Source organism: Perissodus microlepis, chromosome 2, assembly GCF_051167445.1.
Source record: "Perissodus microlepis isolate ML-2025 ecotype Zambia chromosome 2, ASM5116744v1, whole genome shotgun sequence".
NCBI classification, from domain to species: Eukaryota; Metazoa; Chordata; class Actinopteri; order Cichliformes; family Cichlidae; genus Perissodus; species Perissodus microlepis.
In genome coordinates, this window is record NC_140462.1 from 27,709,765 (window position 1) to 27,781,853 (window position 72,089).

Below are 72,089 nucleotides of genomic sequence, written 5' to 3' on the forward strand. Positions count from 1 at the left end.
CAAACACACTTTTATCTGATTTTTAAAGACTGAACAATCAAAAAAGGACCACTTAAGCAGTCTCCCATTTTTAGGTAACAAATGAGCATATTTGGATGTCTTCTACAACACTAGAGTAGGTTTGAAACGACCCCATAACATCTCTCAAACTAAGCGGAGTACATTTAAAGTTATTACATAGAGTTTTGTGATCTGCGTTAATGTAAGTAACAGTAACAGCATAAATAAGCACAAGTCACAGCTGGTAGGAATTTATGCAAACATTAACAGACTTAATTAATGAATAACAAGATACATACAACTGCTAAAGCACGAAAAATATCCGCAGACTATGGATCACGAAAGGATATCTGCCTTTGTTTGTGTTATTTCCTTATGAACACTAAATGATTCCTCTCTATTTTTTTTCTTATTATTTTAATTTAATATGCAGTTTTACAAAGACGCAAAGTTAAATGTCAAGTTTCCTCCTATCTCACGGTGGAAAAGAATTCTTCCAAACATCAAAAATGCTTGGCTCCAAATGTAGGACGCACTGATCAATCCTGCACACAAATACACAAAATTGACTAAACCCAAAACCACTGTGACAAATCAACCTAACAGTGATGACCATATGATTGCCTCATGAAGTAAAAAATATAGGTAAAAATTAAATATCTGAAAGTCCCCTGCACCTCTGATTATTTAACTATGCACTTGTAACTTTTAAGATGTACCAGGTCTAAAATACAAACACAGAGCACTTGGGTGCTCAGCGAGCTTCCAGTATTAACATTGGCAGTACACGATTATGCCACGTATGTGTGTGAATTTTTATTGTAAACTTGCATTTATATGAACTGTTTTATTAACAATATGCCGCATACAAATATCTCTACTTGTCCCACTCAAAATGATCTAATGAGTACTAATAAGTTTTTACACCTCCACAATGAGGCGATTCCTGTTTATCATGATAAATAATCAGCAGTTTGTGGTTCACAAAATGGATCTTCTTTCACAGCCAAAGCCTTATTTATTTTTGTTTTGTTTTCTAAAACATGAAAACCCAGTTAAAATGTCAGGGCTGTGTTTATGATAGAAAATATGTCAAGTTTATAGCAAGGATTTATTAAACAGAGTTCACAAAGCAAACAGAGAAAGCAAGATACCCTATGAACCACAAAATAGACAGCCAACCCTAGTTTCACAAGAGCTTTACCATAGGCCACTGAGGGATTTTACCACGGTGCTAGTAGAACGGTGAAGAAAAAAAATTCCAAGAGTCATCTAAAGGAAAAAAAGTGCTGTGTGCATTAGGCGATATAGAACTAATTCAGCCCACCCTTTCCACCCTAGAGCTATATAACAGCTCAGAGGTAAGTAAACCAACACAAAACCTTCTCTAAACAACTTGCTCTTCACACTGACAAAACTTCAAGCTGAATATGAAGCACTTTATTAGGATTGCCTTTTGGATTGTTACCATTGCTGTTTTTTGCTTGAACACTCAAGGGAAACCTCTATCCAAACGCTCAATAGCAGTGAACGACTGGAAGCCGAACCTTTTTAAGAGCGTCAGCTGTGTAAGTGTCAAGATGATTTTTTTAAGGGGTTTGTAAAGTATCTGCTATGTGCTAATAAATACAATGTTTTCTTCTATATTTACAGAATGACGGTTCCGAATTCTATGCTCCTGTAAATATAGAGGTAAGACTATATTTGAAAACTTGCATTTACATTTCTTGAAAATTGTAGTGCTGCCAGAGACTTCTGTCCGTCACAAATAAAAATAAGCTGTATAGCCACTGTACCAAACAGAAGATGATGATGATGATGATAGGCTGATCAGGGAGTAAGAAGTCAGAACAGAAGGTGTCATGTTGGGTAGTCCCCATATGCTAGTTAAGCTTTTATAAACCACATGTAAAGGTTCTCTAGTACAGGAAATGAGCTTGCCAGGTGTCGATATTTCACACAGCTGAGGCTGCCTCTATTTGCAGCCACAAGCCTGTCTCAGAGCAGTAAAAGAAAAATCTTTCTCTGTCACACACAGAAAGAATGCTCCCTTGAGGCACTGAAGTGCGTTATCACAGAACTTGACAAGGCAAAAGAGGAATGTTCAGACCCACACAGCCGCATTCCCCAGGGTCTCGATACACTGGATCATATAGCTGTCCAACTGAACTCAAAGAACTTGGTAAGTATTGCCCTATATTATACCAACATATTAATAGCCTGTGAAAAAAGCTGACAAGATGAAAATTTAAACAAGTAGACTTAACTGACTTTTCTTCTTCCTAGACACAGCACAACTCCAGCAAATGTATATGTGAGCTGTGGCCTGAAAAGAATTTTACTAGTTTTGTGGATGACATCTTGACTTTGCTTCACACAATAAACGCGGAAATTCCAAATTAGCTGTTAAGCAGCAAATAATGGACAGCAACACCTCATCTAGTATAAGATTACGTGACCAACCAATACTGTATAAAGAACTGTCACTATGTGATTAGCCACATTTATACATGTCGAATGGAGCGATCTCAGGTCTATAGCTGTTTAAATGATGTAGACATTCTGAACACTGCTAGAATATATTTATATCTAACTTCTACAATACAATACTGCAAAGTTCTCAGTCAGTAATATTAAGACTGTTTTATCTAGACTGTAAAATGTCTTTATTTTCTATTTATATATTTATTATTTATGTTATTTATGCTGTATGGATGAATTATGTATCTTGGTGCTCTAAATAAAATGTAATAAATGTATTAACAACAATCTATTGGCATTATTTGAACATATTACATGTTATATTAGTGAGGGTAGATGTTTGAAATGGAAACTTCCGAAAGAAGAGCTCTGATGTATTTTCTTCATCAAATTTGAATGCATATTTGCAAGAATTTTAAGACATGATACAAAGTTTGTTATAGAGTCACATTTCTCCCCTTAATGTGGGAATGGAATAAGTGTTTCTGGCCTGTGTGGGAGTCTTCATTTCCTCATTGGTAAGGGCAACTAAACTAAGTCAGGCTGTCCACAAGAAGTTTAGGGATGGAAAATCTAGTCATATTGAGGTCATTGAGTAATTTTTGGAACAAATACTGTACATTCCCACTTTGCTTAACTATTTGTACTTAAAGCCCTTACTACTTGCCTAAATGGGTACAAAAATAAATAAGGAGTACGATGAAAGAAACAGGAGACATCAGCTTAAAAACTCTTTAAACTATATTTAAATATGATTAGTTAAGGATTAGGATTCAACTTTATTGTCATTACACATGTATTCTAATAGCACTTAAGGTACTGGGAACTGTGTCCTATTTTGGAACTATGGACATAAAGATTCTAGTCATCTCGATAACTTTTAATAATGAAGATCTGAATTTGATTAATTAAAGCAAAACAAATATTTTTGGCCTGACATACTCAAACCATTTTCATGTCTTATGGATGTGGGAATATTGGCATCCTGGACCACTTAAACACTGTAGTCATAGGATGATGTGAGTACCCACAGTACTGTTATGTTGTTTTACAGTTGCCGTTCCCTCTAAAGTGGGCAACCAAACCAGTGAAATGTCTTTAATAGATTGGCAGCCGTTTCAGCTTACGATAAGGATCAAGGGTTCAGGCTTGAGCCACTCTACGTTATGCATGCACTTGGCCACATGATGACTCATCTGACCTATTCTCCATATTTAGATGTAGAGCTCTGTATAGGGGTTTTTGCTCTACTGAACTTTGAAGGCTTACTTATCTAATAAAGGATTTAGTCACTTCAATCCTATCCAGTGCTGTTTGATGTATTTTCTGATAGGCTCCTCCGGCTGACATAATCTGATCGTGTGCTGCATTTATATTACCGATTGGTCGATTATTGGGACTGAAAGTAAGCATTTCTGCAATTATTGGTATTGTTATCCTTTTGAACCACTTTCCAGCAACAGATTTGTTAATTTCAAATACTGAACTTGCATTGCCTCACTGTTCACCAAATCAACAATCTGATACATTCTTTTAAAAAAGGAATGCACTACCAAGCTCAGTAACACGAAAAGCCCTGAAAGACCACAGAAGACAACTCAAGTGAATTCTTTCCTTCACTGATCCAAGCATTTTACACCAACTGTCAAATATGGTGGTGGCAACATTATGGCATAGGCATGTATGGCTGCCAATGCAACTCCATCACTACCATTTACTGATGATGTCACTACTGCTAGAAGCAGCACGGTGAATTCTAAAGTGTACAGGTCAATGCTCTTTGCTCTCACTCACTCAAATACTAGAAAACTGATTAGACAGTGCTTTGCAGTGCAGATGGATAAAAACATGACAAATAACAAGCTGCAAAACAACCCAAGAGTTTCTCATGGAAAACAAATGTGGTATTCTTCTATAGCCAAGTCAATCACCTGACTCACCCCAAAAGAGTCTGTTTTTTAGATCCTGAGGATGAGCTTGAAGGGTCTTACAAATAAGCAGCAACTGAAGACAGCTGAGTTAAGGCCTGACAGAGCATGTGAATGGATAAAACACAGCACTTAGTGATTTCTATGCATTCTAGACTCCAGGCAGTCCTTGAATGAAAACTATTTTCTTTTCAAGTATTAAAAATGATACTTATTTAACAGGTCAAATAGGAAATTAGTTGTATCTTGTCAAATACATTTTCAATCTTTGTTTCAAATCCATTTCTCAGCACATCATTTCTATCTCTTAGAAAACCCAAACAATTTCCATGAGAAGTTTTCAGTTCCGGTTGATTGCTGTGAGTCAATGAGAGAATTAGTAATTTGCTAACTGAATACAAATGATCTCATTTGAACCCATAAAATTGGTTCAGTTTATTGCATTCTCAAACCAGTGGTGTCAGAATAGAAAAAAAATATAAGAGCTTTTGCTGCAGCCTTGCATGTCTCTGAGAGCACCATCTCTGATGTGACTGTTCTTATTGGAAATCTGACTAGAACAAGATATCGAGATGAGATGCCCTCGACTTGTATTTGTCTCATCCTTGTGACAGCACTCAGCCCTGTGGCAGAACAATCATTGCCCCTGCACAACCACAGTCGCGCAAGGTTCTAGGGAAACATATTAGACTGTATTATTCCCGATGTGGCTTCTGCTGAGTATGCCTGTAATGCACTGAGTGGACATGTATATCAGAGGCAGTCACAACCAATGACCATCAGTGCATGATGCATTCATCCAGGACAGGAATGGAGAGCAATTCCTCAACAACAAATCCAGACATAGTCCAGTCTATGGGTAACGTTTGATAGTTGAATAAACACAATACGATATCAAGCACACAAAAGGCATACACGCATAGACATTTGATGACAACTAATTATAATTACAATTGTAGCATCCATGTGCACATCAAGATATGTGTAAATAATTAGGAATGAAGTATCAGTTTTTAATTATGTATTTCCAGCCACATCGTGTTCATATAAATGACTCCAACACAGTCTTAACTTTGATAAATATTCGCTCTATCATCCTAGAAAATTCCATGTCAGTCATGGTCTAATTGGCATTCTCAGTTTACTTAGAGCGGGGGGGGGGGGGGCAACTCCAGGCCTTGAGGGCCGATGTCCTGCAGGTTTTAGATATCACCCTGGGTGAACACACCTGAATCAAATGATTAGTTCATTTCCAGGCCTTTGGAGCACTTCAAGACATGTTAAGGAGGTCATTCAGCCATTCAAATCACCTGTGTGGGATCAAGGACACATCTAAAACCTGCAGGACACCGGCCCTCGAGACCTGGAATTGCCCATCTCTGCCTTAAAAGAAAGTTGCTTTTGTTTCTTACACTTGTCAATTACTTATGTCTTACCATACCCTGAAGTACAGGTGTAAATTTCGTCTACTGAAAAACAAACCACTTGAGCAATTTTTTTAACTGCAGCTTGTGCTTCAGTGCCCCAGCAATGAACCTCTTTCAAAAGGACTTCCTTTTCTTATCATCGCATTGATATAAAATTCCAATAAACTGGGACTGCTTGTTTTTTTTCTACCTATAATGGGTAAGTGGATGTTCCAACCAGATCCGCAGTGTGGATGGCACTTAATATAAAAACTAGCTAAATTGAAAGATCAGCGAAAATCTGAGGGAAAACGCTTGCTTTTCTTTTACATGGTATTGTTCCATGTTCCAAAGTGTTTCACCCATTTCACGGAAGAAGCTATTTGTGCACTATTGCGTCACTTTCTCATAATCATGGCTGTATTGCTGATATTTGCTGAACCTAATATTATATCAAGTTAATCAAGATTTTTAGCAGAAAACAGAATTTTAAAACATGCAATATGGTGCCTGCTTACTTCTTCACCCAGCTACTATTTTTAAAAATGCAGAATGTATTACTTTTCCTTGTGCAAAGCACCTCGGTTATGGGTGTTGCAGCTTCTAAGAGTTTAGGTCTTAAATGTTTTCACTGTGTGTAACCACATCAAGAGAGTTGCATATCCTGTTTATCTCTAAACCTACTACTATTACCTTAGTGACTGACTGAAGACAAAAAAAAAGAAAAAGAAAAGAAAGAAAAACAGAAGGCTTACATTGTGTAAATCTGCTTCTGTTTGGGAGGTCTTCAGGTTTCTCTGGCATACTCTGTAGAGCGTAATAACATTAGGCCCTGATACACTTATGTGAAGTTTACTACCTTTAAAAAAATAACTAAATAAAAATGACTACCAGCGTGTGGACCACCATGTATTTGGAAAAAAAAACCCCAACAGTGTACAGAATACTGCCTGACGTGGACGCGCATAAAGCAGAGCTGTCATGAAATCTGAATTAAAATAAAATTAGTAAGGAGGATTTCTTCTTATTTACATAGGACATGACAATTACTTCATTTGATAATCTACAATTTGCCTATTTACTAAATAAAATATATGTCGATACATGTGCAAAATATCCTTGGCAGAGCAAGAAGGAGAATCATTTACATGCAGGTAAATGCATGACTTTAAAGTGCATTGACACAATACTCGATAAGCATTTTCCCTCATTATGTTTTCAAGAAGTTTGGAGAGCAGTCTCACTGCTTCCTTAACTAAATCAAAAGCAAAAGTGTCAACCAAACTCACTGGAAGCTGCAAATGCGAAGTGAAGAATATCCTCACCAGAACAATAAAATTGCAATTTACTGCAACTCTGTCAAATTACAATTAAAAGCAATGCAAGTTACAATCAGGGTTTGGTGCACTAAATTAAAAATGTTAGATCTCACACTGCTGTGCATATGATACAAAACTAGTAGCATAAAAAAGAAGACATACGTAGGAAACCTGGTGCTGTACATACAACTGCATAGCTTGATCCTGGTGCAAAAATTCCCTGCATGCAGGCAATTCCTTCTGTTGGCTAACCAATGGCTAACACACCACTTCATTCACAAGGCTGCTGAACAGTTAGGAGTAAATGATCTGCTGCATCGCATGCACAGGAAACCAAAGCATTTCCTGTATGTGTGTATATATACCATATAGAGAGGTAAATCAACAGTTTATCAACATAGAGGGTCAGCTTACCAGAATCTGGTAACAAACAACCTCAGTCTGCACAAGACAGTTTTTATACAGTGCTTTAAATGCAATCTCATTTTAAACATGTTCAAATAAACCAGCCACTTGCAGGAGCTTGTTATTTAAAATTGTAACACAAAATCAGTCATGCCTCTCCTGATGAAGCAAACTAGGAAGATGGCACTTTATTTTAAGAAATATGAATGGTGCAGGATGTTGGACCAGTCATTTGCTCTTTTAAAATCTAGGGAATGCACTACTTTATAAGAATGAGAAAACGTTATAAGAAATGCACAAACCACCTATTCGTACATGGTGAATGTGTAATTTTTAATGCACAACTCTCTGAAGCAGGTAGTCATTTACTGCTGTTATAATAACATATAGGGTTTGAGGTTTTGCCCATAAATGTTCATTTTAACAAATGCTATGTGCACACAAAGTTGCTGCAGGCTTGTCAGCTGCACATTTTGGTAGAATCTCCCATTCTACCAAAACGGTGCTCTTCTGGATTGAGATCTAGTATGTGTAGACGATTTTTAAGTATGATGAACTCATTGTCCTGTTCAAGAAATCTGTTTGAGATGATCTGTGCTTTTTTTTTTTTGCCTGTCCCGTTTGGTTCTTTTGCCATCAGAATTATTGTCTAAAGGCGAAGAAAGTGCTTTGTGATATGGTGCATTATTCCTGCTGCCAGTAGACACCGTGTACTTTAAATATCTGCAAAGTGAGGATCAGCCTAATATGTGGAGGCAAATTGTTCCATAGATTAGGTTATATTTTACTAGCTCGCCCCTGTTCTTAAGTCTGGTCTTTGGAACATGGAAAAGTAGCTGATCACCAGACAAATCTCAACAAATTTAGAAACATTAAAGCCGTTCAGCCTTTAATGTCATCAAAATACAAAAGACTTAATGAGTTGCCATCATTTCCTTTCAGGGGCAAATAGATTTGGGAATCATCAGCGTAGAATTGGATGAGATGCCATATCTTCTTGGGATTGATCCTACAAGAACTAAATATAAAACGAAATGAATCGGACCCAGAATAGAACCTTGTGGTACTCCACATGGGAGCAGTGCAGACGGAGAAGTTGAGCCACCAAAACTGACCCAAAAAACCCTTCTCTCTGACAAGTATGATCTACTTGAAAAGCTGTATTTAATGAGTTTATATATCTAATTATCAACAGTTGTCTAAGTGGCCAATATTTGCCCATTATATTGCTATGTGTTGCTACATATCCACAACCTTATAGATTTAATATTCAGTTATGACAACAAATCACTTACTAGGTTTATCTTGAACTTTGCTCTAAAGTCTTAGTGAAAGCTTGGTGTGTTTTAAATAAAGAGCTATCCAACATGCACCTCAGCAATGATTTAGAATTTCAACAATTATGAAAAAAAAGAAGCTGAAAATTACTTTTACTTTGAGTGCTCGAGTAAGAAAGCACTATATAAGAACCAGCCCATTTACTATTATGTTATTATCTTATGAATCAAATGTAGATCTTCCCTTTAAAGCGGCTTGATTGCTTAGCACAAATACATGAGAGCCAAGCAATCTGAGGTTTTGGTCATATATCAGAACTAGCAAAACCACGCATGTCTGGTGCCATGTGCACCCATGTAGGAGTAACAATTTGACTCGACAGAAAAATTCACCATAAAAAACACAAGTGGCAAAATAAATAGATATGAGCTTTGGCTGACATACTTTTATTTTTTCTGTCCTAAGCTCTATGGCCATTTCCATCACAAAAGATACAGTATATGAACCAGTGCAAATGTTAATAAAGAAAGAATGTACTTAATATACAGTACATGTATTAACTGAAAGAAGCAAAACTAAAGACCAGTTGTGGTGCAATATTCTATGTTGGGTGTTTTCAAATTATTTTCTACAAATCTTTAAACGTATTTTGAAAAAACAAATTCTGAAACCAACATGCAACAAGTGGTGCAAATGCAAAGTAGATTGAACGTTTTGAACACAACTGATTATTGATCAACATTCTTCTTTAATGTTGTAACATTATTCACACGCTGAAGTTATCACTAACCAAAACCTTGTCTTGCCAGGAACCAAAGCCCTTCTGCAACAGGTACGCCCGCAGCACATTCTTGGCTTCCTGGTATGGCTTTGCCATCATCTTCAGTGACCCAAAAAATATATAGTATGAATAACAGCTTGGGGTTCTTTTTAAAACAACAATTCAGCAAGTCAGGAAACGGTCATTTAAAAAAGCAGAAAATACAATAAGCTTGTGTGGTGGTTATTTTAACATGTGTTTAACAGCATTTGCTTTCTATTGGATCAGTGTACAGCAGTTTATATTGCTAAAATAAAGTTTCAGATTACGCAGAAGAAGGTGCTGAGTTTACCTTGGCTTCTCTGTAGGTACTTGTGGCCAGCAGGTCCGTCCTCTGAGCCTCTTTGGCCACCAACCTGAAGCGGTGCATCATCGCTGCTTTGCACAGACGGCTTGCTAGGGCAGATCCACTCTTAAAGGGAGAGCTACACACCAAACAAATAAATGAGTATGAAACTCTAGTTATGATGTTCTAAGACAGCCTGAGTTGAGTTGTGTCAAAAAAAAGGAAACTGCCTATAGTTCTCAATTTATCTGGTAACATGTTAATTACATTTCCAAGCGGTCTAGTAAAAACCTTAAAATAATCTGATCTTTCAATTAGTCATTTCTCGTATATTATTTAGGGTATACACCACCAGTCAAAGGTTTGGACACACGTTCTCATTTAATGTTTTTTCTTTATTTTCATGACTATTTACATTGTAGATTCTCACTGAAGGCATTAAAACTACAACTGAACACTTGGAATTATGTAAAACAAAAAAGCGTAAAATAACTCAAAACATCCATCCATTTTCTTCCGCTTATCCGGGGCCGGGTTGCAGGGGCAGCAGGCCAAGCAGAGAAGCCCAAACCTCCCTCTCCCCAGCCACCTCCTCCAGCTTATCTGGGGGAACACCAAAGTGTTCCCAGGCCAGCCGAGAGATATAATCTCTCCGGTGGGTCCTGGGTCTGCCCTGGGGCCTCCTGCCGGTGGGACATGCCCAGAAAACCTCGCCCAGGGGGCATCCTTGTCAGATGCCCGAACCACCTCAACTGGTGGCCACCTCGTTCTTTCGATATGGTGGAGCATGTGGCTTTACTCAGACCCTCCCGAATGGCCGAACTTCTCACCCTCTCTCTCTCTCTTTTTTTTTTTTTTTTTTCTCTTCTGAATTGTACTGATTTTATTGAACAATTAAACAACACAACATTGCAGCTTCAATAAACTAGGACATTAAATCATAGACATTAATTAAAAGATGCGTATGTGTGTGGTGTATTTTATCTATGCACGTGAATGTTTCTACGTTAATTATACACAATTATAATACACTTCTCCCCTCATGCTTATTTAGTAATTGTGTTTGCATTCATACTGTTTCCAAGCACAATATATGGTGTTTTCTGGGATTTTTGCTTCTCCTGCAGTAAAGCCACAGTTCGCAGAGGGGTATCGCTGCTGCTCATCTTCTTCAGCAACGCCTCTACCGCCAGCTTTTTCATCCTCCTCTCGGTCTTCATTTTTCCAGACCCCTTTCCGTTGAATCGATGGGAGAGCTGCCTAAAAGCTTCTTTTGGAGTTTGTTTCCGCCCAGACTCCTCCACGTACTCAATCTTGACGTCAAGCTTGCAGCCATCCTCCTTGAAGTCTTGCATGAAACCTCTGTATTCTTCTCTGCGGCTGTACTTGTCATCAAAGCCCATCTTGTCCTCAATGCACTAGTCACCATTGGGCAGGGCACCCTTTGGTGCTTTGACACGTGCTACTTTCTGCACTTGAGTGTCCAACAGACCCTTATTTTTGCACAGCAACAGTGCAGCAACGCGGCCAGAGTTGACGATGGGCTCCTCGTCCAAAATGGTGGCAGAGGCTGTGGTGAAATCTGGTTGTTTTTGCTCCTGATCCAGGTTAACTGTGCTCCATCCAACATTCTCAGCCGTATCAAGAGTCTTAACCTCCAGCATCATCTTTTTCCTCCTCCTGTTCAAAGTCCATAATGTCTTCCTGGTCCTCTCTGTTGCCTGACAGTCCGTATGTTGGGATATCACCCAGGGTTCTGCAAAACTCTGAGGCAGCATTTAAAACAATGCTGTTCCTCTTGTCAGGATGGTCTTCGTTGTCATCTTTAACAAGGTTCTTAACCTGCTCTGCCACTTTCTCCCCAGAGTCTTTCAGGAGCTGCATTTTCTTCAGCTTCCTCTGCTTCTGCAGTTCCTGCTCTGCCTCATCCTCCTCAATTACAGCTGGCTCAGGAGGGGTAAATTCCTCATGGTGGGTGATGAGTCGCTTATGTCCATTTCTGTCCTCCTGATGTCGCCAGACAGCAGGGGGATTTCATGCGTCACCACCTTCTCCACTTCTTGGTCTTCATCATTCTCCTGTTTGAGGCCTCGGCCACGTGTCCTGGAGCCAAAGTCAGAGCTGCAGGTGTCATTGAGGTGAAGTTCATCTGCAATGGATGTCTTCTCCTTCTTCCTGGTCTTCTTCACTCTATGATTTGTCTTTTTAAAGCCCACCATTTCCTGTGTTGTGTAGTACTCCGAGGTGATAGAGAGTGCAGGCATTTCCAAGGACTGGGTTCTCACCCTATCTCTAAGGGAGAGGCCAGCCACCCTTCGGAGGAAACCCATTTCCGCCGCTTGTATTCGCGATCACGTTCTTTCGGTCACTACCCACAGCTCGTGACCATAGGTGAGGGTAGGGGCGTAGATCGACCGGTAAATTGAGAGCTTTGCATTTACGCTCAGCTCTCTCTTCACCACAACAGACCGGTACAGCGCCGCTGCACTGCAGCCGCTGCACCAATCCATCTGTCGATTTCCCGCTCCCTTCTCCCATTACTCGTGAACAAGACCCCGAGGTACTTAAACTCCTCCATTTGGGGCAGAGTCTCGTCCCTGACCCGGAGTGGGCACTCCACCTTTTTCCGGCTGAGGACCATGGCCTCAGATTTGGAGGTGGTGATTCTCATTCCCACTGCTTCACACTCGGCTGCGAACTGTTCCAAGGCGAGCTGGAGGCCATCACCTGATGAAGCCAACAGGACCACATCATCTGCGAAAAGCAGAGATGAGATCCTGAGACCACCAAAGTGAAAGCCTTCCGCAAACTTGGCTACGCCTAGAAATTCTGTCCATAAAAATTATTAACAGAATCGGTGACAAAGGGCAGCCCTGGCGGAGCCCATCACCCACCAGGAATGAGTCCGACTTATTGCCGGCTATGCAGAACAAGCTCTTGCAATGGTCGTATAAGGACTGAATGGCCCGTAGCAATGACACCCCATACTACTGGAGCACCCCCCACAGGACCACCCGAGGGACACTGTCGAATGCCTTCTCCAAGTCCACAAAACACACGTAGACTCAAAACATGTTTTATATTTTAGATTCTTCAAAATAGCCATCCTTTGCTTTGATTACTGCTTTGCACACTCTTGGCATTCTCTTGATGAGCTTCATGAGGTAGTCACCTAAAATGGCTTTTCAATAGTCTTGAAGGAGTTCCCAGAGGTCACAAGAACTTGTTGGGCATTTTTGCCTTCACTCTGTGGTCCATCTGATCCCAAACCATCTCGATTGAGTTTAGGTCAGGTGACTATGGAGGCCAGGCCATCTGGTGCAGCACTTCATCACTCTCCTTCTTGGTCAAAATAGCTCTTACACAGCCTGGAGGTGTGTTTGGAGTCATTTTCCTGTTGAAAAATAAATTATGGTAAAACTAGTGTCACTAGTGTGACTTCAATTTTGAATAAATCCCCAACAGTGTCACTAGCAAAGCACCCCCACACCATGACACCTGTTCCAGCATGCTCCGCAGTGGGAACCATGCATTTGGAAACCATCCGTTCACCTTTTCTGTGTCGCACAAAGACACAGCGGGTGGAGCCAAAGATCTCAAATTTGGGCTCATCAGACCAAAGCACAGATTTCACTGGTCCATGCGTTTCTTAGCCCAAACATATCTGTTATTGCTTTTTCTTAGTAATGGTTTCTTAGCAGCATTTTTACCACAAAGACCTGATTCGTGCAGTCTCCTCTGAACAGTTGATGTAGAGATGTGTCTGCTACTGGCATTTATCTGGGCTCTCATCTGAGGTGCTGTGGTTTCTGAGGCTGGTGACTCGGATGAATTTATCCACAGCAGCAGAGGTGACTCTTGGTCTTCCTTTCCTGGGGCAGTCCTCATGTTAGCTAGTTTCATCATAGCACTTGATGGTTTTTGCAGCTGCACTTGGGGACACATTCAAAGTTTTTGCAATTTTCCAGACTGACTAACCTTCAGTTCTTAAAGTAATGATGGATTGTATGGGCTCAAATTGTGGTCATAAATATTTTGTACCTGTAAATCAAATGCGTATTTAGCTGATTGGTTCTTGCCATAATATGAAATTATAACAGTTATCAAATAGGGCTGTCCACTTTGTACCAACCTGACTTCAGCCCAACACAACTGATGGTCCCAAACCCATTAAGACGGCAAGAAATTACACAAATTAATCCTGGCAAGGAAAACTTGTGAAGTGAAAACTATTTCAGGTGACCACATCATGAAGCTCACTGAGAGGCCAAAGGTTTGCAGCACTGTCAACAAAGCAAAGGGTGGCTACTTTCAGTAATCTAAAATATCACATATACTCAGAGTTACTCATGATTTCTTTCTTTGCTACACAATTCCATATATCTTGCTTTATATATTTGATGTCTATACAGGGCTCTAGAGTGCGACCAATTTGGTCGCAAATGCGACCATATTTTTCAGTGGTGCGACTAAAAAAAAAAAAAAAACTGTTCGGGTAACAAAAAAAAAAAAAATCTCTGCAACTCTCCGTGTGGTAAACAACAGACACACATTATGGCCCTATCGTGGACTAAACCAATCAGAGATAGTCAGGGGCGGGACCTCTCTGATTGGCTGTGGTCCAGTTGAAAGTGCAGTTGGAAGAGGGAGGTGAGTAGCTTGAATAAAGCGATATTATTCATTAAATCCTGAATGGACTTTTAAATATAACTGTGTTTTGCCAGTAACGCCAGATTCTCAGATTAAAGCTCACAAAACTATTTCAACAACCACCAAACATTAAGTGAGAGCAGGTACACGGATTCCACACAAAGACGTAAACACAGAGCGGACCCGACACATCAGAATCAACTTTGTCTTTCTCGGCTTTCTCGGCTTTCTCAGCCGACGGCCCGAACACGGACACGCTGTCGGAGCTCAGCGATTCTGATGTGTAGGGTCCGCTCTGTGTTTACGTCTTTTTGCGCTGATTCTGAGCTGCAGGTTTTGTCTCTCTCCAACCAAAATTCGCTGAGCCAGCAGCAAAAGAAGCGGCAAACTACGCTTCACATTTGATTAATGTCGTCATGAATTTCCTCTGACTTTTGCCGTTTTGCTTCCACCACGATAAAAATCACACTTCATGCACAGCTCTCTCTCTCTCTCTCGCTGTACTTCAAGAACAGTTTCCCGTCTCAAATCTCTGTTTTCTGCATTATTCATTCGCTCATTACCCACCAGTCTACCGTTGTTTACAGCGCTGTCTTTTTCTTTTTTCACTTAAATGTCCTCGGACAAGAAAGCCTAATTTCTGCTGTTCAATACTGAAGAAATTTAAACTTCTTAAAATTATGCAAAATTGCAGAATATTGCAGAATATTTTTAAGGTTATCTGCTATAAAAGGTCAGGTCAGAAAAATCTCCTTCATGGTTTTCTGTGTTTTATTCTCAGTTACTTTCACACAAAGGCATCTGCTGTGATGTTCACAATTCTAATGAAGTCTCACATGTATCAGTACTGATAAATGATCAGAATTATAATATTTCTGACTGTCTGAGGCTAAATTGAATCGAATCAGGACTTTGAGAACCGGAATCGAATTACTCAGCCCTAGTGAGGCTACTCACTAGGGCTATAAGCCTGACAGAAGTGGATGTAGCTGTGGGTAATAAGAAAAGATGAAAAGAACTATTGATAACTTTTTTGTTAAGGCCTGATCTGTCTGAAATTCATAGCCAGTGCTCTGACACAGTGCCATCAATCTTTGAATGCTGAAAAAGCACAGTGTATCCAGAAAACACATTATATGCTGCAATAAATGCATTGCCCAAGTGTCCCCTCTCCCCACTGCCTTTCAGCAGCATGCAACAGCAAACAGGTCGTCAGAGGAGGCCAAGATGATGATTAAGTTTAACATTTTCTACAATATTGATTAAGCACTTTAAGCACAAGTTTGTTAGTTAATAATTTAGAAATGAATATTGTCTGTATGGACTTCCCCCCCAAAGAAAGTGCACATGTAAAACTGCGGTGTTAAGCGATGTGGTTGAAAAATTTGAGTGCGCCTAACTTTTTTGCTGGTACGCCTAAATTTTTAAAGTTAGGCGTACCGGTGCGCCCAAATTTTTAAAGTTAGGCGTACCGGTGCGCCCATGTCAAACAGTTAGTCTAGAGCCCTGCTATATCTACAATCTAGAAAGTAGCATAAATAGAGAAAAACCATTAAATGAGAAGGTGTGTCCAAACTTTTCACTGGTAGCGTATTATTTTAAGATGCTTCATTTTAAAAGTATAACTAAAATAAAGCATATAAAAATAAGTAAATAAGTTACCCCAAAACCCCTCAATTCTCCCAACTTCCTATACAGTGATTCTTACTCCTCTATGGTCTTGCCCTCCAGACCATCCACAACCTCCAGGGAGCTGTCTCCCTCGCTCCAGTTGATACCGTAGGTCAGCTGGTTACCACCTGCACGGCTGGAAGCCACAGATGGCACCAGGCTAATATGAGGCCTCATCATGCAATAGAACATGGGCAGCTTGGAGGTGATGCCCTCTACACGGTGGCTGACAGACATCTCCATGCCACGAATTTCACTACAGTCAGAGTCACCTGCAAGGTTGATTTAAAGTTACAAGACACAGAATCATATATAGTTTCCTTCAGTTAGTGGTATCATTTTTTATGACTAATCTTGCTGCAACCTGCAATTGTGAAGGTGTTTGACTTTGTTTGCTGCAAATATAGAGTACAACTCATTTTGGAGTTTCCCCATCCCTTACAGACTGAATCAATGTGGTCAAAGTCATTATGATTATGAAAAAGGAGAGGAAGGAAGAAAATTATTACTTTACCTTTGTAAAAATAACTTGGAAACTTGAGGATACACTACTGTGACATAATGATATATTGTCAAAAGGACATTATTTTAAACTTGGGGAATTTGTCAACTGTTTTTCACCTGCCTAAAAGCAGGTGCATACATTGAACATCTTATGTAGGGTTACACAAAGTTACAGAAGGAATTGTATGAGTATGAAATGTAGAGCCATCAGTTTGTTTCTTTGCCACATACAGTGGAACCCCGACTTACGAATACCCCGTTTCACGAAAAATTCAAGTTACGAAGGCACTGAACGGCAATATTTCTGCCTGTGTTACGGCAAAATGCCCGAGTAACGAAATCCGCTGGCTCTGATTGGCTGAGCCTACAATGCCCACAATGCCTTCTGAATCGTGTGACAACCCCTTGGCTTCCGTACTTGAGCTTCGCTGTTCCACTTGAACAACGTATTGTTGTTCTAGTTAGCAATTAGCCTATAGCCTATCGTTCAGCATCGCCTCACTCAAAACGCGCAATGGGTGCTTCGACTTACGAAAATTTTCGACTTACGAAAGACCCTCGGGAACGAATTAATTTTGTAAGTCGGGGTTCCACTGTACTTTTAAATGACAGCAGGTACTACACTAAAATCTGTCTTGGAAAAACAATTTGCCGTATCTTTTTATGATGTGAAGTACACCCTAATAGACTCCTGAAATAATAGGCCCTGAAATGAAATGAATTGAATCTTTAAGATGCTTGCTCTATTCCATTTTTAAATTGGGACTGTGTGAGAGACTAGTGCTTTGTAAAAACTTTGTGAAATGACAAAAGCACAGGAACTGTGTTCATATCACTATTACCAGCACAAATGAAGACGTCTAGCATTCACCCACGCTGTCTAACCCAGTGCCAATGTGGAGTGATTCTACTGGTGTATTTGGACTTGGGGGTGATGCACTTTTGCATAATGATAAAAAAAAAATAAGAAAACAAAAAAACAGGGTCTCTCATTTGCTACCTCCTCATATTTTGGAAAAGGTAACAAATACAGGGTGATTCCCAACTACCCTTAAGGAGCATGACTGATTTTATTACTTGCCTATGAGGATGCTGTGGACATAGATGGGCTCGATAAAGTGGCTAAGCAAGGCTCCCTGGTATCCAAGGACCTGCCACTGAGTGATCTTGTCTGTTGTGGACATGCTGACAACTTTGGAGTTAGAGTGATCAAGGAGTGATGAGAAAACCGAGAACACCTTTTAAAGAAAGTACACCTTTATACTCATGCATCAACACAGGTACAGGTGAATCATTTAGGTGTTCAGCAGATAAAAGAAATTAAACAACACCTTGCCCTCCACAGACAGGTGTAGGCTGATCTCGTTGTTAACTTGCCATGCTGACATGGAGAGTGGGTTCAGGCGCCTGCAAATTAAGCAGAAAGGTGAGAAAAATATTTCTGACCTTGAATAATATCTTTAGAGATATTATTTAGAGATATATCTTTCAAGATATTATTCAAACTTCTATAACCCGAACTGTTTAAACTGAAGTTCTAATTAATTTAACTCTTAACCAACATCACTCACAGATAGCTGACATCAGGTTCTTCATGGACCACGTTTCAGCCGCATTCCAAAAACCAATGCAAGCTGCACTCACACACTCTGGTATTATCTTGGGTGCCTTTTGTTATGCTAACCTATGCTTCCTAGTGTCCTCTCTTCTCTCTCAACTAGGAAGTCATTCCTCACTATATATGAAGGAGATTCAGATTTCTTACTTCCACAAAAAAGAAAAAGAAAAATGGCACTTAAAATGAGGAAAATTGTTGTGACTTAATGACATCCGTTTATCTCACAAGTAACTAATATCCGGTCTTTAAGTCTGACGTCATTAGCCGTGTGTGGGCCCAAACTCCGCTGCAGGTCCCTAAGTCACACGATCACTGCGGCATCACTGAGAGTTAAAAACTGTCTAAATCCTTTCATCTGTAATAAAATGATCAGTAGTGGTCTGTAGTTACATCGTAAGGTTTTAAAAAGTGAGCTTTAAAATGATTAGCGGTAATAAAAACAGAGAGGCCGACAGTGATCAGTGACTGTTTTTAGGGGCTTGTTGAGATCAAAAAGAACAAGATACAAAGCATGAAAACGTAAAAAACAAAAGCCTTAGTAGTTTGGGCACGGAAGCAGGATTCACCACGTCATCACTTAAAGACTGGATTGTTTAAAAGTGATTTATCAGTATATGATATGAAATCAAGGTATGTCAGCTTCACATTTCTCTCTTTTATAATTTTGCCAGTGTAAACTAAGAAGCAAGAATGAGAGTGAGTGAGGAAAGTGAGCAGACATGTTACCATAATGAAAAGCACCACCGAAATTTGCTTTGCTCATCTCCGTTTTGCGTTTTGGTGGGTGGAGAGGCATAAACATGTGGGAGGTTCAATCAAATGTGGTAACACGAAGTGAGTTTCAGGTATTTTAGTGGAAAATGTGTGTTAGACTTTGAGCTAAGCATACATGTCTCAGAGTTGTACTGCTTTTGCTGCATCAATCTGCTGCCAACTGCACTGTAAATAGCACAAAGTGATAAAAAACTGGGATCTGATCATCATCCAACCTCATACAGATACATGTTAATGTGCTTTAGCTAGAAACACTCAGTCAACTATTAAAGTTCATGCCTTTTTTCTTTTTAGCATTTTCTGCTCAGCACTGTTGAAGAAATAGATCCAAGTCTTGTTTTCTGACAGTTTACCGGGATGGTGCATGTGCATAAAGATTCTGGTATTCGGGGAGTTTAACAACCCAGAACCACAGACCACATACATTTATGAAAAAGCACAAGAGGATAGTAGGGGAGTACAATCAGTGGGGATATGTTTACAGCGAGCGCACTACCCACTAACATTTGTCTCCATTCATCCACATTAAACAAAAACAAATAGTAATACATCAAGAAGCAATAAATGTGGGGTGACAAGAGCAAAAACTTGATTGATGTGACGTGATTTTTTTTTTTTTTTTTACCTCTTTTAAAATAATTTTCACCCATGGACTGATCAAAATGTATTATTACTCTATAACCATTTAAGACAGAGGTGTCCAACTCTAGGCCTCAAGAGAGGGTGTCCTGGAGTTTTTAAAATGTGTCCTTGATCCAACACAGCTGATTTAAATGGCTAAATTACCTCCTCAACATGTCTTGAAGTTCTCCAGAGGCCTGGTAATGAACCAATCATTGATTCAGGTGTGTTGACCCAGCATAATATCTAAAATCCGCAGAACACCAGTCCATAAGGCCTGGAGTTGGACACCTCTGATTTAAGATTTATGAAAATAAGTTCTTGCCTGTGAGTTTTCAGAAATGGTTCATGTGAACAGATTCTTATCTACATCATCAAAATAATGTTATATATAATAAACCTTTTTAGTCATGTTTCAAAACTAAACTCTGCCTCCTAAGTATAACAAATCTTTTAGTATGAGATTTCCATACAGCCATTAGACTTGGGCCTTATATGTTCCTCTTTCAGTCTATTAAATCACTGCTATTATCAGAACCAGGTCAAATATGACATAACTGCAGCCTCTGGCTGGAAAAGCACTGCACCTGACACAGTGTTGTTATGTATTGGTATTTTTCCTATATTAAACTGAGTATGAGTAAACTGCTAAACTGAGTGAGATGAGTAAGCCAATATTAAAAAGGTCATTATTATGCCAGAGCCTGTGTAAACCATTTCAGGTTCATGCTGTGCGTTTCAGTCATTACTACAAAGATGGGTAAGAAGCAAAAAAATCTGCTAAAATGTAGCTAACATATTTTTGTTCACCTGTTTTCAAAAGCGAGAGAGAAGAGGCGTTAAAGGAAATGAACTTCTGTGGGGTTAAGCTGATAAGCACTCACAGTTTGGAAGGGATCTGCGCAGCACCCTTTGGTAGTTGGTTGACATAGAGGTGAAGAGTTATACCACTCTTCAGGCTGAGGAAGCTGCTGCTGCTGCTTTGCTGGAAGATTGACTTCTGAGTGAGACTTGCATTTTTGCTGAAAAACATCAGCAGGTGCCGGTACAGGAACCTGCCAACAAGGAGATATTACTTATTCTGTGCAAAGTGGTCATAGATCTATGTAGTAACATTTTTTAAAAGTGAAAATCTGCAATATCACTAAATCTTGAAGTTAAAGCTACTATACTGACCCATTTGAGCATAATGTGAGGTTTGCTGCAGTTAGCTTACTTTAAGGTCTCCAAAAGACAAAGAAATACACAAGCAACATGTTTGCCCGCAGACCTCAAAGCATTGCTTTCAGAGATCTCTTAACAGGAAATAAAGCCAGCCATTGTCAGACACATTTGCACATTACCATGTTATCAGAAAAGCTCCTAAAATAAAGTCTAGGAATATAAACCATTACTTGATTCATACGAAAGATACACTTGTCTTTAAAGAAAGCATGATTATATCCATGCAAGTTGCAAAAAAAACAAAAAACAAAACAAAAAAACAAACAAACCAAACGTGTCTGAATGAGAAACATATTCATAAGTAATTGAAGAAAACAATCTGCAACATAACATATTTGGGCCTTTATTTCTACAGGATGTAAGAAGCCCTTTATATGACACCCCCAGTTACAGTTATCATTAAGCTCTTTATACATGATATAGTCATTAATCTCTATATATTCAGACATGATAACTATTTCAAATTAAAAGTCTACTAGAATTTTAGTGGACAAAACATATTAACTGAAAACATTTGCAATCAGCCTATACCAAAGTACGTCAGGACACACAAATGAAACCTTAAAAAGGCAATGATTATATTTGATTGTATTAATGAACATGATTAACCCTTTAAGACCTACCATAGAAGTCCGCCAGAGCTTATCATTATATTTTACATGCTGCAGTCCCATTTCTGGGAGCATTTCAAGTTGCTATACATCAATACAACCATTATAGCCCACATTTTAATAATATGTATGCATTAAGTCCATAGCAACTACATAAATTACAAAAAAGTGCAATACACTACAAAAAAATTGAAAATTGTTTTTTTTTTTAACATATATTTCTAGTTAGAGAAATTTAAGGTTTATCCCTCAAAACTGTAAATACAAAATAGTTTCCAACAACAGGAAATTTATTTTGAGTGTCTTCATAGTTTTATTTTTGAGATACACCAATTTTTATATACTGCAGGAAAAACGAAAATAAATATTATAATGCAAATTTGCAAAAAAAACCAAAAAACAGCATGTGCACCAAAATAAACTATTTCCAGCAGTGCAATTTGAGTTCTAAGCATCACAGAAACTATTCAGAAAAGCATGAAGTCAAACATGACTTTTAAAAACACCAGTATAGGCTTATAAGGCCCCGAAGGTAAAAAACTATATTTTCTGCGAAAATGACGCCACTTCCGGTTTCGGGCAAGTAATGGCGGACATGCGATAGTTCGCCCTGACGTCTATTCCAACATAGGAAGTGTTATGAACAGCTGATCGGATCGGCAAAGCCTGTTTCTGGAGCTTGTTGCTGCAAGTGCTTTTTATGCAATTTTTGCAAAGCTGCATGTGGAAGGAAACCGTGACTTAGGACAAGCTGATGGCATAAGATGTAAGTACAACTCCTCCGGTTTCATATGCAAAAAAAATGATTGCGCTAGAGAGGAGTTCAGCCATCCAGGAGGGGCTCAGAGTAGAGCCGCTACTCCTCCACATCAAAAGGAGCCAGTTGAAGAAGTTAAATTGGCTCCAAGGAATGCTTGGTGTTACCCCAGACAAGAATGAGGAGGTGGGTGTGGAGAAGGAGGTCTGGGCTTCTCTGCTTAGGCTGCAGTCCGTGACCCAGCTTCAGATAATTAGAAGAAGACGGATGTATGGATGGATGTATTAATGAACATCATCTACAATCTACACGCACATTTTAAGTTGGGGACCAAAAGTGTACTCTGGATTTGCTGGTTGAACAGTATAAGCTAGTGTAAAGCACACTTTTGGGCTTTTTATTTTTTTAATAAAGTTAGTTTTTTAATAAACAGCAAAAAAGTGGTAAAGACAAGTAAAGTGAGCTAAGAGATTAGCTCGGGTATTATTGACTTGCATCTGTGTCTAAATAACCATCATTGATAAATAGGAAAATGGTAAATGGACTGGTTCTTATATAGCGCTTTTCTACTCTGAGCCCTCAAAGTGCTTTATACATTACGACATTTTAAGAACACGAGATTTAAGTGTACATGTATCCACTTAAACTGCTGTGTTGTACTGAGGTTAGAATGAATCATCTTTGGTTTAGTATGTTCCATTAGCCAAACAATTACCGTTAGAGGTCTATTTATATCTACAAAAACCACAAGGTAAATGAAAAATATGTTTAACCAGAGTCTATAGCTGTAAAATATTAGATTTAGAGAAACAGTGTGCAAAATATTTATTGGAGTAAAATAATCGAAAATGTTACAAATTATGATATTGATATTGTTGGCATCACTCAGCCACGACATAATATCACAAGTAATTAGTGATTATATTATATTTTATTACATTGCAATGCATATAATATAACATTACAACATATAACTAATGGGTATTTTAAAAATCAGGTTTCAAATTTGCATGGAAAATAAATACTGCTTTCCTTTTTCCATCATGGTATAAAGTGGAGAAAACCATTTGCTATAACGTGACATGACACATAAAAAAATATGGGTCATGGTTGCAACAAACCTCATAAGAGATCTTCTTGCTGTGACAACTGCGTGTGAATCATGCACAATCCTCCCGTTCGATGAGATACTCTCTTTTGTATTAAAATTACCGGTCCCAAGAGCAACCACTTCATATCCATTGGCTAGAGAAAGACAAAAGTGTGAGGAGAGGTAAATACAACATATTTACCTGATAACCACTCAACATATCATTCTATAACATTTATATAACTCATGTCTGTTTCAGTTTCCTTAACAAAAGTATTGTTGTTCTATCTATAGCTACAGTTTTTCAGACCCCTTACAGTCCAACATGTCTTTGCACAGTTGTTAGGCAATTTTCATCATCCTCCAGCGAATGCCTTGTTACATTCTCCATTCGCATTAGTTTCACGTGTCATACTCAACATATGTCGTTGGTACATAACTTCTCGGTGACTAAAATTTTTTATCCATGAGAGAATTTTGTGCGACTCACCATTAAATAAGGAATTAAATTTTTAAAAAGTACTCCAGGCCTGCCAAAAACCGCTCACTGAGCAGGTTTTTCCTTTCCTATTGATTGTTAAAGTTCAACTGGATTTTGAGGTATGCTTTGGGTTACTGCTGCGTTATAAAAACAGTCATTGGCTGTCACACAGCACTAAGGCATAACATGACATGCCCAGACCTATACCAATCAGCTGAAAATTTCGGTTTGGTGGGGAGAGTAAAGACAGGAGCATTAATTGAAGCAAACACTGCATTTTCTTTCTTCACACATAAAGCTGTTATTTTCTGTGTATCTTATCTGCATATAGTACCTGTTTCCAAAGGACTCTGACAGAAGATGTCTCTTTGCTTACTTTACACACTGGAATTCTTTCAAAATATATTTTGGCTTTTACTCTGTCATCTTAAAGAAGAAATTCCAAGCAACGGATAACTTCCGTGCTCTTACATATCATTTAACTCTTCTTTAAAGACCTCGGTCTGAGGAGCTTGAGATAATTAATAATTTACCAGTACCTGATAAATGCTACCAGCTGACAGCTGTTCAAAAGTTAAATGAACAATATTTGTCTTCCCACTAAAGAAAAAAAAAAATTCCATACAATAAACTACATGTTTTATCTCCCATCCCTACAAAATCCTGTCATCCCCTGTACAGATTCTTCAATAAATACAGTTTTTGTCTTACCTGTCAAGTTTTTTTTTCTCTAGGACGATGTGAAGGAAGTGTCTTTGGGTCTAACATTTGTACGCTATACAACAAATCAAAGCTATTGTATTTCAATGAATTGTTTTTGTGCAAAATCCAGCACTTAAAACTAAATTATACTAAAAGTAATGTTGTACAATAATCTTAGAGATTAGATAACAGCAGTTGCTTATAAGACTAATTTACATTGGAAGGAATTAAAAAAAAACTGTTGTCACTATATTCAAGATGAAGATTTAAATCAAGCATTCTAAAATCTTTTTTCCACTAACAGACTGGTTACCATCTATCGTTCTTACTTTGAGGTCTCACTTACAAGTCTGAAGAATGAATGCTGCTGTGGTGACTGCACATCCGGAGAACTCTGGGTGACTATTCATCAGTTTCGTGAGCTGATCCCTGACAGCATGTGGAATCTGCAGATTGACAAATGCCTTCCTTTCTGTACAACAGGTGAGATAAAGAAAACGACAGGTCTTCAACTTATTCATTTGTCAGTTCATTGTCTATCCACGTGTCAGTGCAAAACACAGCCATCTCAAGGCTCTTCATATTTTAACATATAAGCTCTAAAATGTTAGATACTGCCCGAGCAACCACTTGATAACAAAGGGAAGAAAGAATTCCCTTTTAACAGGAAGAGACCTCTAACAGGACACGGCTCAGTAAAGAGCATAAAGTGGCTAAAAATAACAAACAGGACAAAACAAACTATGAGAGAAAGAAAAAAAGTGCATCACCGGAGGTCCACCAGCAGCCTGAACTTGTAGCAGCTTAATGAATACAAACACAGCATTTTCGAGCCATCATATCAGTGAGAGGTTCTATGACTATAAGATGGACTAGCTTGGTAAGCTGCTTAAAACCCAGAGGGAATAAGTACTTGATGCCTCCTATGGAGATGTAGAGGAACTTTCACTAACATCTGTTTCAGCTCAGCTAACACAAGGACAGACATAGGAAATCTTCAATAACGCCTGTACTCATTTGTTAGATTTTTACTTAAGTTCATTATTGTATCCAGATTTGTATTCATAAAAACTCTTTTAAAGATACCTTTTCCATTTTTATTTAAATGTACTCATTTTTGTGTGTACATTGTGACTTGTTGAGCTATTTTGCGTTTTCATTTTGTATTTTCTTTGTTGACCTATGATATTTTGTCATTGGTTGTATTTACTACTTTGACACACTAATTTCCCTACTTTGGTAGTTAATTAAAAAGTACAGCTTATCTAATCTCATCTTATGTAAGGCTAGCTCATGGTTGTGTGCCCCTGAGCTAGCCTGACTATTAGCCTCTTCTTTTTCCTTTAGCTTTCTTAAGCTTCTTCTTCTATTTTCAATTTAAATGTACTCCTTTTGTATAATATTTAACTCACTCAGCTATTTGTCTTGTCATATTGCATTCTCTTTATTGACCTACGATATTTTATTTAAGCTATCTTGTCACATGTTGTGTTTACATTTATGGCTGTTGTCACAGTAATTTCCCTACTTCGTTGATAAATAAGGTAGAGGTTATCTAATCAGATCTTGAGGGATTGTTCAGGGACAGATGTTCCAGTAGTGAGTAGTGTTATCAAAAGGGAAACATGAAGTAATTGTGAAAGTAGACAGTGTGTTTGTCTCCCAAATTGAAACCAAGGACTTGTTCAAAAGGACCTGCTCTCATTACAAAGTATTTAAATAACCAAGATATGACTAGATAAGTAAAATGAATCATATGACCAAATTTGTCTCCGACCTTCAAATTAAACATTGCTGTTGTACTTTAGCAGACAAAATCTGTAAGGCAGGAATGATATCGCATAAATGACATGCATGCATCAGCAGTGTACACCCAATCCAGCTCGCCAGTCTATTGCAGGGCTCACACAGAGGCAGAAAACCATACACAAACACAATCACACCCTAAGGCCAATTAAGAATTGCCAGTTAAACTAAGACACATGTCTTTGGACAGTGGGAAGAATCAGGGCACCCAGAGAGAACACCCAAGCATGGGGAGAACATGTAAACTCTACATACAAAGGCCCCAGCTGGCCGGACGACTGCCCTGACTATATCTATACCTATCCTAAGTCATAATGTATATCCCTAACTCTATCCAACATAATCATCCTTAACACTTAGCCAGACCAATGTGATGGCAATGCCAAAGACAAAAAAAAAGGTTATTGCACTTTTAAAAAATAAAATGTCAGTGGTCTCAAATCAAATTATGCAACAATAAAATATGGTCTGTGTGCTACGTATACAGATGTGTTCAAAATATTACTGTTAGTGTCATTTACTACAAAATATGCAAACAGAGAGGTAACAAGTCAGTCAAAGAATATAAAATCCAGAATTACCGAGCATGGCTCTACGAGCATGGCTATCAGAAATGGCGGGCTCCTCTTTTACTGGCAAAGGTGCAGGGACATCCAAGGCTAAAGCAGGCAAAGAAGTGAATGAAATGTAAAATGTTTAAATGTGCATTTTTAATGTTGCCAAATTAATTGTCAAAAATCGGTGGTAAGAGTGGCTCGAAGAACATTTACAGCCTTACATTTACTTAATGTACAATAAAAATAAATAAATGTAGCAAAAAGCTGTGTTAAATGGTGTATCCAATATTAACAACAACAATGGCAACAACCAACATCATAAATACTGTAAAAAAGTAACATGTGCATCTCAGAGTCTGCAGAACAAACACTTTATTTTCATCAAATACTAACATGATGCTTCAGGAAGTGCAGATTTCAGACTCTCCAGGGTGGGCTGGAGATCCTGAAAAGCGAGCTCCGCTGCATTCAGACGAGCCTCCTTCTTTGTTACCCCTATACCAGTCTTGTACTGTACTCCATCGATCACAGCACAAAAGGCAAAATAAAGCCCTCTAGTACTGGCTAATAAAAAAAACAGGAAAAAGTCATGAATTTTACTACAATCATACCCCAACATCTGGCTGACATCTTCTCTGTCAGCCACTGTGCATAACAAAAAGTCACAATTTGTGAAGAGCCTTCAGTTTGTATCCAGTCTGAAATGACATCAGCCTCTAATGACTTAGCCTCTGGCACAATACCTTAATTTCTTGAACAACAGTTTTTTTCTTTTTCTTTGTATAAAGGGGTAAATAACAAAAGGAAAAAATCTAGCATAGACCTGATCTTGTAATTGCATTATAAATAAAAAAATAAACTGCATTATTCTAATGTATTTCCAGTTCACTTCTTACTTGAAAGACCTTAAAACATTGCTGCTTTTACCTCAAAGGTAAAAACAGTAATATGTAATGATAGAATACATAGCTGTATTCTATCATTATAAACAACGCCATGTGGCATTGTAAAGCTGTCTGAATAGATTATGTGAAGACGTCTTCATAGATGTTGTTAAAGATTTTAGATCTGTATTTGAATGTGCCCCCGCATGCTCGGAAGATTTACCTGGGGCTACTGTCTCCTTCATTTCCAGATGGAACTGCAAAGTCTGGGCAAGCTGATGGAGCAAAGATATAGCATTTGTCTCTCCATTCCTGTATCTGTCAATCAGTGTTTTAGGAGAGACTTTTGGTCTTCCATCATGACCTTAGTAGGGAAAACACGAAAAAGCAGATTCAAATTTTAAACCCATATAGATTCTATTTGGAGGCCTGCAACAGAAACCACAACTTAAAGGGGTTGACACATTGATTATCTGGAGCACTGTGGGAGCTGTATCTGGAGTAGATTAACTTCTCAAACCTACCAGGTTTAAAAGTGCTTTTCACTTGCTGGTCAAAACCAGTATTCATGTTAGATGGTGATCGGGTTGGTCCTGATGTTGTTGGCAAATTCTTCTTGAGCATTTCTTCAATACAAGTTCCTCTGGAACCCCGAAATGATCCACCAGTTGGATACATCCTGCCAAATTTCACCAGTTCTGAAAAGAGGAGAACAGCACTGTTTGACTTAAAGCCATGTCTTATCAACCACATTTATCTGAACAAATAAAGTTTAAAGGGTTTCCTTAAAGCAGGGGTCTCAAACTCCAGTCCTCGAGGGCTGGTGTCCTGAAACTTTTCCACGTGTCCCTGTTGCAACACACCTGAATACAATTAGTAGGTCACTAGCAAGACTCTATAGAACTTGACTGCATGCTGAGGTGGTAATTCAGCCACTTGATTCATGTTACAGCATCTCATGAGTGAATGAACACGGTGGAATAAAAATACTTTTAGAAGTACATTTTTCCAAACACTTACATTTACTTGCGTAGGGTTGAGGTTGCCAGTTAAGCATGAAGTTAAGTTCTATACTTTTGCTAATGACCTACTAATTTTATTCAGGTGTGTTGTGGTGTTCAGGACACCGGCCCTTGAGGACTGGAGTTTGAGACACCTGCTTTAAAGGTTTTAAATGCAGAAAGTTCCCAGTCTTTAGGCACTTTGCTACCAGCAGCCTGTTACAAAAGCTCACGGTTTGTTTCTTTTTGTTTTGGTTGAAACTATGGACAATTTCAAAGAGCTGACAACAGTTTGACAAACATACAATAGTTTTACACCTACAAGGTGATTTCCAAAGAGCTATTAACTGAAAACTTGGAATGGCAAACTTGACATCTTTTGGCATGAAATGTACTTTCTTCTAGGGAAGAAAAAAAAAATGCCCAAAGTACACAAGTGGAGGCCAAAAATGAACTACAGCAGATGTACAGTATCTGAAAGTCATGTCCCAAAAAAAAGAGAGGAAAAAGTCCAGCAAAAACCTGATACCGACTGGAACTGTCAGTAACACAAAACACGTCTTATGAAGTGATGAATTCAAATGTAAAATTTTTGGTTCAAATTGTGATTGATCTGATAAAACGTGTTGGAGGCTCTGTCATGGTTTGAGACTGCATCTAAGTCAGTGATGTTGGTGATCTTTTCAAAATGATCAGAATTATGAATGCAGAACAGTTTTTTTAGATTTTGATACACCATCACCAAAGCATCTGATTCACAACGGCTATATTTTTCAGCAAGACAATGATCCCAAACACACTGCAAGTACAGCAAAATGATACCTGGATAGAAAAAACACACAATAGAACACCCAGAGACATGGATTGGCCTCCCCAGAGCACACGCTTCAACATTACTAAAGCAGTGTGGGAGAGCACAAGAAAGGGCAGCGAACTGACATGACATGAATGACATTTAAGAAACCTGGAGATCTATTTCTTTAGACTACCGAAAAAAAAAATATATGAGAAAGCTTACCAAATACAGTTCAGACTGTCCTGATTTTCAGAATGGTGGTACAAACTCTATTTGTTGCCTTAAACACTCTAAAGAGATATATGTTTGCACATATTTCACTTTAAAAAAATATAGGGCTTTTTAACTTTATGTATTATGTGTTTTAATTTTTGCTCTTTTGTTTTATCTATTGTTCTTAACTTATTTACTGCACAGCACTTTGGTCATGTGCTGGCTATTTTAAAGTGCTTTATAAATAAAGTTGGATTGGAAATTTCAATAAATCGCTCCATTCTTTCTCCTTGCAAAATATAACTCAAGTATTTATAGATAGGCCAAGCGTGGGCTAACTGCTAAAATGCAATTTTGCTAATTGCTAATATTATTTTTTTCTTTAGAAAATAATTTTAGCGCTTAGCTTTAACAACAGATACAGAAAATTCTTTACGTTCAAAAAGAAAATAGCTTAACGGTTAAGGCCCTTAACTTGAGGGTCACTGTCGCTTTAACATTTGAGATTTAACTAGCTAGCTAGCGTGCTTTAAAAGAAAAAAAAAGGTCAGAGTTCTGAACAAAGTCGCTAATCTTTACATCTTCGCTTTAAAACAAACCTAGCCAAGAAAACTCGCTAGGCCCGCTACATTTACCCACCTGATATACTGTGTACATTAAGCTTTGAGTTTTGAATTATACATGTAAATGTGACTACAAAAAGGGGCAAACACGTTTTACCTGTGCTGACAACCTTGGACGTAGCGGTCGCCGTCAACGTGTGAACCTTCATGCTTGAACGTGGGCGTTGACGGTTGATCAGGTGACACACGCTGTTTGGAAAATGAATGATGACGTTAGCTGTAAGTTTAGGTGCTACGTTTTTGGGAGGTTTAATACACATTGTAACTTAAGATCGATGTTTGAGGTAAGAAAGTGGCACATTATTTATTTAATTTGGAAAATAATTTTACTTTTGTACCCTTTGTACTGGACAGCAAGTGTCCATAATTCAGGAAGCAGAGGGAAGGGGGTGAAGCAGTAAAACTGTGAAAGGTGGAGTCAAACCTGGAGCTGTCAGGAGATGAGGTGGACAAAGGTCAGACATTAGAAACAGGAACTTTCACCTCCCTTTCACCCATAGGGAAATAACTCACTTCCCTATGGGCCTCATCCAACCCATCACCTGACAACACTAAGTATGACTCGCCTTCAGAAGATTTCAGTAAAATCCTGAAATCCTGTCTGTTCCACTGAGCCCTCTGACATATCATCAGTGGTCATGGTTAGTGCCATGGGTGATGTGACCTAACAACACAGGATCAGTTGACTGTTAGTTGTAATCAGTGGTGCATCACAGACAGACTTAACTATGAGAAGTTATTTGCTAAAATGATGTTTCAGTGTTGTTTAGTGTTGTCCATTTAACTCTTTTAATATTCATGACATAAAAACTATATACATATATGTATATATTTAAACCATTTAAATATATATATATATATATATATATATATACGTGTTAATCAAAAAGGGGCTTCTCCCTCACCTCCCACTGGCCTCCGACATGTTGACAGTTGTGGTATATTTGTATACAGCAGCAGTTTCCTTCTTCCCCCTTTCAGATGCACACATGCTGATAACAGAGATCACACACCTACTCTCGCTGCCTGCAAACCTTCAAGTATCCTTATTGCGTAAAGACAAAATCACCTTGCGTGTGTCTTGTTGATGGTTAAATTAGCGGCATAGGAATTTCCTTACATGTGGCTCACTCAAAATAGTTGCTTTGTTTTATCACCTCACACTGATAATTATAGGTTTTTGTACTGTCTCTTAATTGTTTATCTAAAGAAAAAGCATGGTGTCATACAATGACAAGAAGACACATCAGAGCATTTGGCCTCATCTTCAACAAAAGGAAGTGTATTCAGCAACTGTTGATTAGATTTTAATTTGTTTGTACATTAGTTAAAGTTTAACATCCTTGATTAACAGCCTGCAAGTCAGTAATGGAAATAAGAAAAGTGTTGTCCTGACCTAGTGCCCTGAAGTTCATATCTGAAATAACTATTTCCTATCTACATTTGATTTGAGCCTTTTCTGTGCTATTATATTTTGTTTGAGTCATTCCTATTAGTACTAAAGAATTAAATCGCTACCTCAGGTATGACAAAATTACAGTATATTTATAAATAAGTCGCAATTCGTACAGACGAAAGTATGTACACAGTGTCATTTCCCTTTTTGTTCAGCAGAGTACACTAATACAAGTAGAACAGAGTTTGCTTTCTTTTTCCTTGTAGGGTCAAGGTGATATATATATCCTGAGCATAACACACTGTGGTTCTGTTAGGCACTACAGCTTATAGCTAAAGGGAAACTGAACTGCTTATCTTAAACAGATGTAGTTTGACATTTATGCTTGCTTGCTTCATTGATTGATATGTATTTCATGTAGGTTCGTATCAATCCACAACTAGCATCCAGTAAGAACAGCTTACCTGGAAACAGGGCAGGTACATACATTGCTCCATAGTAAGGTGACAAAACCTGCCTGCCAATGTTTCAGTAAACACTGAACTGCTTCTTCTAATTATAACATCTATAGCATGTATCAGGGCTGCTGCATACCCATTTGCATATCTTTCTTTGCCCACTTGGTGATCACACCTCAGTGGCAAAGTATAGTAAGTGCAGTGGGTGTAGGTGCCTATGGTTGACATTCCTTGTTTGCAGGTAACAGAAATGAAACTTTTGGTATGATAAGGGTCAGTATTAAAGGCTTCTGATGTCAGTATTTTCACTTTTCCCTTTGATGTATAAAGTACCCTCAACGGGGACAATGATTAGCAATTACGAGAGCATAAAAGTAAAATGGAACAAGCAGCCCACAGGCAACAAGCAGTGAAGGTCACCACAGGAACAAATATGGTTTGCCACCTCCGCAGACTGTAGGGACAATCTTAAAATTACTTCTCTAATCAGTCACACTTGAAAAGAGACAGGGTGCAGTCTGAAATGAGTTTGCATGCTCCATCCCCCTGTTCCCATAAGCAACTAAGATAAAGGAAAAAGATGAGTCACTCAGGCCTTAACCACAGGTTTTCCTATTAATGAAGCTGGGAGAGCGGTTGTTTTTGCTTTGTTTTTCTCATTTTGGAGACAGATTTCTTCCGATTTACATACATGTTGAAAAGTGCGTATTTAGAAGACAATCACTTTATAGCATCTGCCGTTTCCTAATTCATTTTAAATACTAAACCTATTTCTAGATTTGTAACAAAGCAAAGGGAAGATATTTAAATAAGTAGGTTGAATGGGTCAGGAAATAGTAACAGCATAAGCTTTTCATGTTTCCCCTGCACTATCCTTGTTCAGTAGAGAAACATGTAAATGATAGAAACAAAAATAGTGGGAGAAAAGGTTAAAAAGTAAATGTATCTATTGCGGGACTGTTTGTTGAGCGCGGAAAAATCACTACAGCTTCGATCGGAAATGAAACCATCAACAGTGGAAATATTTGGTGTTATTAATAACTTCATGCACGTCTGCACCCTCTTACCAGTTTGGAAAAGCTAAACCCCAACAGAAAGCCAATAAAGGTGGTGGAATTTCCCCCGCTGTGTGAGATTTTCAGGACACCACTACTGCTATCAAGTCTTTATCTTTTTTACATTCAACTTTTGCAAAAGACATAAAAAATAAATAAACACCAGACTACAGTAGGGCATTGCGCAAGAAGTCATGACAAACATGATCTGATGTAATTTGTAGGTAGACCACAAACACTTGCACATGCAGGGGGAATATGCAAATCAATCTTCCATCATTGGTCTTATTTTTGCTTCCACCCACATGCAGCGATGATCAGTATCACCAGTAGTTCTTCTAAACTGACCTTTAACACTGTTTGACTGTCTTAGGTCACTATGTATATATATATATATATATATATATATATATATATATATATATATATATATATATATAGTACAATGTGTCAAATACAGATTTCTGTGTTTGGATTCTGAAAGCAGCCTGTCTGCATAGTTCACAGTAAAAACTAGCATGTAACAGTAGAGGGCAGTGTAAGAATGGAGATAAAAACAAAGCATATGTGGCAAGCTGAAGGTTACACAGAAATCATTCTTTCTTGTCCAAAAAGACTTTGTAGTTTAATTTTAGATAAGATAATCATCAATCATTGATCATCCGCTGGGTTTTGGAAAAAAATATCTAGTTATTAGTTAGACAGTAGCAGATGATTCAGGTTTAAACTAGCTCTGTTCATTATTGCTTCATTACAGATAATTAAAGGCAAACTCTGGAAAAATGCGGGAAAAAAACCATACATTTAGTTAGGGTAGGAGAAAATCAAATGTATTGTGCCCCCCCAAAAATTGAGAAAATATAGTACAGTATGCTTTTTTTTTAAACTTTCAAAAGTGTGTCCGTTATCTATAATATGTAAATAAATAAATTTAAACATTTATTGCCATTTTCAATGTTAGTTTTGATAACATTATTATATAGACTTGGAAGGTCATGCTTTATAAAGAGAAATTGGTAAAAATTTCCAGCACTCAGGTCTTAAATATATGACATAAACACAGGTTCATATCTTTATGTGTATGACATACACATAATGGGTCACAGAGAGCTGCACTAACTGCTTTACTGGACAGAGTGTCCTCAGACCATCAGAAACCAGAGCCTAGTGCCCCATGGCTAACGCATGTTTGCTCTGACAGCACCCTACCATTGATAAATAACAGCAGCTCTTCTTTAGCCTGCTGGTGTAGTCGCATTCAGCTGGAGCTCTCCAATGCGTCTCCACAGCCAAGATTGAATCTTCCCCATTCATTAGACTAAGTGGATGAGGCTCTCTAATAGGGGCTCCCTTCCCCTCAATAATTGCCGTTGATTGGCGTAAATTAGACCCTAGTTGCCAGACGAGTGATTCTCGACGACGATAATCCGATTCCCAACTCAAACTAATAGGATTTTAACTCTGGCTTTGGCCTAATGTCCGTCTGCAAACCCTGGCTATGGCCCTATGCCCCATCTAGTCGACGTCCTCTGGATCATATCTGGACCAGGCCAAGCTGAGTTGTAGTGGTGTATGGATTCTGCGGGTTGGGTTGGGGGTCGGGTCATTTGTGTTCGCTGCGCCATGCTCTCAGTTACTCATTCCCTGCATGACATTCTTGGCATCAATTGGTCATTCATGTGTGTCACTTACATCATCTAGGGAACATGCGTGTGAATGAGAGTGGAGTCTGCTGAAGAAGAAGGCGGCTGTTGAGTGTCTTGAGCTGGTTATACCTCTAGTGCAGGCCTGGATTCTGTATGACGAAACCAGTGAACTCTAATTTTTGCGAGACAGCATGAATAGAATTCACAGCATAGACTTCACTGCCAGGCGCCTATGTTTTATTTAAAATGCAGTGATCTGCCATTGCTGGATATGTGGTAGATATCGATGACTGGTACTATTTGGCTCCACACTGGTTCATCACAATAAAAAAAGCTACTCTACAATAAATTACCAACAATAAAATGTTACAACATCTTCAGGAAACACAGTAAATTAAATATTTATGTTCAAAACCACTTACATGATTCATACAAGTCAGAAGAATAGGCTACAGTATGCGAAGACATTTTCTGAATTGTGAGTTACCAGTGCTGATACCACTTTACTGAACAAAGAGATATTCACCATTTAAGAACTGTGAATAGAAACTAATGTGCTCCTTTCTAGCTTCAATGCTTCCAGTGCTCTGTTATGGAATTAAAAAGATGTAGAAACACCACCCAATCTTTATATCTAGCTTCAATTACCAGTCTGGCACCTTTTTATGCGCCTTGTGTACAGCATGAAGTCTATAAGTGGAACACACTGAATTTTCTTTTGTCATTCAGTTGATAAGGGGACGGTGCTACTACTAAGGCCTGAGGTCTAATGAATCTCCACTCCATTACCGCTGAATCGGACAGATTGCTCTCCCGGAGAAATGAATTGAGTTTTTTGTATTTGTGAGATCATTCTCCCTCCATTAACTGCTCTTTATCCCGTCTCTTCATCACAGGCAAATCAGGTTAGGCAGCCATGATTAGCTGGGGTGGCCTCCCTTTTTAAAAGGTAATTGGGTTTGGCGGCTCAGCTGATAGTGCCATTAGGACCAATAAAGGCTGGGCTTGGCTCATCGAGTGAAACAGATTCTTCAGCAGCAGATGGCAGACGGAGGGAGAGGGCTCTGATGCATTGAGCCCGAAAACAAAGTTTGTGTAACCAAAGGAGTTTGGGGGCATCCTCCCTGTGCATATACCCCCACCACTCCCGCCCCCCCTCCCCCAGCCAGTTTAATATTTTTTGTCTTTTTTTGTAGTGTCAATAAGATATTTTGAAAGGGGGCAAGTAATAGTTTTTAATGTGCTTAACACTGATTACAAAATGATATGGCCATTAGACTGTGATTTTCTAAAATTGAGATAATTAATCACTCGTGCAGAAATGTTTTAATGGACGACTCAGGGCTATGATGCCACCAAGGACCGAAGAATGCTTCTGGGAAATCAGCTTCCCTCGCAACAGCGTTGCTTAATACCTTGTTGTTGTTAAAGTCTGTAGACCGTGGATTTTCAGTTCTATTCCACCTTTTATTCTCAGAGTTTGCACCTGAACTTGTTGATATGTGATAATATTAATCAGCAGCTGGAGAATGAAGACACACAATGCAACGAACAATCGATCTCCTTCAGCTGTATCACCTCCTGTCATCTGGACTAAAGGAAAGGTGAACTTGCCAATTCCGAGAAGTCCCGCAAAGCCCCAGATAACCTTACTGCATCTGGGGCTTTGTCCTATAGGAAAAGGTGCATTAGTGGTGACAGGAAAGCCGATGGGGACTGGTGCTGATGGGAGATTTAGACGGCTGGAGGTGGGCTTGTGTATTATGTGGCCGGGCATTGCTGTGACTGTCTCCCTCTTATCTCTTCCACAGAGGAGGTCCGATCCCCACAGCTCCTCTTATCTGCGAGTGAGGGTTTTGTTTTTTTTCCCCCTTTCCTTCCCGTAATTGCCCTAAGTTAGTGAACTGTTGCGCTGGTAATATGAAAGGTGACTCTTTAACCTTTTTTTTTTCATGTCAACCAATTGGAAAGTTCATGTAAAGAAAGACTAGGAGCAGGAGTAGTATCGTCTTAAAATTATTTGTGGGAATTGACTTCAAGACGTACTGCATTCATAATGTGATAAACCAAATTTTGTATTATTTTTTTTTTACGCCAAATCAAATAAACCCGGTCAATGATGTGACATTGCTTATTTTACTTTGTTAATATGTTTTCAGAACCCTTTGTCAGTAAAACATTTTGACTGTACAGAGAAAAGAAAACTGTAGAAAGGAAGTGGAAATGCTGTGATGCATTTTGCTTCTGTAAAGCCTGCATACACACAGTGATGTCTTGCTGAAGTACAACCAGAGGGCTGTGGTACATTTTCACCTGTTTGACAGAAAGCTCTTTTGACTACAGAGAAGAGTAAAATGAGCAAATATATTGGAAATGGAACGACCCATTTGTTTTCTGTAAATCTGCTTCTGTGCCTGCATACACTTAGTGATGTATTGCTGAAGTATAACCAGAGGATTGTGGTACATTTTCACCTGAGAGCTGCACATTTCCAGGCCTCCTAAATAAAACATTGTGTCACCAGGCGCCGGTAAGTGTCCCTCAAAGAGCAGAGGGAGGAAGGGCAGGGTAAAAAGCGTCCAGGTTAAGTTGTTTGAAAGGCCCCGGGTATTAAGAGGCATTTTACACTTAAGAAGTTGGTTTCGCTGGGTTTTCTGTTTCCCCTCTTATTGATTGATGCTCAACTATCAATGCATAATAGAAAAGCACTCAGAGCAAATGCAGGGTTATGGCCTTGGGAAGGAGTCGGCAGACGAGACTGCAGCACCCCCCCACTCCAATGCCATTATTGGCCCATAAAGGATCCCTCGGGAAGGCCACGGTGTTCAGATCAGCACACACCAAATACCCAATTAAAAAAGGCTTTAAATTCCCTCCTCTTTCCTGGGCAAAAATCAATCTGAATTCAATCTATTCGGCTAGGATTCCGACAGAGCAGGTAATTGCCCATAATCGGTCAGCTAGGTGACAACAGCTTAAAGGAGAGACACTAATACAATCAGGTATTTGCTTTCAACGCCCGTCCTGGGCCCAGCCTTTGCCTGTCGAAAAACAGGTAGAGTGCAGTCTATGTAGCCGTCAGACAAAGGCGTATATAAAATTACACAAGTCTTCTATTGTCGGGTGCTCGACAGCTGATAAAGAGATCCTGTAAAGTACTAGAGGAATGATACTTACTAAATGACCCATCATAAAGCTGCAACAAATGTATTCAGCCATCATCTTCAAAAATAGCTTGTCAAGGAACTTGAATGAAGCAGTGCTCATATTCTTCTATAAAAGGTTCGCGTTGTCAACATATATTATTAGCATAATTTTACACACAATACTCGCAATCATGTCAGGGTAACTTCAGTGAAATCCTACACTCCTTGTAAAGACCTGGCTTACTTAATGGTAGCATTAGATCAGCAGGATACTTAATGGTAGTATATTACTGTACACAACCCCACCCCACTGGCTGGATGTTTTTCCATCGCCTAATGCATACGCTCTTGTGCTGCCCTAATGTTTTTTGGTTTTTTTTGCTCTAAAGCTGCTCTCTGGAAAAAAGATTTGCCATCTTTTAGTTGGCCAACACCTTCTGTATGTTAATTAATTACACATAAGACAACTCAAAATTGCTCCTGAGCAGAAGTGAGAAACATTTTAATGTTTTTTTTTAATCATGTTGCCATTTAACACATTATCAAGGCCAAGTATCAGCATTAGAAAGCGCTGCTGTGAGAATTGGGACAAAATAGTGAGCAGAAAACTGGTATTTGTTTTTTTTAAAGAAAGATATGTCTGGCCTGCTGGCTTTAACTCTAGTTTGCTCGACTGGTAATATGATGTCCAGGGGTCAGCGGGGGTCAAAGGGTCAGCAGCAGAAGGCTACAATTAATGGATCTCTCAATAAAACGGGAGCTAATATTACCAACCCTCTCTCCCACAGCCTGATTCAGCAAAGTGAAGAGGGAATTCCTCGTAGCAGAGAGCGCAGGGCAAACAGCTTGGCTCTTGAAATTACTTTCTGTAATGGGTCCAGTCTTTGAAAGTGGAAGCGCACTTTTAATTGACCAATCAAAAGGAAACAAAGCAGCCAATCTTCAGACATGAAGCAGAAAGCCAATCGAATTTGTTTCATTTCCTGCTAGATCCATCGCAGTTTAAGACTGTTAGGCAGTACATCAGTGCAGTTGATTATGAATATATCAAATAGCCAGCTGCATTGAGAGCTTTTGACTTTCTGCATTAATAGGCACGCTGAAAAATCAATTTCTTCTCCTAAAGTATGGTATTATCCCACTGTTAAGGAATGAAAAATAGGGAACTGAATTATTAAAACCTAATTTAGTGATGCCTCTGGTCTTGTGTTTCATTTTGATTTGGAAATGCAGTTTCCAGCTTCTCCAAAATAAGAACACACTTAATCATAATGGTGACATTTTTACTGTTAAGGTATGAAAAACGCTGCATGGTTATTTGTTAGTTTTATAAATGCACAGATAATGTGTGACAAACCTCTTTTAAAGTAAGGCGCAATGTTTGTTAGATGAGTAAAAAAGTAAAAAGAACAAAAAAGAAACATAGAATATAGTATGAGAAAAAAAAAACAAGTAAGTATCTGTCTTCATGATCCTATACAGCTGTTCTCAGTGCCTTAAATATGAGTGACTCTGAATGGCATCACTGAATGTGCTCAGCATGATTCGTCCATTAGGTGGCGTGTGATGCTCTCAGTTGCCATCCACACTGACATCCTGTTTCAAACAGAGAGTGCAAAGATCCCACTCAACATGAATGGCACGTACCTTATATTATGTCACAAAAAATTGCATTTTGTGAACGGGACATTTCAGATAGCCACTGACTGACATATTAAGAGCCTTCACCAAAGTAAAATAATTAAAAAAAAAAAACAACAACCCTATCCATTTACATTTTTACTATAAAGTTGCTAAAGTAACATCAGCAGGTATTAGAAACAAAAGTTTTCATTAATATTAAAGCATTATTTCAATGTTGCAGGAGACTGTGGTTACACAGTTAAATATAGTAGTTCAGAAACTTCTTGAAGAGCCTAATAACATTTCTGTGTTAAATTTGTCATATTAGTCCATTTCAAATGGCCAATGCAGTGGCGAAACATTTCTTGGGCAACATTACTCACAATCTTAGCAAGCACAACGTGTCAAAAAAAATATGCTACGATTAAAAATGAATTAGTAAAATAAACAAAAAAACAAACTAAAATTATCCTTCAAATTACATAAGCAAAAGCATTTCTCTTTAAGACATTATTCCTTTACACAGTGCAGTGAAAAGGAATTTTTCCAAGTGAAATACATGTAAAAGATGTAAGTCTGGAAGAATGTAATACAAGAGCTTAGCTACCTTCGATCTCTATAAAGGAATTTGCAAAATGAGGAATTGCATGTATTGTTTGTTAGTATTGAAGGCAAATCTTGAGGTAGAGAATTTTGCCATCAGGTACCAGTTCAATGCAGAGCCTAGCTGTGAAACCCAATGTTGCTTCATATGGTAATTGGAGGTTTTAATGCATTTCTCTGCAGTCGAATCCAAATCTGATTCAACTCACGACAGGAGTAGAACTTTTAAAGTTTGTTGCATGTTTAATACATTAGTAGTAAACATAATAGCTGTAAGCAAACAACAACATCATGCACATTTCCACACTGTATCAGAGCAACTTTGAAGCTCACAATGTGTTGCTTTCACACACTCAGGCGCTGCGAGCTCAGCTTGTATTTGATTTCACAGAGAGGTGGTAAACATGCCGGCCTTTTCCACATCTCTGTTGTTCTGACACGCTCAGCTGAGACAGAGCAGCTCTAAAGTGTCAGCTTGAGGATGTGGGCACTGCAGGTCAGCTTTCACACACACAAACTTACACTTCTCACATTTCAGCCCACAGTATGGGTAGATGTGACTCCAAGTGTCCCATTGCCTGCTGCCAAAAGACAGGATGACATACTGTATGGGAATGGTTTCTCAAAAAAGTGATACTTTTAGGAAATGTACTGTGATTGTACTGTACTAGATGTATTATGTTTAAATGATTAGTGTAATTAGGTTCTAGCAAAAGCATGGCTGCAATACAATTTCCCATCCCATAAAAATGTTTTTTTTTTCACCACACCTATGTTCTCGAAGCACATTTCTGCCTAAAACCCTATTTTGAATCGAGCATACCTTCCAAAATATGTGATTTAAGTATGAAAAGAGAAATTGATAGGACAATAACCGTACACTCTCTTAGGGCTTATCATTCAAAAACATGTTTCCTTTGTCTGGTGAAATAATATATGGCTATTAGAACTGATGAATCCCAGGAGATGGCTTTTATTAACTCCATGTCATGTTGAAAGGTGTGATGGCACCAGCATTTTCCGAGCGGGACGCTGCAGCTGCTGAGGCACCGGGGTTTTTCATGTCCTCACCCTGGGAGCTAAACTAGGCCCTGAGGATGTGAACGGGACAGAGTTCCCATTTCCCCCACCCTCCCTGTCGCTGCCTTTCTTCTATACAGCCCTGTCAAGCCTGAAGGCCACCCTGTTGTCACAAAGTAAATCAATGCTCCCGCCCTGCAGTCTGATGCCTCCTCACCGCTTGCCCATCAAGAGAAGTTGTCCACACATTGATATTCCCCCTCCTCGTCTTCTCCGGGTCTTTATTATTTTAATTAATCAGGATCGCTGCACCTGTCTGTCAATGCTGCGGGTCGCCATACCATGCAAAAAGGAAAAGTAATTAAAGTGGCTGGCAAGGCATGCTGGGGGTTTGGTTTGGGGCAGAGATGGTGGTGCAACATTGACAAGATGAATCGGATACAGATGCCAGAGCTTTCATTAAATCTGCTCTCCTCCTTTCTCTCTCTCAACACCTGAAGCCCTCTTTGTACTCGCTAGGCAGTGGCCAGGTAGGGAAAGAGTTAATAAAGCAGCGGCTGTGTTGTTTCTAATTGTGTGGATGAATAAATGATTGCTTGAGGACAGCGTGAATACTCATGTGAAAGAGGCCCCGATAATTGTATCCACACAAATATCTGATATCTTTCAGATATGTAATACCTACCAGAAGCACAGGCTTTTGACACTTCAGAACTGTATGTTACTTACTGTTGTCAGTGTCATATTTTCATGTTAAATCTGCTTTGATTTAACATGAAGAATTATATTACCTGTGCTGCAAGAAAACCTTATTTTACAAAGAAATGAAAGGAAGTAAAGGGCATTTAGACAAGTCGCAATGGTGATCAAACTCCTGATTCAAGTTTCACAGCATGTGACTCCTTTAATTTGTGGATTCTGTGTGCATTACAGCAAAATCCTACCAGTTATGAAACACTACAGCCCGAGAACATTTAGCCTCTGGGTACACTTAAATGATTGTGGGCAACTTGGAATAAAAACACATTTTTTTCCCCAAGATACAGGTTACTTTTGTCAGGAGCTTGGCTACAGATGAGAATAAAAAAGCCATCCAACCCGCAATCAATATCCTGGTAGATTTTTGCCAGCACATTGGCCATTTTTCGACAGAATTTCTACTGACTTTTTGCAGTCATTTCCATCAACTCCAATATATCTATAATCTATATTGTTAGTACCATTTATGGGCACTTCTGTTATACATGAAGAATGTGAAGCATAATTAAAAAAACAAAAACCAAAAAACCCAACTGTATAAGGACCTGTAAAAAAATTGATACAGTAAATTCATATTAACTTATATTTTTTAATATTACTACTATTTCATTAGTAGTAGTATTGATAGTAGTCATTTTTGTTAGTAGTTAGTGTGGAGGGCAAATTTTAGTTACAGTAAATAACATTTTAGGAAATGGCAAATGTTTTCAATGTTACACTACACAATTTAAAGAAAAGGATGTAGTGATCTGAAAAGTAGCTTTTATGACACTTGCGAGAACCACTTGCTGTAACAAATCTGTGAATATCACATCAGAGAGTTACGGATGTGATGAACTGTAGCTGTAGCTAGAACTAAAGGTATTAAAAAAATATATAAATTGTGGTTTAAAGACTGAGTCCAGCATGAAGAGAAAGGTGTTTTGAGGACCTTGTGTCAGATCATTGACTGGTGCCCTAATAACTGCCCTAATAATGTCATTCTTACTGCCTTCATTAATCTGAAGCCTCATAAGGCCTTTGCCTCCCTTCTTGCTTCACAGCTCCTTGTTCTCCTTTTGAAATCATTGCCTATGACTTGATTGCGCTCATGCATCGGTCACCTGGTGCAATCACATCTTAAGTCATATCTGTGTTAGCTTTATGGCTCCGTGTTTCAATAACCTCCTGCTTGTAAGCACCTTCAGCATGACACAGAGGAAAAGAAACGTCTTTGTCGTGCGTATTAACATCGCCTTGTGGGGGCAACTTAGTGTCAATAAAGCCTGCTGCTGGCAAGGCGACGGCGGGCAGGAATGGACAATCAGAGTGTCTGCAGGAGATCTGCAGGGATACATAACACGGCGGGGGCTCAGGGAGGCACCGAATCTAAGTGGGGACTTGGGGTCTTCCACAGCATTCCGGATAATGATCTGCATTATGAAGCATCAGAGCACTTTACGAGAGTCCCTGAGAGGGTAGTGGTGGGCGCTGTTCTTGAGCTCAGTCAAAACGAGACGTGACGCCACATAACCTGCAGAAGGAGGACCCAGCTGAGACGTTCCATTTGGAACCGTAAGTCAAAGCCTACCGCAGCCTCCCCTCCACTTCCCTCCCTTTGCTCACCCCTAGTTAGTGTCATCTTCACTGAAACAGGAGCAAAGTGCATTAAAAGGGGAGATGGGAATAGACCAGGGGGAGGGTTTCGGGGGAAATGTGATTATCATCAGAAAAATGCAATGAGACCAAGAGTGTTTAATGCACAAATGCACAAAAAGTGATATTTTATTACAGCTTGAAGGCTTTCAAAAATTACTGGAAAAGGCAGGAAAATGTGTCTGAGATGGAAACTCTGAAATGCCTGTTTAACAGGACGTAATCGGTTTAACCCTGGAGTGTCCTGTCCTTTTCACGTGAAGATATGTTTCTCTGACCCCTGATTTGATTAAGTAAAACTTCATTTTGGGGGGAAAAACCACTTTGTTGCTATTATGGGTGCATTTTCAAGATGGATGAGCACAAAAAAAGTCGACTGCAGAAGACATCATTTTTTGATGTCCCTCTCAGCTGGTTTACTTGACTGACGCTCTATATGTGTGTGTGTGTGTGTGTGTGTGTGTGTGCATGTCTCGCTTTAAAGGAGGGAGTCTCAGTTTCCCATTATACATAAAACTGCAATATGAGATAAAAGTGTTTAGGATGACCACGAGTTACATTGACCTAAACTGTAGAACATTTCCTGATTTCATTTTACTCTCACCCACTTCAGAAATTATGGATAAAATAACACCTCTTATGCCCTTCTTTCCAAATGCCATTAATAACTAAAATCTTTATTCAGCTTTTATGCCTTTGTTTTATTACAATTTATTATATTATGTTCTTAAGAACCAAAACACACCCCGATTGACGAAAATTAATGAGTTCTGTGAAATATGGTGCCAATATCTCTGAAATATGCTGGTACTAAAACTATTGTTTTTTTTTTATGTCTTATTACTTTTTATAAGCTTAAATGACAAACACAAATAGAGAAATACTTTTCATATATTAGTTTACATGCATTTTAAAAGAATATATAGTTCTTAGTAAAAACAAATTTAATTTCTTACATTTGATTTTTTTTCCAGCATTAAATTAACTTTAAAAAGCACTAGAGTCTCTGTTGTTTTGTATTGCTCTCTTTAAGTACATTATGCAAGTACAGTAATAGCACATCTTCCCAGCTTTATGTAAGCCATATACATTTATTAGACAAGAGAAGAAAAAAGATTTTAAAAAATCTATTTAGAAATTATGGAACAGTTTAAAATAAGGGGTCACTTAAAATCCCAGCAACTGAGAATGCTTTTACACAAACCTAAAAACATGCCAGTTTTCTTTGAGTAGAATTTTGGTGATATGTGATTTTTCAGTTAGGCAGCAGGATCAATCATGGATCATTAAAAAGTTAATATAAAAGTATCAGCTCTTTCGTATATACTTCATTGATTTTCTTTACAGAATAATGAAAAAATGATTGTTTGGCGCCTGCTTTTCATACTTAAAGTGACAGTAATACATGTGTATTAAGTACCTAAAAGCCTAGCACTATAACAAAATCGTGGGTCAGCTTCAAGCGTTAAAGGAAAAAAAATCTGTGCGTGACAATCATGTTCATAATATAGACCAATGACATCCCAATGACATTTGGTCCAAAAAAGTCCAAATGAGTGCTACTGAAAACCAATATTATCTAATCAAATATTTTGCTTTTCCCCAATCAAACCAGTCCATGCAGTGTTTTTGATTCAGTGCACAGTTTTATTGATTCGAGATTCAGATTATAAACTGAATCCTACAAAATTAAAAATCCCTCTGACAAAGTTAATTGTATAGTTAATGGTGTTTGTTCTGAGGCCTTCTCATACAAACAACAATATGTCAGAATATGTAATCAAATTGTAATTTGAAAAGCTCCTTGAACCCCATTGAACATCACTTTCACTCCAAAATGGATCCATCTCATTTCTCTCTGAAATGCTTCACACTCTGATCCATCTGACAAATCTCCATCTCCCCTTTCCCTTTTGTAGCCCTAATAGGTAACATTATCCCATATTAATGGTGCCAGCAGCTATATGCTGCTACTAGCCAAGCAAACGGATGACTACAGATCAGCGGGGTGAGGCGAGCAGATCATTAACCATAATTACCTCCAGCTAATCCACTTCCAAGCGGTACAAAATAAACAGCCAGGCCCATTAGAGGAGATGACTGTCAGCCTGCAAGTGGCCTGTGGCTCCTTTGGCAATGATCTGAACACACTGGGGGATAAGAGAAGGGGGGGGGCTGCATGAGTGATGTCGAGTCCAACAACTCCTCTTTCACCTGACTGGGGCGGGAGGGGGGGTGGGGGGTTGCAACATGGAAGGTGGCGGTAGTATGGTGTTGCTGGTTACATGCTGGCAGCGCTGGTGCATTTGTTTTGTTTCACCCCACCACCTCCCTTACCCACCTCCCTTTCATGTACCCAGATGGTGTTCATTTTGACCTGCTCTGTGTTTGCCCCCCTCCCCCCTCGTTTCCACGTCCCATTCATTTGGTGCCTGCAGGCGTTTTCCCACTCTCTTTCTCTTCAGTCTCTCCCTCTCTCAAACACACACACACACACACACACACACACACACACACACACACACACACACACACACTCGGTGTTCAACCATATAATTGTGTCATGGCACATAATTATGATTGTATCAGCTCTTTCACTTTTGTGTGCGGATGATTCATTAGCATAGCCATTATTATCTTCTCTGAGCATCAAAAGCACACTTTGTATTGTTTGTGTTAAAAATAAAATAAGATATTCAACAGTTGCTCCAGCCTTCATATTCAAAATTCTAATTATGCCTTTTGTTTTATGTAATTAAAGCCTTAACCAGTCAGGTTAATTAAAGGCAAGTTGGAGGTAAAAGACTAAATGAAATCCAAAAAAGAAAAAAAAATGATAGCATATTATCTACAACAGATTAAAAAAATAAGTGCCAGCAGTTTTCTTTTTTAAATTTCCTCTAATGAACTACAAATTTTCATTTTAGTTTTGTAAACAACAGTTTGGTGGATCCTTTTTTGACATTTTGCTTTTATCTGACATTCATTATACAGGCATATGATAACATATCTACTGATATGACTCAAAGTTTTGCATTTATTGTTTCCGGTATTTCTGGGGAAAACCCGAGCAGGAAATGACACAGTATGATTTTTTTCAAAGTAATGACATCTTTAGTATTACGCTATGATCTAAACAGAGACGCTCAGGAGCTTCACCAACATCTTCAAAAAAAGAAAAAAGAACGCTTTTATAGTTTGGATTTTTCTCAAATGACTCAAGTGAATGCGGGCAGGTTCATTGTAAGCAATGGGACAGTTGCACTGGAAGACATCCAGGTCTATTTGTTTTCACTCCTGGCTCTCTTTCAGGTGCTTATTGCAGTTTTCCTTCATGCTCTTGATGTCTGTTCAACTGATGAAATGGGGGCACTCATCCAAAGAGCAGCGTTCAGGCAGATAGATGAGGGTACACGTCTCAGCGTCTCTTTGATGTCTGTGAACCTGCAGCAGCTGTCACTGTTCACCAAGTAACTGCTCGGAAGCTAAAGAATGACACATTAAGCTTCTGTTTGATATGAGTTGATTATATTATTCCTGTTGTGGTTAGGGTTAACATGAGATTATTGCCTTTTAAAGGGATGCAAAGCGTCAAGCTGAAACAAACCTCACCACATCATCATCAGCAGGCGAGTAACTCATAGAAAGAGAAAGCAATGGAAATTTAATTTCCTCGCAATTAGAACCTCTCCCTCATAATGAAATCTGAAAGGGGATTCTTCGGGCGTTGTTCATTATTTTCTTTAAAATCACAGGCTTTTGACACAGGAAATTCAATTCATCAGGCGCTGGGTAGACTTCATTTTGAAACAACGGGAAGTGAGAACAGCCCTGCCAAAGGCTTTTTAATTCAGTGGGAGCTTGCGGCTGACACCGTCGAAAGGAAAAAAACAAAACTGAGATGGAAAAATTCTAAATGCTAACCAGTGGGCTAAACTATAATCTTACTGTTCAGAAAAGCTTAGCAGGTTGTGGAAATCCTTCTTATCTTTTTTCTTTGTATACTTCATTGTATACTTCCACAAAGAAAGCCTTGACACCATTACTCATTTTATGAATGCATTAAAAAGGCTTTTGTAAATCAAAATGAATCAGCTTTTCATAGTTTCTCTTCACACAGTATGTGTTGAATCCCATACACAAAAGAGTTGTTTTGATATGTTCTGACAATTCTTTCTTGGCATCCATAAGTTTTGTCAACATACCTCAGGATACACAGAAAATCAGCACTTCATGTTTGTTGGTATACTTTGTACAAGAGATGGTTGAGACAGTGTTTGCCATGAAAGTGAAGATAATTCTAGGAATTATCTTCACTTTCTTCCTTCCACTTTCATCTTAATCTATCTATCTATCTATCTATCTATCTATCTATCTATCTATCTAGATACACACACAAAAATTAAACAACAACATGCGTATAGACTTCAAGCTTTACTATAGCTTTTAGTTTGGATGTGTTTGCCAAGTATTATAACCTATGCTTGTCTCAATCATGTTCAAAAAAACGATAATAGTCTGTCATGTCTTCCTTCAGGGCACAAAACTCTGTAAGCAGTGTTTACCTAAAATAAACATTGCAGAGATGAAGAGGAAAATATTTCTTTTCAGCACTTCTTCAGTCCTGTGAAAAATCCAAGAAGGAAGTCTGGCACCCTGCATATGAAGAAATAGTAAATTAAAAAATAGTAAAACAAAATATTTAATAGATTTGGAGAAATTTATTTTAATGTCAAAAACAAACAAATAAAAAACAAAACAAAAAAACAAAAAAGTTATATAGCTGGAAGTAACAATGAGGCAGCTAAATAGTGCAACAGGTTGCAGGCCCAATAGATTTCTGATAATATTAAAAGTGTGGTAGTAAGTTAGATGGACAAAAAAATATTTTCTTCATTTCCTCATTTGTCCTCTAGAGTTAAGTATGATGTTAGTAGATCAAACATTTGCTGAGCTATAGCCTTGCTTTTTGTTTGGTGGTTCTCTGCATCATTTTAATAGGCTCTAATAAAGAAAAATCTCTACACAGCTGGATAGTGTAGTGCAGTACTACCTTTGGAATGATAGTTGCGAGTTTGATTCCCACCTGGTATCCAGTAAGGGTCCTGGCTAGACCCCCCATGCTAAAACCAAGCCCTGGAATGGTGCGGCTATGTTTAAATTGAGCTGATAAGCTTTGTGGCGCTTGCTCTGAAAGTCAGCCAAATGGTGAAGATTCAAAGAAATGTGAGTGAAGTTTCAAACCTTTCAATAAAATCCAATATCGTACTCTCATCATTCAAAATGGCAAGCTGACATGTCATTCCACACTATTAGCCAACGCAAAAGTGTTTAACATTTTTTCTTTATGTTTAGCATAAATGTAATTTACCTTACTGAGACATCCTCCTGGGAGACGAATGGACTAATTTTTTGCAGTGCAGTAGAATCGTTTCCTGAGACCATGTATGAAGATTAGGATTTTCTGTGACAGATGAAAGCCTTTGAATAGCAGAAATCCATAAAACAGCTTTTGTGAAGCTTGGTCTCAAGATCACGTGTGCCAATTTTGGCAAATGTTAAAAAACTGAAACTTGGTGAAAGCAATTAGGGAGCTGTTACCAATCACTGTGCCAAATTTTAAATCTGTTGACCATGTGGTTCTAGGGGGTACAACAGACTGCAACAGCAGAAGAAGAAAGGGAAAGAGGATGATGGTGAAAAGAAACACTATGGGTGACTTGGCTGCTTGGCCTCAGTTATTTGCTAGTATTCTCTGGCCATTGAGTCATTAATATCCAGCTTAAGAAAAGAAAGGCTAGTCTAGCCAAAGTTAGCAATCAATCCCTGCAAATAAATCAACTGACAAGAGTTTAGAAGACCTCCAAATCAGCGATCAGGTTCACTTGACCTGAAACAAAGGAAAGTTACAGGGTTTCAACAACAGGTGCATTTGACTCCAGTTTTCAAAGTGTCTCCTTTTCAGTTTTAACAGCACCTGCTCTTGCTTTTGAAAACTTTTCTTTTTTTTTTCCAGATCAAGTGATCCTGTTTCCAGCAGTTACCCAGAGCAACACTAAAAGCCACCCAACCCAAGAACAACCGGGAAACATTAACTGGCCGCTCCGCTACCCACTAATGGATCGGACCCATTTCATCAGCAATCTGACATTTAATGAATATATATTTTATCTTCCCGTGCCAGTTATCGGAATGTCCTCCCCGTTCCGAGAAATGGTCGTCCTGGGACTCTTTTGAATAGACCTTTTTTCCTTCGACTGGCACCTGTACGCCAATCACACTCACTGCAACTGGCCACAATCTTCCCTTGTTTTTTCCTCTTCTCTCTCTGTCTTCAATATGGTTCATGGATTAATAATTCATGGCCAGTTATTAGGGCCAGTTCAATAGGAGATCTGCTGATGGAGGGTCGGCGCTCTGCGAGCGTGCCCGGAGGGATGCTGCGTGTTGTTGTGTCAGCCCCCATCTGCCAGAATGCAATAAGGCAAACAATGGAGGCCTTGATTTCCACCAGCAGGCCCATAATCTTTAAATGGCTATTAGCTGAAGAGTGCAACCAGTCAATAACCGACAAAATCCTTTTAAAAGCTCTCTCCCTCTTTCATTCTCTACTTCCCTCTCTCTTTCTGTCTTTCTCCACTCCTTTTAAGCTCCTTATTTCTCCATCTCTCAATCTTTTTATTCTCTTCTGTTTCTGGTCAAATTAGGACACAGTACATAGTATAAAACTCCCATAGTGATGGTTTTTATGTATTGCCAGCAGTGTCAGGTGGAGCCAGTACCAATAGTAGTGGCAAAATGAGGATAAGTGAGGTCGAACTCCATTTTTAAAGGTGCTATATACACATTGGAGCATCAGCACCTCAATCCAAAACAAATTGGCTCCACTTCCCCCTTACCCTCATGTTAAATTTAAAAGGTAAGGCAGCCACTATCACCTATCCATTCTAGCACTGTAAAATACTTTGAATCGCATGGATATTTAAGTCATTAGATGCTTAGACTATGTGCAGATGTTATGTTGCCTCTGCTCTCTGTTTCACCATGCATATCTCCGTTGATTGTGTGGGTCTGCTTCATGGAGCAGAGGAGAGATAAACATGATGAAACTGAGAGCAGAGGAGAGCAGCAAAACAACAGCAGCAGCTTCCAGCTGAGCTAAAATCCAGCTATTGTATGTGAATGAAATAAATAACATGAAGTAAACATGTATTGGGAGAACTAGCGCAGTGCTCCAGAACATTGAATTGCTTTTAGTTTAACTTTAATATCTTTCTAAACGGCACGATGGCCATTAGTTTTAAAAGAACTGACTCACACATAATAACAGACACATGCAGCCTGATCATCTATTAAACAGAGAGGCTCGGATTACAATACACAGAGAAGTATGACTTCATTTCCTGCTAAGAAAGCACTCTATATTTAGTGTAGCAAATACTTGTTTCCTGCTACAGTAATCATTAAAATCTCCTATGAAGAACTTTTAAATCATCTGAGGAATTATTATACTCTATCAATCTTGCTCTTGGTGTGTGATTTGCTTTGACATGTAATTTTTCCCTTAAGCTGATATCTTTGACCTCTAGCTCTCTTTCAGAACATGAATCCTAATCCCGTCCAACAGAGTTTCACTTGTCAAAAGAATCACCTTAAATCAAGAGGCAATGTCTTGATATAAGGCAGTTGTCTCCAAGTGACATCGTATGGATGATATACTTCTGCTTTGCCATCAATCACAAGCGATGCAGCTTGAAAGGGATTGAATTACTGTTTACAAGGATGAGATTAAATTGTTTTTAATATACAATGTTATGAAAGCAATAACCTTTTTGATGGCCGCAATCATATCCTAATAAAACTGATATTCATTAGTGTCAGAGAATATTCCCTGCTTCCAATCTCCTCTAATCTCCTCGTTACCTGAATCGCCGCGGCTGGTACACAAACAAATCCTGTTGCTCTTCACTGCTGACAAGGTAAACATCACATGTGCTAGGTGAAAAGACAGATCAATTACGCTTTCGTGAAAAGGGAGACTTCAAGGTTTGGGGAAAAAAAAGTTTACATTTTCTTCTGCTCCAAAGGAAAATGTTCAAAAATATATTTTCAAGACATATATATGGAATTTTAATACTTAATGATTGATCATGGATTTTGCTATTCATTCTGCAGAGGTAGAGAAGGAAAACTCACAAAGGTTATTGAAATAACTTAAACTTGTAACACCAAATGAATGAAGTATTCACTTCAAGTTGCCTTAAAAAAACAAACTAAAAAATGTAATTGTGATACCTTTCTATCAGAACCAGCATTAACTTTTTCAGCAATCTGAGCGACAGAAGGTTGTTTATTGGGTCTGACCACATAGGCCTGCCTTCACGCCCCACATGCATCAGTGAGCCTTGGCCAACTGTTGCTGATGCATCATTATTCATTCCTTGGATTACTTTTGTTAGTTACTCCAGTTTTGGAGACCCAACTGTCAAACTTGCTCAAAATATTTTTCTCGCTTCTAAAACATAAACTTTGAGGACAAAAATGTCCACTCCCTAATATATCCCATCCACTAACATGCACCACGATAAAGAGATGATCAATATTATTCACTTCACCTGTCAATGTTATGCCTAATCAATATATCTAGATAGGCTGCAATACAGCTTATATTCTTTATAAAGCATGTTTTTTGTATATATTTACTTCATATCATTGTAGCTCTCTATTTTACTATAGCTCTCATTCTTAGGGCAGGACCAGGGGTGCCTCCAGAATTGTTTTCATAGGGGTGGGCATATAGGGGCCAAAATATTGGGGTGCTACACCAAAAACAGAAAAGTGGAGGGGTGCAGCAGAACCAAAAATTATATACGCAGGAATAGCAAATCAATGTTTCAGCTCATTCTAGGGTGTCTTTCTCTCTCTTGTGCTCACATTTATTGAAATTATAACCAACACATAACTGTCTTGCCAGAGGGAGCCAATCAGAGGGCCAGTAACTTTTTCGGGGTTGGCCACTGCTGCACCCCCGCCTCCAACTAACCCCCCCACACACACCCTCTGTTGGTTGCACCACTGGGCAAAAAAAGTGCAGCAAACATGTTTTTTTTTGCACTAACATTGACCTTTCACAATGTGAGCCTATGAGGAATGATACATAAGCGGCCATTAGTAACTACAGTTTTTGGCAATTTGGATTCATATTTTTGCCCCAGAAGTTGGGCTACATCATCTATTTTTAGCCACAGCATTAAAAATTGCCATTTTTTAGAAGACACTGTCCAACAAACATCGTTGTGTTAACAGTTAGGTCACAGTAAGATGGCAAAAACTGTACCAAAGCAAAAAAAAAAAAATGTTTTCGCTACTTTGCCAGACAATAGCGTTTCTGTCAGTTGAACCTCTGCAATCCAAGAAATAATTCACCATGCATTTTATTTGTTACGTGGGGAACTTTTTGGTCACGGCCATCATGCTCCCTCTAACATCAGCATTGTGAGCTTGTTGTTCAGGTTACCTACAGTGGATCAGTTCCATTGAACTCATTGGATGAGAGGCCACTTTAAATATCCCTTGATGGATTCATTCCATGACTTTGAAATCTTTTTTTTTTCTAATCAAATGTGATCAAAACTCTTAGTATGTCCTGAAAACTCAAAAACTCATATATCAACACAATATGATGAAGTATGGTCCTTGAAAACACGGCGCATTTAGTCCAATAAAGTAAGGAAAATAAGTAATAACTATATGAAAATGCTATCCGAGAGCCTCATAAATCACATCAAAAACAAAATTATGCAATATGAAAGTGTCAGAACCACTGTTCTTCAGCTGAATTATACATTTCCATGTTTATCATAACAACAAAGAAGAACACATCCTCGGACTTCATAACAGGCTCACACATTCACTCCTTCTCAGTCTGATTGAGGCACACTAAGAGCCATGGAAGAGTGAAGTGAGTCAAAAACATCACTTCAAACAGATAGCCATGTTGGTTACCACATTGTCACTCATCAGCACTGGTGTTTTGACAAGCCAGCGTGACCCCTGTGTTGCACAATCACATGATCACAACTGGTCATGTCAAAGGTCAACGCTAATGGATGGTGCAGCAAGGGAAGCCGCTTTATGTCAGGGTGTGAGCATCTGTATATGAGTGAGTGTGTGTGTCTTGCAGTTTTAAGGCCATACTCTCATAAAGACTGTGGGAGTTATCCCATTATTTTGCACTTAGTTTGACATATAGCATTAATAATGGGCTTTTAAAAGTTTAAAACTTAGATTTTTACATATATTCCTCATTTAGGTTTACTCACATATACAAAAAATAGACTACATTATCAATACATTTTTAGCCCAGGTTACATTTTTGACACATGTAATGTCACGGAAAACTATCATGTACATATATAGCTTGTATTTGCATTGTGAAATCACACTTAAGAGCACAGTTGTTTAATTCGCAATGGAAATAACTGAAAAAATGCCATTTGTTCATACTGAACCCAATCAAATATAACACTAGTATGGTTAATTGTGATCTCTTACATGTCAAGTATAACACTGGTGAAAAATCATATATGCTAATGCCATTTTTCACACGTGAGAAGCTGACAAAATTTAGATATCACTTAAATAAAGTGTGCAAGATTTACAAGATTTACAATAGGTATCTTTTCTTTAAATTAAAAACTGCTGACAGTTAATGTTTTGGTACTTGGAGACTATCAAAATAAAAGTCCCTATTCTTTGGCTTGGTCCAAGGCCAAAGCGCCCACACAGGAAACACAACATATTGATGGCTCAGTCCACATAGGAAACGCCTCAAAATGAGCCTCAACCTCCTCCAACTTTTTATCTTCTGTCTCTCACCCTACCTTGTTCCCTTGCTCTTTTTCCCCTCTGCCATTTGTCTTTCCATTCCTCCTCTCTGTCTGTCTTTATCTTTTCCTCCTCCTCCTCCTCTGCTTCTCTGTTTTTTGCATTCCTTTTCCATCTTGCCCTCCTCTCCCTTCCTTTCCCAATCCTCCTCTGAATCCCTGAGTATCCACCCGACAGAGAGTCATCCATCTTCATTGGGGAGACATATGTGCTGTTTTGACAGCAAGTGCTCTGATGGAGCAAGAGGAAGGAAAGCAGCAACCCCACGACAGCAAAGACACATTATCAGTGGGAAAACACATCCGACCATCAATTACTAAAACCCATCCAATTCTACCAACACTTTGGGTATTAGGTGTTGCCACTGGCGTCTGGTTCAATAATCCGCAATGACTGCAGAGGTGTTAAATCTCGCTACTGTGTTAATTTTCTATGAGATAATCCTATGTTTTTAATATTTGGAGGGGGGAAAAACACAGATCCAAAAATATTTATAATTTTATTTTTAAATTTAACTGTACAGTGCCTTCTCAGAATTTGCATCTTGTGCTTAAGAGTGTTTAATTTTACATGTTTAATGTATGGATTTTTTTTAGTGCTACAGCTAAGTATCTATCTCAGCTTTTGATTAACTCACTCAAATGCGAAACAAACATCACATTCTGAGTGAAAACACCAGTCAATGGACAAAAATGAAATTACCATTTGTTTTTAAAATTGGGAATTATTACTTCACTGACTGACCATCCATCATATTAATGTCTTCTTTCCAAGTGACAGTTTGATTGATAAGGGACAGTCAATCTGATATGGAAGACATTAGCGATGTAACTGATGTGAAGCTGGATTTGTTTGTAATTGTTGTCAGAGGTGATCTCAGTCAGTGCCATCCCATTTGGAACGGTATTACTTTGACCTAAAGATGACAGTTCAATAAATACAGTGTCTTCAGGCTGAGAGGATGTGACAAGCATGTCCATGATACTTGCCACGAGGGCATTAATGACACCCCTGTCAGTCAAACTGTCACTAGTCTCCCTGTTGTTGCAAAAACAAAAAACCCAACAAAGAAATCCTTGCAGGTGAGTCAATAATCCAATAGTCCTAAAGTCACATTTATGACTTTAATAAACAAGGGAAATTGTGATCTAGCTACAGTTAAGAATTAGGCTTGATTCTACAAGAATGACTATCAGATCAAAGAGAACTGTCAAATTTAAAGGGGTACATCACCAATTTTTGCAGAGACTTCCATTTTGTCATTTTTTTAAACTCACACAGAGACACTGGCCACTAGTATTAAACCTGTTTTATATAATCTCTGTGGGTTTTTTTGGTTTTTTTTTGCATCACCATTGTAAACCTGCTATCTAGTGTTAGTAAGTTCGCCTATTCAAACAAGAGCTTGGCCCCTGGGTGAAAGGTCACCAGTTTAAGTATCCCTAAAAGTGGATCATCATTCCAGAATTTTTTATTCTTTTTTATTCTTTTATTCTATTCTTTCTCAAATAAGAAAGATTTGTTTATTTTGTGACAAAGCTACTTTTATCTGCTCCTTTGTCACAAGGGCACACCACAGTGGGTAACTCGGCTTTGGGTTTGATCTGGCAGAGTTTTACACCGGACGCCCTTCCTGATGTAACACCAAAGGGATTTGTGTCCCTGGGTGGAATTTAAGCAATGGAAAATGGATGCCCAAGCAATGTTCTAGAGTCATGTCCAGCACAAAGTGATGGTGCTTTGTGAGAGGTATCCTTTCACAAAGCATACTTGATACAATCACCACAGCCATACATCAAATAAGGAGCAGCTGGTCCCACCTCAAAGTGTTACAAAAGAGATTATTTGTTGCATTTTTATGTAGAAGAGATACTTTTTAAAACAAATGGAGAAAATTACTATTTTAAAAAATGTCCTTTCAGTAGCTTAAGATTGGTTTAAAATATGCACATTCACAGAATTAACGTTGAATGTTGAAAAGTGAGCTTTAAAGGTAGTGTGCTAAATCCCCAAAGGTTGATTTTGTTCATCTGGATATCGCATTTTCCCACTGAAAATGCTACATCCAGGGATTTACTTACCTGGATGATTGAGCATGCATCAAGAGTGCTAAAGTGTTGTATTAAATGGTCCACACCAAATATCTCAGGATTGCTGAAAACACCGCAAAAAGGCACAAACCCCACACATTAGATAGTGTCTCACTTTAAGATGCCAGCTGCTCTGCGAGAATGGTAGCATTTGGTGCCATGTGAATGAGGACAAGGTTGTTCTGAATGTTTGAACCCATTAGCGAGAAATTGTATAAACTCAATCACCATTTCGCAAACTTTATTGCTATTTTTTAATCTAAAACCGTAATTTCCTTTCCTTTTTATTTAGTATGAAAATCTATTGTGGAGCTATTATAGCTTGTTTGTCTTGTTCATTGTATTACGGTTAACATCAAGTCTGCTTTAATTGAGATAATGCAGTGCAGATGTTTCAAATCAAATCCATCTACTCTTAAAGTGCATTATGACTCAATGATAATGCATCATTGACAGAATGAAAGGGGACTTGATGTTGACTGTAAAAGATTATGAAACTCAAGCAAGTTTTATGAATGTAATGACAAATCATGATATAGTACTCTATAACAGAAGTTAATGAAAGTCAGTCGCTGCTGGAAATAGTCAAAAGAACTATTTCCAGCAGCGACTGACTATCTAAGAAGCTAAAACTCAAGAATGTTAAATATCCTTCATAAGAAATTACTTTTAATTACAAATCACTATAGTTCAATCATTACATTTAAGTTCATTTTCTTTGTCACGGCTTATCTCCTCAGATGGAGTTGCAAATTTCTAAAATAAGAAGCTTCACAAAAGTACCATGCTTCATCTGAATCGTCTCTAAAATTAGAGCGTAACAAACTCTTTTGTTGCTTACAGTTTCACTAAACGCAAAAAGATGGCAGACACACTCTGTGTGAAAAGCCAAACCGAGCTTATAACATAAATGTAATGATGCATGAAGCTACTCTTGCTGAATAGATTGTTTGTCTTTTGTAAATCTCCTCAATATGAAGGTATGCTGACGGAAATACATGAGTTCACACTGGTTTAAAACGGCACTGCACTTTGATGGGATCATATGTCTGAGGTCTAACTTCTATGTTATGCATTCAGTGCACTTACACTGCTTTAAAGCTGAAAATCAGCAATTAAACTGCATATTTGCCCTTTCAGTGTAAATGTAATGCACTGAGTCAAAACAAGGATGCAGCAGTCTGTGTAAAGATGTTACATAGGATGACACTTTCTGTACCTTTATTTTAGACATTTTATTTTTGCAGATTGCTATTATGATGCTACATAGTAAATAAAGGTCCCATAGATTGTATAAATTTAAAACAAGCCCCAGCAAGTGACGTACTCAATGATGAATCAAAACTAGCATTTCAGTATTATTATGCACATGACTCCAGAAGTAATCGTTCTCCATTGCGAGGACTTACTAACTAGGTAATTGGATTTTGTAAAATTCTGTACTTTAAGTCAATTTTCATGTTAATACTTTTACAGTTTTACTTAGTTGTAAAACCCAATTAGTACCTTCAAATTGATATTGTTCACTTAAGAAAAGTTCTAAATACTTCATCCAAAACTAACCAAGCAATTATTGAATACAAAACAATTTTCAGACTCCTTGCAGTGCCATTTTTCATGTAATATCGTCTCTGTAGGGCATGGGGCAATAGCCTCAAAATTACGTTCAGTGTTTTGTAAGCCAATTTTCAATTTGATTTCCCAGGCCCATCAACCCTGGAAGGATAGACACTGTACTTTTTGTACATATCTGAAAACATGAATCCATTCATTGACAGTTTTATATGAAAATATAACCCTTGGAAAACAACACACAAGCACAGTGAATGACTACGAGGTACCGAAGAAAAATGCCCTGCAACATTTGAATTGGTATGAAAAGTGTTGGTGATGCACCCACATGTTCTGGTAATAAATTTAAAACAAACTTCATCCCAGTAAAGCCTTACATCATTACTAGAACTAAATGTGTTCCGCAAAATGCTTCCTTCCCATCTTGACATCATGTCGATCACAGTAATAAGTATTTGATTTACAACCAAAATAATCCTGAGTGATTTTATTTGTGCCTAATGTTGTTTTTAAAGTTGTCACATAAATCAAGTCGAATCAAGAGGAGGAAGAGGTGATTCTCCCTTCCTCCCCCGTGCATTAGCTCATCCTCTTCTTGCAGACACTCTCCGCGCCTGGTGCTCACTTCCCGTCTGTAGGCGCTCATACCGGGACTGCATTCGCTCAGCGCTTCCTCTTGACGACCCTCTGAGGTACATTTGATGTCAGCGTGAACAGCTTGTTTTCCTTTCCTCCCTCGGATTCCCTCTCTTGCTCCCTCTTCCTCTCATGCTCCTTATTTCTTCTTTAGTCTGAAGTGCTGTCGCGTTATTGGACTCAGGTTTGAGTGGCCGTGGTACCAGATTGATGGCCGCCGGGGAGCGTGTCCGTGACATGCCGGGCCTGAAGAAACATAGAAAGAGCTTGTTTTTGCCCCCATCAATCATCCCAAAGCCATAATCACCCGGTGATGGAGAACGTACAGGATGGAAGAAGAGAGAGTTGTGGATGACAGGCATGTTTGTCTTGTACAACAAAAGCAGTTCAGATTGCTTCTGTGAGTCACCTTCTTCTCAAGTTTCATTCAACCAGCGAAGGTGGTTTTTGGGGCGAAGAGCTATCTCAGTATCACTGGCCATATACTTACTGTAGAAGTACGAAATCCTCTCAGCATTCTTCAATACAATTGTTTATAAGATTATAAGTGACTTCTCTTGCCTGTCTTTAGGTATTAAGATATTAGCCTTACGGGAAGAAAAGCACAGTCAAAAACTAGCCCAATCACACTGCTCTGGAATAATTACCTATGTATGAACATATCTGAAACAGTCTCCATCACTCCACACAAACAAAATGGAAGAAAAGCAAATCCTAGCAACACCTGATTTTGCAGCAAACAAGTCAAGTTAACATAAGTTTAAAAAAGTGGAGTCAACAGTGCAGAAAAGAACAGCCTGAAGAAACATCTAGTTTGCTGGATAAATATTCCCGTGTACTTTTCTGCATGTATCTCTCTCTGCTTTATGTTCATTGTTGTATTATTTGTTGTTTCTCTGTGCAGTTCAGGTCTTCACTTTCCCCTAACCCAAACCAGTATGGGTAGATGGCCGGCTTCTGTGTGACTTTAGTTCTGCCTAAAGGTTTCCTCAGTTTCAGAGTTTTGGCAAGTCAGGTTTGCCAAGTGGAGGTGTAGGACATTATCTGTTTCCCACAACATTCATTGCCTTGAGATGACTATTGTGAATTTATTCTCTTTATCAATAAAATTCAGTATGATTGAATACTGAACATAGAATTGAAAATGTCTTTGTTGCACCTTTATTAAATGTCACTGCCAATTATGCAGCAAAGGAAACTTTGCTGAGTATATTGTTTATAATTCAAAATCTCAAATGCAGATATTTGTCTTCTATTTCGCACAGTAGACTATACTTTTATTTACTATCACATAAGCCACTTGCTTTGTTACTAAGGAGTGTGTTTGCTCACTCACTAAAATAACTAGCTGTGATTTATCAATGGCTGGCTCAACCTAGGTTACATTCGTAAACCTTGAAAACTGTCAGTCATTTCTATATCATTAATGCAGTGACTTTCTGCGGAACTGCAGTGATCTAACATTGTGTGAAACTGTTAAACCTAAAGCTTGAACAATATCCCCTGCTTATTAGCGTCTCAAAGAGAAAGCAGAGCAATCCTTTGGAAAGTGCGTCACTGCTGACTGTCACCAGAAACATCCCCCAAGAAATGAAGAATCAGCTGAGCCCAAGTAAACTTCACCAGTTTATCACTTTCAAATTTAAAATTAAAAACATAATTTTCAAAGAGAGAAATAGTAAGTGTTCATCAGGACTAACTTTTACATTTAACACATTATAAATTTAACTAAAAAAAGTGCATATGAGATAACCATGGCATGTTAACGCACTGTCCTTTTGAGCTTTGTACAATCAAACTAACACATGGCTTTAAAATACTAGACAAAATTAGCTGGAATACACAGTATAGCTGACGTGCTCTTTAAATCAAAAATATTTTGCCAGTCTACATAAGCTCCTTTTCCATTGGTAGCTACTCGGGTCAGCTCAACTCCATTTCCATTACAATTCCGTCCTACGTAATATGCGTGGTTGTTTTAATAGCGATGCCTGCGATGCAATTAATATGCGACACGAACGCTACAAAAAAAAGTGGAAGTCGATGCAAGAATATACCAATAGAGGGTTTTCACCTACGTCACGTTCTGGGCGGAAACCTGCATGTGCGGCCATATTGGAGGCACACGGAGGTAAACACTGCATGGATCAATGTCTGAAACCACAGAAAAGCTCCTCAAAATGCGTTATAGATGCAGAAGGCATACAGGGAAGGACTTGGTCTGCAGGAAAGGGCACAATATTTGGAAATGTTAAGGTTTATTGGTGGTGCAGATCCAAACGAGTTGGCTCCTTCATCTTGGCTCAATGACGACCCAGAGAGTCTTCCGTCTATTGCGTATCCTGATATCGTCAACTACCTGGTTTTTATCGCCAAGCCCATACACAGCAGAACACCTTAAATCTTATAAAAGTTTGGAGGCCTATAACCAGATGGTGTGTGGATGGGAGATGCAGTATCAAGTCATCAGTGACAGATGTGTTGTGAATGCCAAAGTAAGTAATGCAATAACATCTTTAATCAACCAAACCTTAACTGTATGATATCATCCCTTACCAAAAAGTAAAATACGAGTATATTTTATTAAGGATGCTTAACTATAGAAAAGAAATGAGCAGAACAAATTCAGATGTTGTCCAGATTTTTGCCTTGTTGGTCCTGGTTTAGCTTCGCTAACCACAACCGTCTCCATTCCTCTGATAACTCAAGGCATTGTCCTCCCTGATTTGTAATAACTTTTGGCAGTCTATAAAACTGCAAATGTTTTTCACGGTCTGACCGATTGGTACAGCCAAAAACACGGCAATAATTCACCATTTCCTTTCGTTCGACATTTGGAATCTGTTTGAGTGCGTGCGCTTTGTTTACCTCCAGTATCTCCAACATGGCGACTTCCGGTTTGATGACGCACCGTGAAAACCCACTATACTCAGTCTGTGGTTTTTCATTACACTCGGGGAACACAGCGTTGTTTTTTCTAGCCATTTCGTGCGTTGCTGGGTTTTTCATGAACGCGGCGCTCTCATGACTCATATGACTCAGTAACGCTACTGACAAACCAATCGGTGGCATGCAGTCTGACGACGTCACATTTTAGTACCTGCTCAGGTTGATTGGAACCCCAGGTGAGCAGGTACTAAAGAAGTAACTGGTACCAGGTGCTATGACCTAATGGAAAACCCTGAATACTAGGGGTGCAACAATACTCGTATTGATATTGAACCATTCGATACAGTGCTTTCGGTTCGGTACACATATGTATCGAACAATACAAAATTTTTAATTTATTTTATCAACTTTCCTTCTGACGATGCTGTCTGTGTTGAGCGCTCAGTGGATCTGCGCTCGACAGTGCAGCCTAGGCGGAGTAGTCGAACGCAGATTCACTGAACGCAGGGCAAGCTAGCGAGACAGAAGTTAAGCTCTCGTTGCAATGTGGCAAATTGAACCTCCCCCACCCTAATTCAGATGTGGCATTTGGAACTATTTTGGTTTTCATGTGACGTATGACCCTGAAGGTAAGCGCGTCATGGACAAAAGTAACAGTATGTTGGATGTGCCAAACAATGCTCAATTACATGGGTGGGAACTACTGCGTTAGCGCAGTTAGCTCGTTAATGTGTTGGCTGTCCAGCCCCACGCACGGGGCGATCCGCGGTAACTCGTTAACGGAGATTTGCCGTGTGTTAACGTCATTTCAACGAGATTAACACTGACAGCACTAGTGGGAACACAACGAATATGACTGCACATTTACACCGACATCATCCTAGTGCAAAGACAAGTGGAAGCAGACAAAAACAACAAGCATGCATGCTACAAACTTTACCCGAGTCATTTAGACAGCCGTTAGCACATGATTCTCCTTATGGGGACCTGATATTTTTAATATGCTGCTGAGAACATAGCCCAGAAGAAGCGTATAGTATAGCTTTTATTTTGGAAAGAGCCATTTCTCTGTAATAAAGTCTCTTTTCCAAAGAGGAGTCATTTCTTGATCAGATAGATTTATTTATTTTTATTACTTTGTTGTTTCAGCAACATTACATTTAAAAATTGTACTTTTGAGTTAAAATATATATTTATAATTTTAATAAATGACAAATTAAAAAGGCATGAACATTTTTTTTGTATCGAAAAAATATCGAACCGTGACACCAAAGTATCGAACCGAACCGAACCGTGAATTTTGTGTATCGTTGCACCCCTACTGAAAACCGTTCACGAAAAGTAATTAATGGAGAAGGAGCTTACGAGAGCAGATCTCAACCTCTTGTATTAAAAATGCATAACCTGTCTATGCTTTCGCCTCATGGTAGGCGATAACAATGAAAAGAAGCTTCACCTGTGAATTTGCTGTTCAGTATACTCTGTTCCTAGGCTATACTAAACTGAAGGAGTAGGAGTAGTTAGTGAGTTTGCACAGAACAAACAAAACAATACACACACTCAAAGTCTTTAAAAAAGTTTAGTGCCTCATCAGCAATTAGGCTGTAGAGAACTTTTATCTACAGAACATCAATCAAATGCAAGTGTCTTCCCACGTATCACCTTTATTTTCTTAATTGTCACAGAAGTGATTAATAGTCACTTAGTATATTATTCCACAGCATGCTGCTGCAGCTCCTGCAATTACACAATACTTAGCTTCTCAGCTGTCAGTGATTCATTGGAAGAGGATACTTTAGGTTCACGAGGCAGAGGTTATTACACTGACAGAGAGCATGTGTCAGTGTCAGCCCATCTGTTTTTCTGACTTACTCTTGAAGTTTGTAATCTACTCCAAATATTAGCCCCAAATGCTAAAAATGCACAGTCATGGAACTGCATATTACTGACAATGATAAATGAACCTTAATAACCAAAAATTTAATTGTTATTGATTTATGTGCTGTTGAAAGCAACACAAATGCCAGCTGTCAAATAAATAATAAATGGGAAATTCTCTTCAAGCATTTATCAAAGGAGCTGGCAGTCTTTCTTTCAGTTTTGAATGCATAAATGCAGTGACTAAAGTTATTACTATATTTACCACATTCATAATCTGTCAACAAACTAGTATTCTAACTTTATTTGGAGACTGTGGATTTTAGCTTTATACATACTCAAACATTAGCACAAACCTTGTTGTTGTCTTGTATTGTTTTGCGTATCTATGGAAAATAAATGAAAAATGCTCCATAGTGAATAGAAACGATAGCATGACCTCATTTAGTCTGGTCCTAACCACTGATGTAATACACACACTGTTATTCCAGGTACTACTGAGCCTCATTTATCAGCGTCAGATGAAAGGTTTTGGAAGACAAAGATCCACTAAGTGCTCAGACTAAGTGTTTCTTCATTCAGATTATTAGATGATAGTCATTTGTTTCCACTGTCACACAAAGTAAAGACATTATCGATTCTAATCTAACAGAGCAAAAGAATTATTTTTAGTATAAAAACTTGGTATTAGCTGAAGGAATTTCCTTCTGCAGTTACAGTCTCAAAATGTTTCCAATATATTGACTGGGACTGGTACTTTGTGTTATATTACTCTCGGAAAAGGAAAAAGGTGCTGTTTTGTAGCCAGGTTGTGAATGCTCTTGGTCGATACTGACCTCAGTTAGTTCACTGACAGGAATACATTACTCTAACCACGTCACGAGAACTGCCGCTGCCTGTTTTGCCACTTGTTGTTTGAATATGAAGCTGCAGCGGAGCAAAATATTTGGCTCATTTTACAGGCATAAAGCCGTTAAGAGGTTCTAGGCAAATTACACAAAACAACAAACCACAATATAAAATTGCATGTACGGTCACTTCTTTCCTGCAAATCCAGAATTTGAAGCCATAAGAAATTCAAATCCTGCGTAACTGGGATGAAGAAATTGCTGGCTCATCTACTGACAACTGATAAAGTCAATACCAGGAAGGTTTTATTTTCACTGCTATGTGGGTGCTCACAAGATTATACAAAACCTAGTCAGCTGATTTTCCTATAAGTGGAAATCAAACAAACTGTATCTGTCCCTCAAACACTTGCTAAAGGTCGGACATATTTTTGTGCGTTTACCAAAATTTAGCAAAAATTGTACTCCTGAATACCGTCGATAAAGCCAAATTCATATTATATATATTATATATTATACATATTATTATGATGCCAGTTTCTACAGTGTTGGATTGTTCCAGGTTTTACCGAAACTAGTAAACTGACCTTTCCACCATTCTGATTTTCTTTTTAAATCTATTTGTGTGTGTTCATCAAAGATGAAGTGAGATTCTGTTTCAGGGATACTTTAAACTATCATGACCAAACTTCGACTCCAGTATTTTGAAGAAGCAGAATTTGTGGTAACTGACCTTTTGGTCATTTATGATGGCCAAGGTTTGTGCTCTGTGTATGTCAAGAATAGAACATAAACAATATTTTTTCATTAACTAAAATTTGTTATAACTTTTAATCATAGCTTTAATTCATACACCTGCACGAGATGCTTGACTTTTAATTGTTACAGCTACCTTTAAAAAAACAGAAAGGTACACGTCTCTTATGGGATGAGTTCAAAGATTGATGTCTCCTGTCATTTTCTGTTTACTTAATAAATTGTGTTTGTTCTTCTGCCTGTCTGTAGCCATTCAACAGAGAGAAATAAATAAAACCCATTTCACCAACGACTCCTACCTGAGAAATGTGTTTCATATGAAATTCCTCTGTGTTTGTATTGGCCTGAAGAACTAAGAGAACAATATGGAAATTCCCATTTTAAGATTTCAGGTTTCCTCCACCCTCTCTGTTGGCATCGCCCATTAAAGTGCTCATGCTGTTCACTTTATCATTCTTATGACCCCCGTCTTCAGCATCGGCATGAAGGCTTACCTCCCCCTCTTTCTCTAATTCATCATCCTTTATAGAGACTAATAGGCTAGGTGACACCAGGGAGAACCACCGATGACTCCTGGCTGCTCAGATCCACTCATAGTGAAGGGTTTTCATTTGCCTCCAAGACACGGTGGTATTCATTTGTTGCAATGGCACCCAATTTTCTCCTCGCTTGGAGCACAAAGTCTGTGAATCTTTACGAGGCCTCTTAAATGGAGATGTACAGCCAGAGTGTAAAGATGCTATTTTCATCCTGGGCACCTCTTCCTGTTAATATTACCAGTTTTATATTACCATTTGTTAAATAGCATGTATTTTATTTGTTAGCTGTAAGTTACACTTAAAAAAAATGGACATCTCACTGTTGTTCGTAGTAAATTTACTGAACAAATTATTAGGATTATTATTTTTGTTCTTTGATTTTTTGCACATTTTTTGTTTTGTTGTTTTTTAATGAAATACCAAGATGTAAATGACATCTTTATGAGGCAGTGTGGCATTGTGGGAGCACGATGCTTGAAATTAAAAAGGTGTCCTTTGAGAGGTGATGTGATTGTATATAAATTTGTATACAATAAAAATGTATATAAAATTGTATATAAATTAAATGCAAAGAAAAGAGTTACTGTTTTAAAACTTGCTTACGCCCACATTAAAACCCCTCTGCTTCAACATTCTGTAAAAGTTGAGTACGATAAAACATGAGCAAATGATATTGTTCCGCACACATAGGTTCTTACGTTCTCTTAAATAGTACAAGTCCTAAGTAAGCAGGTGAGTTGGACAACAGCTAAAACTGCCTAAAACTGCATTTGCTTGACAGTTTGTGCTCAGCAAACACTGGAGGACATACAGGTGCCTGCAGGTAACTCTTGACTCCTTTGTTTGCATGACCCACTCTGACATTTGACAGCTTAGGGGCATGTACCAAAGGAGGTCATGGCCCTGTTATGATGTTTACTTTCAAAATAATCACAAGAACACCGTGTCCATGATTGACAGCTTCAGTTATTTCTTTTCCACTGAATTGCAATTTGGCAGCAGCATGCTTACCATGCTTACTATATTTGTTTATATTCCAAATCCTTTGTGCTGGAGACCACTGGAATCAGTGCCAGCAAGTGCATACTGTATGTCATGTATGATCTGTTTGTTAGCCTAACCAAGATCTTTTAAGTGCTGAAGTCTAACCAAGTTGTTTGTAAGGCCTAAACTAAAACAAGTGATCATTTGTCATTAACAATGTGTTTAAAATATAAAAAATGATGTGTGAAAATGGTCTTGGTCTTGTGTTTGTATTAAAAATTCATGCACAAAAACATGAATTGATAATTTGAAAGTTGTGACTATTTGATGAAAAGGTTGGGATGTTATGCTATGTTTCCTTTCAAAACATCTCTAAGATCCTGTACAAATAAAGACCTGCTAACAGATCATAAAACAAGAAAACAAGAGCTAAAGTCAACAATCCACCAGGTTCACACTTATTAATATGAACCAGATCACACTATGTGCTAGCAGTTAGTGTGAATCACTAATGCACCCTAGGTACATAAGCACAGGTTGTGGGAGACTGGGCGTGCTTATTCTGTCTAATTTAGCCAATGTGATGCAAATTTAACCCATCTTCCACTGTTGTTACACACTCATGGACTTATGTGCAACACATCTGTCATCTTTAATTTCTGTGAATGTATTCTTACAGTGCAAACAACAGACTGGTAGGATTCACTGAATATGCAGTGGAGCAAATCCAAGCCTTTTGTACATGCAAAGTGTTTAGTTTGGTAACGCTGGAAAAAGATAAATTCTCTGCAAACTAGTTCAATAAGAAAAGAGCTAAAGGCAAAAGCACAAAATCAAATTTGTTATGTATAGATTTGCTTATTATCCTAGATATGTAGAAGATACATATGATTTTAAAGAGCTCATGGAAAGTGTTAAATGCACAGGTAGACAATTATCAGGGTGAGCTGAGTTATAGCTCTCATCATCTAAATAAATGAGAAATTATTAGGTGAATTAACAAGGCAATGATAACATCATTTCACCCGTCCCAATTTTAGACAACGTGGGAAGAAGATGCTAAATGACTCTGCTCAGAAACCACTCATCTGTTAATAATATTTCCAATAAAGGGTAATAACGTTTGATTAACCAGGACGTTCTTCCTTTGGGGAGAAAAATATTAGGTTGAGAAATAGTTTATTTTTAAACTGAATAACAAGTGATATTTATCTAAGCAGGAAAGCATGAGAAAAAAGGCAGTTAATCACTATTTCTTTGCACGAGTACTAACTCATTGCTTATAACAGAAGAATTAATAGAAGGAAAATGTGTACATTTGAACAAATAATATGATGTTTAAAAGGCATCATATTCAAATTTTAAATAACTCAGTGACTCTACATACTCAAATAATATAGAATGCACTACTAAAAATTATTCTTCTATGTTGTCCCCTCAGTTAGTTGCCAGCTCAACATGGTGGAGGGGTTTATGTGTCCCAGTGATACGTGGTGCTATAGTGGCAGTAACTTTTGCCCCTGGTAGGATCTCCCATGAAAATGATCCTGGGTGAGGATCTAGATGAAAAACCTTTCCTAAAACCTCTATGAAGACACAGCGAAATGAACAGTGTAACCAGCATGGGACAAGGTTACTGCCTCACTTCGAAGCCAGGCCTAGGGAGGAAACTTGAGGGAGCATTCCTGGTGATTGGCCTTGGCCTGTTGGGTCTTTTGGATGAAATACAAGGAGCCAACAAAGCGCCATCATCAGCAGTAAGTGTCATAGGACTCGGCTGCCATGTCTGTTGGGTGGCATTCAAGGGCAGAAGCTCTGGTAGTTCAATCCTTGTCTGCTGAAACAAGTTCTTGGAATGTGGATTGTCAGCTTTCTAGTGGGGAAGGAGTTGAGCTTGCATGTGAGGTTTAGAAATACCTGCTATAGCTGAGTTTGAATGGGTAGGAATGAGAATAAGCATCTTCAGGTCTAAGGCCATGGTTCTCAACCGGGAAAGGGTGGCGTGCACACTCAGGTTTAACAAGTTTATTCATCATTGGGTTTTGTTCATGAGTGGGGGGAGTGGAAGATTGACAGATGGATTGGGGCCATGTCTTGAGTGTAATGTAATGGTCCATCGTGGTGAAGAGAGAGCTGAGAATGAAAGTGAAGCTATCAATTTATCAGTCAATCTACATTCCTTGTCTCATCTGCGGTCATAAGCCCTTGGCAAGGAACGAAAGAATGAGATCAAAGATACAAGCCGTGGGAATGATCTTAATCTGAAGAGTAGCTGGGCTTTCCCTTAATGATAGGATGAGGAGTTAAATTATTGGGGAGGGACAAAAGTAGAGCCCCTACTCTTCCATACTGAAAGGAACCATTTGAGGTGGTTTCAGCATCTGACTAAAATCTCTCCTGGGCGAGATGTTCTTAGGATAGAGGAGGTCCTGAAATAAACCTGGGACCTGTCCCCCCACGTGACCTGGAGGAAATGGCCGGGGAGGTGTGCTTCTCTGCTTAGACTGCTGGATAAGCGGCAGAAGATGGATGGATTGATGGAATCGATTTCTTCTCTGTGAGCTTTCAGTAAAACTGAAGTCTGCAGCGATGCTTCCAAGAGATTTATTGTTTGCTGTCACCTGTCTTTAAAAAAGGTCTGCGGCACAGTAAGTCTATTTAAACTAGACATGACAGCAAGAGAAAGAGAACATTTTTCATGGGAAATGTACACTCACTCACTTTATTAGGTACAGATTTGTAGTACCTTGTTAGATCCCCCTTCTTTCTTAAGAACTGCCTTAATTCTTTATGGCATAAATTCAACAAGGTGCTGGAAACATTCCTCAGAGATTTGAGTCCATATTGACAGGACAGCATCACACAATTGCCAAAGGATGAATGCTACAGCAGACACTGAGAAACATCTGACCAAGAAACATTTTTCAATCTTCTATTGTCCAGTGTTGGTCAGTCAACTTGTAGCCTCAGTTTCCTGTTCCTAGCTGACAGGTTTGATCTGTTATTTGTTCTAAGATCCTCTGCATACCTTTGATTGTGATAAATGGTTGTTTGAGTCACTGTTGCTTTCCTATCAGCTTGATGCAGTCTGGCCATTGTCCTCTGATGTCTGACATCATGAAGGGATTTTTAATGAGACTTTTTAATAGAAATGTGTATTTAAGAACCAGTCAATCTATCATGTACCTTACTCAGGGATTTCCAAGCAAACTGGGTGATGGAATTTCTCCTGGTTCTTTCATGGGTTACTTCCCTGTAAGACATTTACAAAACACCTCCTCAACTTGTGAGGCACCCAAGTGGCATCTTAGCCAGTTACCTAAATTATGTCCAAGGACTCCTTTTTAGGGGTGCAAAGCTATTAGCAACAACACAGACACACATATTTATTATTTATTTACACATATAATAGCTGGACACTCAGTTGAACTTCTGTTCCACTGAACAGAATTAAAGCATTCTTTACAACCAATGAGCCAAGTGTATTCAATTAATTAGTAGCAAAGAGGACGTTTTGTTGTTGGTTGTAATGAATATCTTTTGGTGCCCCTTTTCAGTAGAGAACTGTCTCAGTTTTTTGACATCTCAGAGCTCATACTGCTGACCCAGTTACTTCAGACATGAAAACATGCAGAGAAGCTGTGACCCCTGTGAAAGGGTGGGGTGGGATCTCAACTCTCATATAGATGATCTCTAAGCAAAACTTCCCATCTGCTCTGCCATGCTGTCTTGCAATCCCAAGAGAGTGCTTAAACAGACTGTCCAGAAATTAAGAGTGCAACCAAAACTCTCTTGATGGACGACACAAACTTAAAATTAAAATGGTCATTTCAAATTTTAATTCCACGGCAAGAAATATAGTGTATTCTAAATTAAAATAGGTTTTTGTCATTATGGTTTGGTTAAATAACTCTTATTAAGCAAAAAACAAGAAACATAACTACTCCTCCAGCAGTCAACTAGGTGCTTTAAGAAATGAGAGTTAACATAGAACAAGTTGGAAAATAACAATCGATGCTGTGTAAAGTTAGTATCAGTGATTATCATAGCAAAGTAAGGACAGTTTGGGCAGTGGTGCCTCATTGCTTTTGTGGGTTCTGTCTGGGTGCTCCCACAATCTAAGACACACATGTTGGATTAATTGGTGATTCTAAAATTTCCATTAGGGGTGTATGCAATCTGCTGGTGATCTGTTTAGATACTCACCTGTTGGGCAGTGTCAGCTGGGAGAGGGTCCTTATTTGCTGGAAGCATTCGTTTACATTGCTGCTAGATGCAACAGTTTTACTAAAAACCTTGTGCAATGTTCAAAATACAGATAAACTCAGCATCGGTGATACATATTATTTTGTTTTATGCTTCCTAGCTACCCAGCTTCTTTTGATACCATTTTTCCTGCAATCCGCAGTTCTTCCTAAAGTCTATCTTATTATTATCCTCTGGTGTCACTCCATTTCCAAAGTTCGGATCATTGATTGGTAACTTTGATGCCTGGCCTCTGGCCCCCAGCCAAAAATGATAACTGTTCATATGGGACAATGAAGCTAAGTGCTAAATCAATGGGGCCAGCCTCTCTGATGCGGATATAGCGTTACCAAGAAGGCCAATGGCAAGAGGTGGGGAAGATGTTTCCCTGGGGAAGACTTTTGGAGACACACCACCACTGCCAGGCAAAACTCCAGTCTGGGGATTCATCATTCACGTGATCGATCACACCACCTTAGTGCTCATTTCGCAGGAGTCACAGTTTGTTTATCATTATTCTCTCGTGGTTTAAAGTGTTCTGCTCCCAGTCGACAATGAAGTTCGAAGATGTGGTTGTGTACATGAATGAGAATGAAAGTCAGCCAAAGAGAAAAGAAAGAAATTTTGCAAAACTGTAGCTTTAAGGAGTCCCATTAATCTTCAAACACTTTGCCATCCACATATTTTCTGTCATACTGAAGCACTGGATCAAGCAAAGGTCATTTTTCAAAGCCCGAGCTTTAGTTTAAAATGAATCCTTGCTTGCTTTGCGACTGGACCAGAGCTTGATTGTGATAGGGGGCGATTTCGGCGGCTTGGCGATCGTTTGGGCCGTGCGATGTTGTTCTTGGGCCTGGTAAATTAGCTTGCCCGTCCCAAATGGACATTACGCATGCACACAACTGCAAACCTCGCTGT

The 72,089-nt window shown here is 38.6% G+C and overlaps 1 protein-coding gene and 1 pseudogene across 1 annotated transcript; both read right to left on the reverse strand.

The window, feature by feature from the left end:
* Window positions 1–9,256: 9,256 nt before the first annotated feature.
* adad1 (adenosine deaminase domain containing 1 (testis-specific)) lies at window positions 9,257–30,702 on the reverse strand. Its single transcript, XM_084954133.1, has 13 exons — window positions 30,604–30,702; window positions 28,398–28,571; window positions 28,097–28,237; window positions 27,383–27,553; window positions 27,014–27,091; window positions 24,973–25,098; window positions 23,475–23,598; window positions 20,646–20,816; window positions 18,080–18,155; window positions 17,837–17,986; window positions 16,282–16,523; window positions 9,930–10,062; window positions 9,257–9,697 (listed from the first exon to the last, which is right to left on the reverse strand). Exons 1-13 carry the CDS (start codon window positions 30,653–30,655, stop codon window positions 9,584–9,586), a joined length of 1,752 nt encoding a protein of 583 aa, XP_084810259.1. The 5' UTR covers window positions 30,656–30,702; the 3' UTR covers window positions 9,257–9,583.
* Window positions 10,970–12,253, reverse strand: LOC146392842 (U4/U6.U5 tri-snRNP-associated protein 1 pseudogene; annotated as a pseudogene).
* Window positions 30,703–72,089: the final 41,387 nt, after the last annotated feature.

Excerpts from the sequence above, each read along its gene's own strand:
- adad1 (XM_084954133.1), bottom strand. The coding sequence starts at position 30,655 with ATGAAGGTTCACACGTTGACGGCGACCGCTACGTCCAAGGTTGTCAGC. Across the intron at positions 25,099-27,013 it reads TGCTCGTAGAGCCATGCTCG|AAAGGAAGGCATTTGTCAAT; the intron begins GTAATTCTGGAT and ends CCTGTTGTACAG. Across the intron at positions 16,524-17,836 it reads CCATCTATGTCCACAGCATC|CTTGCAGGTGACTCTGACTG; the intron begins CTCATAGGCAAG and ends CTTTAAATCAAC.